The sequence below is a fragment of the Pinus tabuliformis genome, chromosome 1_1 (genome assembly GCF_031772625.1).
Source record: "Pinus tabuliformis cultivar Carrire ecotype Pingquan chromosome 1_1, CPIR1, whole genome shotgun sequence".
Lineage (NCBI taxonomy): Eukaryota > Viridiplantae > Streptophyta > Pinopsida > Pinales > Pinaceae > Pinus > Pinus tabuliformis.
In genome coordinates this window covers 336,347,560-336,419,648 of record NC_142297.1, presented here as the reverse complement: position 1 = coordinate 336,419,648, position 72,089 = coordinate 336,347,560, and the positions used below count along the sequence as shown (strand labels likewise).

At 36.7% G+C, this 72,089-nt stretch overlaps 1 pseudogene; it reads left to right on the top strand.

Annotated features, from left to right (window-relative positions):
- Positions 1-17,655: 17,655 nt before the first annotated feature.
- Positions 17,656-69,465, top strand: LOC149212935 (uncharacterized; annotated as a pseudogene).
- The last annotated feature ends 2,624 nt before the right edge of the window (positions 69,466-72,089 follow it).

The window sequence follows — 72,089 nt, the reverse complement described above, 5'->3', positions numbered from 1 at the left end:
ATATAAGCTTTTTCCTGCTTATTTACAAAACTTCTTAAACTGAATTGTTGATATGATGGAAGAAAAACTATATACAACTGATTATGTACAAGGGGAAACCATGCTATATACACGGAAAATAGTCAAAATAGTGCTTTAACATCCCGCCATTTACAGGGCCCTCTTCAGCTTCAATGCCATCTAGATTTTTCAAGAAATAAGTGTTATTTCCTTGTACTTCTTGAATAACACAAGATCCCCTCCAAAGGGAATCAAATTTGCCATGCTTTCCCTTGTCTTCTCTTCTTGAATCCCATTTAAGCACTTTATCCCCAATGAAGAAATCTTCAGCCTTCGTTCTTCTATCAAAGGCTCTCTTCAGCTTCTCTTGTAGGATTTGAACTCTGCTATAGACTTGATCTCTGGTTTGCTGCAAACATATAATCTTGTTTATTCTTCTTTGCATGTCATTTGGTTCAGCTTGACTTTCTTGAAGTAGCTTCATGACAGGGACCCCCAATGATGAAGGGAATTTGGCTTCCATTCCATAAACCAACTCATATGGGACTTGGTACATAAGCTATAACATGGGAGTATAGGATGTAGATCCTAAAGTCTTTTATGGCTTTGACCAAAGCATAAGCTTGCTTTTCCATTATCTGATATTTCAGAGGTGCATCTCTAAGAGCTCTACTAAAGAAAGCAATAGGTTTTTCATTCCCTTGGTCATCTTTCTGTAATAAGACAGCAGCAATGGTATGCTGGGAGGCAAAAGAGAAAATGATGAATTCTCTGTCAAATTGAGGATTTGTTAAGACTGGGGTTTGGGTAAGGGCCAATTTAATACCTTCAAAAGCTTGATTTTATTCTACTGTCCACTTCACTTTTGAATCTTTATTTAGCATGTTGTTTATTAATCTGATCAATTCTGCCAAGTTTGGGATAAACCTCCTTAAAAAATTGATCTTTCCCAAGAAGGCTTGTAATTATTTTATGTTTCTTGGATGGGGCATTTGCAAGATAACCTGTATTCTGTCTGGGTCAATTCTAATGCTCTGCTTTAAAATTATATGACCTAACAGCTTACCTTCTTCCAAACCAAATAGAGACTTCTTAGGATTTAAGGAAATCCCATATTTCCTACATGTTATGAATATCTGTCTCAAGTGTTTCAGATGTTCTTGGTCAGATTTTGAGAAAGGTGTGAGATCATCTAAGTAAATAACAAGGAAGTCATGAATCTCTTTAGAAAAAGCAATATCCATTGCTCTTTGAAATGTAGCTCCTGCATTTTTCAACCCAAAAGGCATTTTGACATATTTGAAAGTCCCCCATGGGGTTGTGAATGCTGTTTTATCTTGATCATCAGGGTGGACTAGGATCTGATTAAAGCCTGAGAATCCATCAAGTAATGAGATTCTTGAAGCCCCTACCACTCTTTGGAGAATGTGATCCATTTTAGGTAAGGGATAATTGTCTTTGAGGGATACTTGGTTCAAATTCCTTAGATCAACACAAAGCCTAATCTCACCAGTTTTCTTTCTTGTGGGGACCAAGTTTGAAATCCAGTCTGAAAACCTAATTGGTGCTATGATACCAGCTTTAAACATTTTTTGTACTTCTTTCTCAATTGAAGGGAGAAGCATAGGATTGATTCTTCTCAATTTTTGCTTGAATGGCTTTTGATTAGGTTTGAGAGGGATAGTGTGTTGGATAACAGAGGTATCATAGGATTTTAAATCCTCATAACTCCATGCAAACACATCTTGGAACTCTTTAAATAGGTCAATGTATTTAGGCTTCTGATCAGGAGGTAAAGACGCAAAAAAATTTATTATCTTGGGTTTTTCAGTAGTTCCAATGTTGCATTCTTCAATGGCAGCATTAAGGGGTTGCATTTTTTGTTTTCTAGGAACATCATTTGAGTCAAAAATGTCCTCTAATGGAGTTAGGCCTGTTGGTAGAAAGTTGTCTTTCAGCTCTATGATTTCAGCCTCTGTAGCAGCTATTTCATCAAAATGTGATTGGTCAAGTTCTCGTATTTTTTCCTTGTCAAAGGTTGTTGGACAAAGTATTTTATTTGCTGTTTTGGGTGATATTGCTGTTTGGTCTTGTTCACTCAATGGCTGTGTGTCTTTCGCAGAATCAACATCAATGTTCAAGCCTGAAAATTCATGCTGCAAGGTTAAGAAATTATTTATCTGTGTGTCATCCTCAAATACTTGCCAGTCTTTAACATTGTTTGGGACAGAAGGTCTGTGTTTTATCTCAGCTGTGAAACAATGGTTAGGTTCAAAAGGCAGTTTGCATGTACTAGCGAATGTAGCTAAACTGTGTGCATGAAGGTTGTGGGTTCTAGCTATTTTGGTTATTTGAAATTCAGTAAAGGTTTTGAGTATTTCAATAGCAGCAGACCTGTATGACCTTAGTCTTTTGTCATTGGTGACAAAATTGCCTTTCACTTGTTGAATAATTAGGTCTGAGTCTCCCAGGATTGAAACTTTTGTGGCTTGTAAGGATTTTAACAGTTTGAGGCCTAGCAGAAGAGCCTCATACTCTGCCATATTGTTAGTACACCTGAAATTCAATCTATAGGCTCGACCTTCTGCATGATTGCTTTGTTTGTTATGAATCCACACTCCAACTCCTGCCCCTAATTTGTTGATTGATCCATCAAACTCAAGGAACCATAGGATCTCTTGATTTAGGGGATTTTCAACATTTTCTCTATGACTTGGGATTATAAGTTGGAGTTCTTGTTTTTTATCTGGTTTGTCTTCTAGGATTGCCTCATCAATTGATTTCTCAATCTTGATTTCTTGGGAACTTGATTGCTCACTCATATGCTGATCTTGTTCAAGTAAGACATATGTTTTATCACATATTGGACTTGTACCATTATTGCACAGAATGAAGGAATCCATATCTGAATGGACTGCATAAATGGGGAAGTTTTGAGGTTTTTCTTCACTGCTCACCATGTATTTCATGAGTGACTCTCTGTATAGACTCTTTGGCTGCCCAAAGACAGAGATAGTGGCATATGACATATCCAATTGCAGGGAACCTTGGAGTTTGGCTCCCCATGATCTTGATAACAGCATTCCATATTTGGGTGGGATATCAGCAACTACAACATCCATCAAGATTGTTTTATTTGGGTACTGAACAAGGGACACACATAGATCCTTTATCAGGCCTAAACACTTAACTTGGCTGGAGTCAAATGAAAATAGGTCCTTATCTGGTCTTGTAATGTCTAGATTCAGTCTCTCCATTACTGAATTTGGCATAAGGTTATGGGAAGTGCCTGAGTCAAACATTGCATTGTGTAATATCTTATCATGAACATGCAAGCTGACATAAAAAGGTAAGATTCCAGTAACTGTTGTCTTTCCATCAACCTCTGGACCGAAAAGTAGTTCTGGGGTGTCATCCAACACATTGACATCATCTTTATTATGAGTAAGTTGAAGGGATTTCTTGATTTGTTGTTTATAGATGTTATGTTTGGCCAGCTCTGAAAGAGGAATGGCTATCTTTAATTTACCAATTTCAGCCTCTAAGTCAAAAGGTTTTTCAGATTGGATCTTGGTGTTCTGGATAACCCCTTTTTCTTTCTCAATTGAGTTCTTTGAGGCTTCTTCTTGGCTTTCATTTTGATCTTGAGGCTTGTCCTTTTTGCTCATCTTTTGAAAGGTATTGCTTGGATTAGGCTGCAAAGGTGATGTAGCCATTGGTTGTTGATTTGAGGGAGATGCTTCAGTTATTTCTTCAACTGTTACTTCATTTGTAATTGAATCAGTTTTGTCAATTGGCTCTGTGACAATAGCCTTCTTAGGCAGTGGGGTGTCCTTTGTTTTCTCAGGCTGTGTTACATTTATTGTTCTGCTTCTTAGTTTGTATTGCCTATGAACTTCAAAGACAGCTGTGTCATATCCTTGTTTGAAATCAAATGACTCACCTGATTTAGTTTGGAACTGCTTAATGTCATCATCCTTATGATCTTCTTGACTCAAAAAAACTTGCTGGTCCTCATTCAGGCCCATCAAGTTAATGTGGGTATCATCTATCTGCTCATTTGAAGTGGATGCTTCAGTATAATTTTCTTGGAACGGAGGTCTTATTTCTGGTTCAGAACTGGCCTTGCCAACGTTAGGGTTTTGATTTCTCCTAAAATTGGGATTCCTGATAGGGTTATTTTGTGGTGCTTCCCATGATGACTTTCTCTCAACTGATTCTACTCTGTCACCTAATCTCTGCATACCAGTGATTATTGCATCCAGTTTCTGATCCCAGCCTGAAGGCTCTTCTTTAAAGGTAGTCTTTCTCTCAGTTCTTGTCCTATTTCTCTTAGCTATCAGGTTGGCTTCTACACTGACTGCTATATCCTGCATCTCAGCTAAAGTTTGGGGAGCCCTTTCTCTTAATTGGTATGCCATATCTGAATCAAACCCATCAGGAAAAGTATATAGAGCTAAATCAGGTGGGGGTCTCAGGTTTTGGGGAATAGCACTGTAGACATTGTTAAACCGAGCACAATAGTCCAAGACAGTTTCTTGTGGACCTCTTTTGATAGTATTGTATTCAGATAAAATATGAAGTGGGTCCTTTTTCTTCTCCCATCTGTTGATAAATGTTTGATACAGGGCTTCAGGGTCAGCTATAGAGTTTACTGGAAGTGACCTAAACCATGTTCTTACATCTCCTGTTAGGCTTTGCACAAAAATTTTCATTCTAACCCCATCATCATCTATCTCATAATTTTCAAAGTAGTCCTGCATTTTCTTAGTATGTTGAAGGGCTGGATAAGAGCCAGTACCATCAAAATATGAAATCTTGCTTTGGTAATCTTGAGGCATAGGAGCTGGATTGGCCGGTAACTGTAGTGGAGCATATCTATTAGCCATGTTTGGAGGGACAATAGGGATAACAGGGATGAATGGGACAAGTGGAGGAAAGGGGATGAAAGGGGTATGTGTAGTTGATGGAGGGGTTGGAAGAATACCTTGTGAAGTGGATGAAGAACTAGTAGATTGTGGACCAGTGGTATGAGGATGTAGAGAAACCTTAGCAGGGGTTAGGATGTCAGTTTGAAAACCTGCTTCTGAACTTGAATCTGATAAAGTCCCTTCTGATTTGTGTCTCTTAAGGATTCTTGAAATCAAGTTTGGGTTTTGAAACTCAGGTGATGGGTCAGGATCTGGGTTAGATCTTGTATAGCGAGTTTTCTTCTTAGGAGCCAGTTTCTGTGATTTCTTTTTAGGAGAATTTTCTAGGAAGATAATGATATTTGACAAGGACTGATCAGGTACAGCACAATTGTATGGAACTTAAGACCGAATAAAGATTGACTGAGGCAGCTTTTATATACTCCTGCCAATGCAAAGCAGAGGTTTTTATAAGGCTGTGTGGTTGTCACTCAAGCTTTGTGTACAATATTAAGGATCAGACAGGGGGTTATAAAGTTTATTCAGCTCCCCAGTGGAGTCGCCATTTATGTTAACACCCAGGTTGTTCCCTTTGACTCCTGAGGGAATACAGCTGGGGTAACCACTAACCAAGCTTTGGATTACAGGTCCTATCCTACCTGTAATCAGAGAGGGCTCTCTCTTTTGGTTTTAACTTTGTTCTTGAGGATTTTAGGCTAGCTATGAGGTGGGAGTTTCTTTGAGTTTTGGTTGAAGACTGTTGTTCAAAGAAGAACATGCAAATATGAAGGAAAGTTCAATCCATTGGGAGTCCAAAAATGAATAGGTTTGATGTTTGTGATGAAGACAGGTTCACTGCAAGGCTAGATGGGTATTCATGATACAAACTTTGATTGATAGCATAGAAAACAATATAAATTACACCAGGAAAGGCAATTAAGAGTTCTTTCACAGTGCAATGCGAGATGAAGAAAAAATCTTACTCAGCAGCAACAAAGAATTACTGAATAAAGATTTATCATGTGACTAATGCAATTGGGAGCACTTAAGAATTCCACAATTGCAGCTAGCCATGAAGAAAACATATTTAGTAGTAAGGTTTGAGTTTAGGGTGCCTTTAATAGACAAATCCTGAAACTAGTCTTTTACCTTTCTACCAAGATTAAGCACCATACATTCTAAACATATTATAGAGGAAATAAAACATGAATACAGTTAGAAAAGACTTATTGTATCACTCCATAACACGAGAATCTTGCAGCAGTCAGTGATTTCACCACAGCACATCTGAGCCAAACATCATCTCCTGAAACCAACAGCTCCTTTTTATTATCTTTTTGCAGAAAAAATACAGCCGAGTTCTCTTGAACAATCTCAGTAACAACAACCCCCAATAAACAGCGCGGGGGTGCATATATACAAAAATACCAAAAATATCTCAGTTCTGAGTTATTGCATCATAACTGCTCTTACCAACTTTCAAAGATATTTTTACAAAATTAACAGCTACTTTAATGAATACATAACAGTTGTTTGCTGTTTGTCAGAAATTTTTGACTTTGAGGGCAACTGGCTCTGCAAGGTTCTTTGCATTGATTCTGAATATTGCGCTCTTTATTTCTCTGTCGTGCTGTAGCTATCTACGCTGTCAACCATCAGTGTTGCTTTAGTGGCCAAATTGCTTCGCTGAGTTGGCTCAATCCACCGTTTCCCAGTCATAAATGAATGTATCCATTTGTCTGAATATGATGATTTGTCTTTTGATGTGAAAATTTGATGAAAACCTGTTTGTTTACAACAATGTCTGTATCATGCTGGTCCACCATTCCTGTGTAGGCAACTGATGTCTCAAAATTGCACCTAAGGTTTCATCTGCCTCTGTATATTTATAGTAATTAGGAGGCACTTCAAACAGATGTCTGATTTCATTCATGATAAAAAACAAATTTTCTATCTTCTCATAGAGGCTCTGCCCAGATGCAGGCCCTGCTTCCTCTGGGGTACTTGATCCTGCAGTGATCTAATTAGTGGCAAACATATTTACCATTTTAGCATAATTTTCATGGGATAGTAGCCTTCCTGCGCTGTTCAATAAGCTGGGAAGGCCTCTGTTATGTAATGCTGTGAATTTTTCAACAAATTTATTCACTTCTGTTTGCATTTCCTGGCATCTCCTGTCCAATGTTTGCACCAAGCTTCTCAGAGTGAGCACCCTCTTTATCAATAATATGGTATTAGTTCTACCAGAGATACCCATGGCTGCCAGCTGAGAGCCTGTGCGGTTGTTAAGGACGTTGATCATCCTATTGGCTATCTCAGGCATATTACCTAGAGATGCCTTTGCCTTTTGAATTTCCTTGTGTGCCCTGCCTATGAGTTCGATGTGCTCATGGATGGTTTCTATGTATTTCCACTGGTCTGTTATTGACTGACCAATATTGGCCCACAAGACCTTCTTGATCTCAGCCACCACTTTGTCAAGGGTGAGCTCCTTCTCCAGTTCTTTTATCTTCTACTTAAGAGCCTTCACTTCTCTTCCTTTTTCAGCTACACTTTATTTAGATTTGTCATATTTTTCATTAAGAGTAGCTAATTTTTCCTTGGCCTCATTGAGTTCAGCCATCTGGGTCTCTAGAACTTGAATCTCATTCATCAACTTCTGCATATCAATGCTTGGAGCCTGTTCTGATGTTGTTGCTGGTGCTGCCGTTGATGGACCTGTTTCTGCTGTATGTGCTGTGGGAGGAGTGATAATTTGAGGGGGCTCCTCAAGGTTGATCACTGGCTGAGGGGGCTGAGATGTCTGGCCTCCTTCCTTCTGCTGTAGGGCTGCCTGTAATGCAACCTCTATTTCTGTCAATTTTCCTTCTGTTTGTACCAGCTGTTTATGTAGTGTTAGCAGCATGGCTGCTACATCTTGGTCCTTCCTCTGTTGAGCAACCTCTTCTGTTTGAGGGTGAAGGGTTGCTGGAATTTTTACCATCTTCCTCAAAGCTGCTATATCTGCATCTCTTTCCTTTAGCAGTGCCTACACAGCTTTGGGATCTTTTGGATCATGCCCAAGCTCAATAATAATATCTTCCAAAGATCTGATCCTGTTGTCTTTGGCCTGAGAGGATGCCTTCTCCAACTCAAGTTGGGCAGTTGTATTATGCAGACTGTTTTGTAATTTGTGTGCCAAGAAGGTCTTGTCTGCAAGAGTTGAATAAACCATCTCACCCGTTTGCTTGTGAAGCTCTATCTGGTTCATGAGGTGGATGTCTTTAGGAAGAACCTCAAGGTTGGTTCTTATATAATCTGCAGCTGAATGTGGCTGCAGCAAAGTGGGCATGAAATGACTCATAGTCATTTTCCCCTCTGTTATGTCATATGCTGACATAAGCCTCTACTGGTTTGTGGGAGCCATTCTAAGTAGATGATTGTATAGCTGGAGCCTGACTGGCTCATTTCTCTTCTTGATGTCAATAAATTGCTGCTTTATGCCTGATTCAGCTCTCCTTTGTTGGCTCGAGGAGCTGACCTCTCCTCCTAGTGTTCTTTCTTGTTCCTGTTGAAAGGAACTCGCAGATGGCTCCATGCTAGGGGGGCCCATACCCAAGGATTTCCCAATAGGAATCTCCTCTTTAGAAAGGGGATTTAATCTTTGCCTTTTCTCCCCTTGTTGACTTGTTGATGTAGTGAAGGGAGTTTCCTGCTCTCTATCCCTCTTCCTGGTTCTCTCTTCATTCATTGGGGTTTGGAGCACTGAAGTGTCCACTACCGTTTCTTGCCTTGGAGGCACAGTTTCCTGAGCCTGCTGCTCTGTAGATATGGGAGCTTCAGCCATTTCTTCTTGTTGTTTGGGCTGCTCCTTCTGCTGTTCTGCTGTAGGGGGTGGCTGTTCCTGTTCCATCTCTTTTTCTTTGCCTTTGCTGGCTGCCTGAGGAGCAGTTTTAGCTGCCTCCTGGTGGGCTGTAGAGGATGAGGCAGCTGCTCCAAGTTTCATTTGATAGGAAGAGGAAACCTGCCCACAAGTTTCCAAGTCAGCTTCTTTCTCAAGATTCTTCACTTCTTTATGTAGTATTTCCTCTCTAGGACTTGCTTCCTCTAATGTGCCTTCTTTCCATCTCAACAAATTGGCATAATTTTCAATGTGAGGCAACCTGACATGATCATAACTAGCCATTTTATACTTGACCCTTCTAAGACTAATGAAGTGATTAGGGTCATAGGGTGCCCAGAGGAAACTGGTTTGCAATCGGAGGCCCTCTAGGATCCTATCTGCTTCCTTCCATCCCTCCTCCCTTTTGTTATAAAGAAATGGGCCTAGCTGGTTCCTGATTTTGAGTTGTACTTTCTTGTTTTTGTTGTGGAAATGGACCATGTTTGCATTTCCAAATTGCCTAAAATATTCTAAGGCAAAGAGTCTCATAGGGACATATCTTGGTAGCCTGAATGGGTTTAACTCACAACCATATATTTTGATTACTGTATGGTGTTGGTAAAAGTACCAATCACCAATGCTGTAGGCCTTTGAGAGCTGGAGAATCCTTTGCATCTCATCTGTCAATCTTGGAGGAGGGGCACCCAATAACAAGGTCATAGCTGGATGCATAAAGAGGTCTATGAATTCACAGTAGTTATATGGTGAAAAGGAGATGTGATGAAAGACTGAAGACCAAAATACTACAGACCTTGGGTTTCCCTGAGCATCAAACTTCTTGAGAGGAATAGGGAAGCTATCAAACTGATAAAATAGGAACAAGTGATAGATGTATGAAGTGTATCTAAACACCTTTTCCCTCTCTAGACTCATCGATTGCTCATGAATCCTATTGGCAATGTATGCAGCATAATCATAGTGGACAGAAGGAGGCTTCCCAGGTGAAAATATAGACAACATGGCCAGAATGGTTTCATCAACATCCTCAGATGACCTGTAACCCAGGACATAACTGATCAAATCCACAAGCATTTTGCCCAACTCATTGAGATATTGATTTCCTATAGGAGGGGTTCTCACAGCTTCAGAGCTTGGTTGAACGAATAACTGATTAATCTTGATGATTTGGGCACTGGACAACTTGCCTCCTTTCTTTAACAAGTCCACCATGGAGAGAGGAGTTAGTTGCTTTGCAGTATGAAAGTGTAGCATCTCATTTATGGCCTCAGGGGTGATATGGAACAAAACTGAACCTGAGGGACTGAGAACAGCTCTTTGACATGGATCATAGTTGGCACAGCATCGATGGATCAAGTCTGGGAGGACATTGACTTGAGGAAGATTGAAAATGGGCAAATTGGAGTCCCAAATCCCTAAAATATCAGCTCCACTGAGGTGCTTGGCCTTCAGCTCATTGAGTACATGAATGTTATATTTGCTGTCCATTGAAATTGCTTCTGTCATTTGGTAGTCTCTATCACCCAAGGCTTTCCACTCTAACTCTCTGTGTGGGGCATTCAAGGGTGGAATGTTCAATGCCACTGGAGTCTCCATGGTCTGTATGTGTTTTCAATCGGAATTATAACAAACTTCGGGCAATTGCAGTTTTGCGCCACAGGTTCAGGTAAACATGCAGGTTTACAGTGTTGACAGGATAATTTAGGTGCAATTGGGCACAATTGGCCGGTGTAGGAGCAATTAGATTGATTCCAAGGCAGTGCAGGTCGAATTCTTAGGTGAAACGGGTAGTTCAGCGGTTTTTTACAAATGCAGAATGGAATAGACCAGGCGGATGGAGAATTTGGTAAGTACCTGGTCGTGGAGCAATGGCGGAGGCTTGGTTGAAGTCGACTTGTAGGCGGCAGCAGCTCTGGAGTAGCTTTCAGTAGGTTGGCGGCGAAATGGACGTAATTCGCATGCAGGAGGCAGAACAGTCTTTCGCTAAAAAATGCGAAAAAACCGTGAATTTTGGCAAAATATGGACAATTTTGGCTTTGGCGCGCTTTTTTTTGGATGACGTCATCGGGTGGGGTCGGGTACGGAAGGGTGACGTGGCGACCTGTGAGTGGTCCACAGGGACTGATGAGGTGGCGGACAGGTCGGAGCGATGGCAGGCCGGGCACTGACGCGACGCTGAGTTGGCATGACGTGGGCATGGCGTAGGCGTGACGTGGGCGGGCGGTAAACCAAAGCGGTAAGTGGCAATTTCGGACCACTTATTGTACGGGGGTGGTATTGGCAGGCGGCCTCCCGATATAACGTGGGAGCGACGCGTGGCACTTCCCTGACATCACCCTCTGATACTTTTCGGGTGCTATAGTCCGGACATCGGGGGCGGCCCGATATTGATATGGGCCATCGGATGGGAAAGCCCAGATCCAACAGTCGACGGGTTATAAAAATGATAGGATGATACGGCAGCGGGGTGAGCAATAATTTATTATATTTCTTGAACTGTGCACCCAAGCGGGACTTTGGACTTCGACGGATTTTTGTGTTTTTCAATGTTTTTTTGTGAAATGTGCGTTATAACAAAAAACTTTGGATAGACGGAAAAGGTGGGTTTTTACAGGGTTTGTTGCGAATAGGGCGGGTAAAACATTTCAAAGGGGTTGTAAGGGGAAAAAGGGTAGGGCTTAGGTTATTAAACCAACCAGGGGTTAGCTTAATCCATAACTTTAAATAACGCATGCTGAACAAGACTTTGATTCTGCGAGGTTTTCCAATATTTGAACATATGGCTATAATGCCAAAGGGGAGGGATATATATATGCATATATTGGGGCTTTCAATGTAGAATTAACATAATAGTAGGGGAAATGGAACATAGGGATCTAAATAATAATGATGTTAGCAGTTAATATGAATGGAAAAATCTAGATGATGGGAGGCAAAGACTAAGTGTTTTTAGGAAACAAACTTAGTTAGGAGAGTAGATCAAAATGAAAAGATTTTTACACAAGAAATGTGGCTTTTCTATAAAACAAGAACCAACAAAAGAGTTTGATTCCTCTCATGAACAGAGGTGATATTGGGATGTTAGCAAGGAGTTTGATGGGGAATGATTGGGAAGTTAGACATGCTTCACTTTGTTACCACAAAACTGCTGAATGGGAAGATCTGCACTGGCCACCATGTGTTTCCTTTGTTTAGGCCAGAGATCTGAAGGAGATCATGCTTCTGCAACCCCATCTACCTACCCATTCTATTGCCTAGCATTTTTTGTTACTTCAAGGAGGGTGCACTTGAACTTGCAAACCCTCATGTGCCTTTTCTTTTCCTTTGGAATTTTCTTTTGATTTTCTATCTAAGGCTAGCCTTATCACTTCCAAGGCCCCAGATTAAGCAGTTGGGAACCTTCATTCTCTACCTAACTACTTATCTGCCAAGATTGAACAGTTTGGACAGATTTCTTTCTCTAGTCTACAACAAAAATTGAAACATGGCATGACCCAGCTTAGACTGTTGGATCACCCATTCAGAAGTAGGACATCATCAAAGAACTGTAGATATGTGTTTTCCACAAGAATATGAGATCTTTGCATCACCAAAGCAGATCATATTGGCACTTCCCTTGCTAATCATGAAAAATGAAACCTATTGGTATAGGTAGCTAACACAATCATTCCACGGTATTTGAGACTCCCAAAGGTCTCCTACTTATTCATGATCATGATCATGCTATTCATCTGATTCCAGGAAGTGTTCCTCCAAACATCAGGCCGTACAGATATCCCTATGCCCAAAAGAGTGAAATTGAACATATGGTTGCAGAAATGCTAGAGGTTGGTATAATTCAACCGAGTCAAAGTTCTTTCTCTGCTCCAGTAGTATTGGTGCAAAAGAAGGATGGATCATGGTGCATGTGTCCAGATTATAGGGAGCTCAACAAGCTCACTATTAAAGATAAGTTTCCCATTCCTGTCATTGATGAATTACTGGATGAATTGCATGGATCAATTTACTTCACCAAGTTGGATCTTCGTTCAGGATATCATCAAATCAAAATGAGGACTAAAAACATTCCAAAAACAACATTTATAACTCATGAGGGTCATTATGAATTTTTGGTCATGCCTTTTGGCCTTACCAATGCACCTTCAACATTTCAAGGTTTGATGAATTCCATTTTCAAACCATTCCTTAGAAAATTTGTGTTAGTATTTTTTGATGATATACTAATCTACAACAAGTCTTGGAAGGATCATGTTGAACATGTTGATAGGGTGCTACAACTATTGGAGGAGAAACAATTATATGCAAAAAGATCCAAATGTTTCTTTGGAGTACAAGAGTTGGAATATCTGGGTCATATTGTATCTCATGAAGGAGTTAAGGTAGACCCTAGCAAGATTAAAGCCATTAAGGAATGGAAAATCCCCACATCCATAAAGCATCTACGAGGATTTCTCGGGTTGATAGGGCATTATCGCAAGTTTGTTAAGAATTATGGGAGAATAGCAGCACCTCTAACAACATTATTGAAGAAAGATGCATTTTCATGGACTCCAGAAGCAACAAAGGCCTTCGAGCATCTTAAAGAGGCAATGTGCCAAGCACCAGTCTTAGCTACACCAGACTTCACAAAAACCGTTATTGTGGAATGTGATGCTTCAGGAAATGGAATTGGTGTTGTTTTAATGCAAGACGAAAGACCCATTGCTTGTGAAAGTCATCCAATCAAGGGAAATTTTTTACACAAAGCTATTTATGAGAAGGAAATGTTGGAAATACTCCATGCACTTAAGAAATGGAAACCCTACCTAATGGGAGGACAATTCAAGGCAAAAACGGATCATGATAGCCTTAAATACCTTTTAGAACAAAGATTATCCTCTGAAGAGCAACAAAAGTGGGTCACAAAGATGTTGGGTTATGAATTTGAAATCATCTACAGAAAAGGGAAGAAAAATGTGGTGGCAGATGCACTCTCAAGAAAGGATGAGGATGTGGAAGCATTGTTGTGTGCCATTTCTATTATCCAACTAGATTGGATAAACGAAGCAAGGGAGGAATGGAAGAACGACGAATAATTGTGGGCACTTATTCGAAAGTTACAACAAGATTCCAGTACGTTTGATACATTTAGCTTGCAAAATGATTCATTATGGTACAAATATCACTTATACCTCTGTAAGAATGCCCAGCTAAAACAAAATATTCTTATGGAATTGCACACTTCTCCCTTAGGAGGGCACTCAGGATTTTTAAAAACTTACCACAGGATTAAGAAGGAATTTTTTTGGGAGGGCCTTAAATCAGATATTCAAAAGTTTGTGGCGGAATGTTTGGTTTGCCAACAAAATAAAGTTGAAACAAATAAGACACCGGGTATATTACAACCTTTATCCATTCCAAGCCAACGTTGGGAGGAGGTTTCAATGGATTTTATCACAGGTTTACCCAAGTCTGAGGGAAAGAGTGTCATCATGGTGGTAGTTGACAGACTTACCAAGTATGCACACTTTTGTGCATTATCACATCCATTTAAAGCCAGTACAGTTTCTACTACATTTATGGAAACAATTCAAAAGCTACATGGAAACCCAAAGATTATTGTAAGTGACAGAGATCCCATTTTCACTGGAAATTTTTGGACAGAATTATTTTCTTGTCTTGGTACTCAGTTAGCTCATAGCTCAACTTATCATCCTCAATCTGATGGGAAAACTGAGATAGTAAACAAATGTTTGGAAGGATATCTTCGTTGCTTTGCATCTGATAAACAAACACAATGGTTCAAATGGTTGCCTCTGGCTGAATGGTGTTCTAACACTTCCTTCCATACAACAACAAAAATGACCCCCTTAATGGCACTTTATGGATATCAGCCACCATCCATCACATCACATTTAAGAGAAAATTCTAAGGTTCAAGCAATGGAACATCACATCGAACATCAACAACAAGTCCTCCAACTCTTAAAGGATAACCTCGTGTTGGCACAGAATAGAATGAAACAACAGGTAGATCAACATCGCAGTGAAAGAAGTTTTGATGTAGGTGATTGGGTATTCCTATGGATACAACCATATAAGCAAATGTCCCTCAAGCAAGCTAAGAAGGATAAGAAATTATCACCAAAGTATTATGGTCCGTACAAGGTGTTGCAAAAGATTGGTACTATGGCATATAAATTGGAGCTTCCTGTAGCTTCTCGATTGCACCCAGTTTTCCATGTTTCATGTTTAAAGAAGGTTATAGGTGACAAGCTCCCAGTTCAAGCAATATTGCAGGAGCTTGATGAGGAAGGAAAAATTATATTGGAACCAAAAGCAGTCACAAAAACAAGAACTCGACAATTACGAAATCGATCAATTTCGGAGTTCTTATCAAGTGGAAGAACTTATCCCCTTAATATTCCACATGGGAGGATGAGAATTTTATAAGAAAGCATCGAGAACTACTCAAGCGTTGAGGACAACGCTTTTCTGAAGGAGAGGGGCACGTTGGGTCCCTATAATACTAGTGACTACCCCATTACTATTGTATTTGTATCCCTTATTAATATTGTTGTGCCCCTATTGTCCCAATATTGTTATTACTATGCCCCATAGAATCCCTCTATTGTTATTTTTGTGGCTTTATATTATTATTGTTTGGTTGGCTGGGTTATATTGTGACTCCTTAGACTCCTATATATAGAAAGGAGGTTTTGTCATTTGAATCATCAAAGAATTGTTCATTTGTGTAATGTAAAGGAGGTTGCCCCCTCGAAAAGGCTGAATTCTAAGGCGTTGATCTCTCTTTTCTATCTTTTTGTGAGCTGGTTTCATAACAAATTACAAAATAAACCTTAAAAAAAAAAAAAAAGCATTGAAAAAATTAACTTAAAAATCCATTAAAACTCTAAAAAGAAAAATTCTTAACGCTAAAACTAACTATTATTTTAATATAAAACCAAAAAAATCAAGCTTCACAAGTTAGTTATAGTTGCAACTTGCAATATTTGATCCTAAACTTACTAATGATGGTTTGGGACCATCCCATGACTAACCCTTGTTGAATGCTAGCCTTGTCCAAGCAATGATTGAATTTATAATCATTGTTATCCATTGTTTTTTCTTTGTGTGAATTAATGTCAATTCATTATGGTTTCTATGATTATGTGCCATGTGGTTTGTGTCATGTTTGTTGGCATTAGTGCCCTTGATGTATGCCCAAGCAATTATTCTAACTTTATGATTGTGAACAAATATGACAAGATTATGGAAAAATTTGATAGGTTTTAGAGCTTTACCAACCTCCTTTTTCACCTAGGGCAGCTAATAAATGATTCACTTTCAAAGATCTATAATTATGTTAAAAATGTTGAGGTGATTGGTATAAAAAATTGTAAAGGAAAAAAAATTCATAATTTAGAAAACAAAATACTTTGAAATAAATAAATTAATATAAATTTACTTTTACAAATTTTTTTAAAGTATAAGAGAAATTTATTCTATTTTTGTGAATTAAATTATATACAATAAAGGTCTATGTAGGGTTAGCATCAACTAGTGCTGTAAAGCCCAAGTCAATTGCCCTTTTGTTAGAAAGTGATCTATAGATAGGTGGGCATATTTTCGCACCCCAATTTCAACCATTCTTCTGTGGACACGTGTTCCATACTTCATGAGTTGTGCAACGATATTTTTAATAGACACGCAACTGCCTGAGAGATGAGTCAATAGTGTGAGGGCAAAGCAAGACCCTATTTTCATTTGTGCTTGGGATTTATCATATCATTCATTGACAAGGGTAGAAATTCCATTTCTTCTTCCTTCTTTGCTTTGTGTGTGACAGAAGCTGGCAGATTTTCGTCTGTTTCAACAGCTTCACGGGATAAAGTGACATTAAGGCTACGCTCTTAGCCATCTCATATATCCCAGAGATTTAAAAATTATGAATAGTGGTAAGCTAATATTCTTTCCAATCTTTTTGCAGCATTTTGAAACCCTAAGGGGTTTTGAGTTTCCGAAGTAATGGTTTTTCGATCTATTGTATCCATGGCAAATATTATGTTGGTTCTGTTTGTCTACAATGCTCAGAGTTTACTAAGTTTTGGAGTGAAAGTGGAGTCATTTCGATGGGGTTTTAATTTTTTGTTCCTGTTTTTTTGAGGGAAAATCTTTTGGGTTTTGGGTGCCTCAGATATTAAAGAAAATGGTAATCTTTGGATACAGGGTTTGTGGAAAAGAAAGTTTTTCCCATTTGTGGAAAGTGTAGGATCCGAGGCACCAGGGTTTTCTTCTAAAGGTAAGTTCGTTGTCCGCTCCCCTCTCTTAAGATAACAGGGAATTTGTATTGAATGAAGCTCTAGATAGTTTACTTAATTAAGTTTCTTTAAGGGAGGTATTGTGGTGTTAATTAAACAAAGTCATTCTTGCAATGATTTTTAGAAGTCAAGGTTGGACAATAAGGAGTAACTAGGAGGAATATGCAGTTAATGAAAATTTTGGAAATTTAAATATGATGCGAAGGTTGGATATTCTAATGTAGGTTTTATGGCATTAATTAGATTTTTTCTGTAAAATGTGACGGTTTTTAGAGGTAACAGTTTGGTAGTGTTAGCTCTGCTATACAAAGGGATAAAAAAGGGATCCAAGTATGCCCCAAAGTCTGTAAACCCATGTAAATTCATGCCAAAGGATCCATGCATGCCGTTGAAATCTCCAAGTTTTGGTTAAAGGCCTTCCACCGATGAAAACAATCACAAGAGGAAAGCCCTTGGGAAGGTGGAAATACACTATCGGGAGGCAAAGAACACTCCAAAACAGTCAAAAAATCAAAATCGCAGGCTTAACATTCAAATTTGCGATAGCCGTTGGATCTGGCCGATCAATGGTCCAGATCGCATTAGTGGGTCGCAATCGGCGAAGGCAAGCAGCGGCAGCGATGCGGGACACCGTCGATCAGCGATCGCCGATGATCGGATTAGCGGGTCGCAATGGAGGACTTACAAAGAGGTCGAGGCATTTATATCTTGCGATATGCGATTGCGATCGCATTGCATCGGCATATCGCTATCAGAACTTTCAAAGGGTCGGGCCTTTTGCACATACATATTGCCGATGCGATAACCGGACCCGACGGTTATATATGCTCTATTGTATATTTTTTCAGTTCCGCCAGCGGCCATTTTTCCCGTATTTGCAATGTTTTTCAAGTATAAGTCAAAATGTATCGCATCGGCCTAGATCGCATCGGCATATCACAATCGGGGAAACCAAGGGTGCTCAACACTTTCATATATGCGTGTTATGCGATGAAACCTAGACCCGATGGGTTTCCGGAACAAAATTATTTAATATTTGAAGTCCGGGAGAAGGCATTTTTCATAATTTTGCAGCCTTTTTGCATGTATTTGCAAATAGAAGGAAAAGCAGGATCGGCCGGCTATCATGTGTGATTGCGACCCAAATGGCGGACCTGATAGATGATTGAACCAGGCTTGAGGATTTTTGAAGTCTGAAAGAAGCAGAAATGGGCGGGATTTAGCAGTATTGCAACGTTTTCGCTGTTTATGACCCAAACAGACACAATAACAAAAAAGAAACATTTGCAGCTATTGTCTGAAAGGGACCGGTGCAGGGATTTCATAGGAACGATAGCCACTCCATTGCAGGTTCAGGCACCAAGCCATCTGTAGAAGAGTCTTACAGTCATGATACACACCAAAAGAAGGATTCGGCGGAGAAGCGACGGCCAGCAAACAGAGCCTGGAAAGGGAAGGAGAAGGGCCACTACACGCCTCAACCAAAACCAAACAAAATCATGGAGCATTAATAGCCCTGCCAGTGCAACAGTCATCCTAACAAACATGATGGGGCATCTTTGGCACGAGGGAGCTCCCATGCATCACAGCAGGCTGCCCAAAACATCTGAGTATGGTTATTCCTCTGTCAGAAGAGGAAAACCTCCGAGCCATGCCTGCCTATTGAGGGAATCAAATGGTTATGGGACAGATCAGACAAGTCTAAGACTCCGAGCCTTCTAGAGAGCTCAGGAGCATTGTAAAGGGCCTATAAAAGGCAGAAAGCTAAATGTAACAAGGGTTCAACTTCTGGAGACTCATAAGACTTTGCCATTCAAGCTTCTCATCTTCATTTTCGGTAATACAAGCTTCTTTTATTGTTATGTGTTTAATTTCCATTCCTCTCCTATTCTATGCTTTCACTTGAACAATTTTTTTAGAGTTTCTGTGTGTTCAAGGCCAGATAACCGTCATCTTATGTCTACTTTAATACATTAGATTTGCAAGCTTCTCTGCTACCTATGGTCAGCCATTTATATGCGTGATTATATGTGCATCTGCCAGTATAGTCAGTAAGTCCATTTGCTGCCTGTAGCTAGCCATTCATATAGATTCATGTATGCAATCTGCTGGCATAGTCAGTGTTCTCCATCTATCCATTAAATCTAAAAACTATTGAGCATTAGCAGTCTAAAGCCTTGTGTTATTGGGGGTGTTCATGCATGTCTTGGGTAAAAGCATAGCTGAAATGTTTATCTGGCTTGATCCAAACCATCATTTATTCCAATAGTTCAAAGAACAATATTAAAGATCATATGTTACTAGGCATCTCTGATTTACAACCTTGGGGAGTTTCCTGGAGTGATAACATAATTGGCGCCGTTGCCGGGGAACTGGAAACTGAAGCTCAGCTTCCCTGGGAAACGACACAGACCCAACTTTGATGATAGACAAAGTCTGGGCACGTTTTTGGTTGTAATCATCTATCTGGCGACTCTACTGGAGGCCGAACCTCTTGGCGACTCCACTTCATAATTCTGGCTCAGTTTGTGAGGCATACTCGGAGAAATCCTCAGAAATCGCAAGCTGACCCAGCACCTGACCTGGGAAAGACCATCAAGGAGAAGAAAGTATTGCAGAAAGGAGCATCGGGTTCAGGTAAACCTAAACAATACTCTATATCTCTTCAGCAAGATCCTGCAATAGAACAAATACAGGTTGAGAGTACAGATTCAAATACTAGCAGTGAAGAAAAGCTCTCAGAAATTCATAAAGTTCCTTGTTCTTTAGTTTCTCCTTTTGTTGTTAGCCCAAAGGGAACCCCACCTCCTATTCACCATACTCCTTTGGTCTTACCAATCACTCCTCCGCCTTCCGTCTTTCAGACTCCTGGTACCCTTTTAGCCACCACAGTTATGGCAGGTCCGCAAGCACCCACCAAAATGGAAAGAATCATAGCCGCTAGGTATGGACCTCTAATACTGCCCACTCCTTTGAATGCTATGCCCACTGGAGAATATCAGAAGTATATGCCTAAGTTCACTGGGACTGAAGGTGTCACTGCTGAAGAACACCTTGAGTCATTTTATAGCTATGCTGATAATCTAGATATTAGTGAAGATGATGTGTGGATGAGAGTCTTTGTCCAAAGTCTAGATGGGGAGGCTAGGAAATGGTTTAGAGAACAAGCCCCAAGATCTATAGCAGATATCGAAGCTTTAGATGATACATTCCTAAAACATTGGGGAGATAAAAAGGACCTGCTATACTATCATACGGAGTTTGGAAACCTGAAGAGGGAAAATGGGGAATCCTTGCCTGATTTTAATAAAAGATTCAACCGTATGTATAGTAAGATACCAGCTGAGGTAAAGCCTACCCCCACCTCTGCCAAACTTGCCTACGCCAGTGCCTTTGACTCTGATTTCTGTTTGCTGTTGAGAGAAAGAAGATGTGCTACCCTAGCTGAAATGCAGGATGTGACACTAGAGGTCGAATCTAACATTATGGCTACAAAAAAGCTCAAAAGTCACGCTGATAGAAGGAGGTAGAGAGGCGAGGCTTCTTCTTCCTCTGCTTCATCCTCAGATACCAAACTTGATAAAATGACTAGAATGATCGAGTCATTGTCTGCTAAAATTTCTAAGCTGGAGGTTGAGTAGAACTCTGGGAAGACAAGGCTCCCAGGCACATTTGCACCAAGAAATCCGAATCCATTTAGAAGAACAAGTGAACAATCGCAAATCATTCAGAGGGGTAAAGAAACTAACGAAGATCAAAGAGTTAAGGCTCCTTTCCAAAATGTGGTCATGGAGGAGGAATAGATTGAAGATGAGGATGAGATTCTCTATATGGAAGATAAAGGCAGTGATGCCTTTTTGAAATTGGCTGCATACGAAGAGTCTTTGCTGCAGGAGCAAGACAGTCAAAGGTGGGACAGATAGGCTATTCTACAAATTGGGGAGCAGCAAAGATATAATATAAGGTCAAATGCAAATAATATCAAGGAGAATCCTGCCCAAAAACTTGTCGTCCAAACAAAGACCCAGAATAACAGACAGAGAAGACCAGCAGCTGATCCAGTCACCCTCAAAGCACCAGTTCAAGAGGTAAAAGGTCCTGACAAACTACCTCTCTCTTTCAGCATCGAATCAGAAGTTTAGAAGTTAAAAATAATTGTGCCTCTGACAGAACTGGTGAAGAGTGAAATGTTTAGAAAGCCTATCCTTGAGGCTCTCGAGCTGAAGATCACACGAACCTCCACTAACTTTGTCAATTTGCAAGACGATAGGCCTGCATTTGTGCTAAGCCCAATGACTGAACCTACCAATGATAATTCCCCATCTTTTATGTCTCCTTGACCATTCATGACAAAATTCTCCACAACTGCCTCCTAGATACAGGCGCCAATCACAATCTGAAGCCTAAAACTGTCATGGAACAATTAGGCCTTGACATCACCAGACCATATCATGACCTATTCTCATTTGATTCAAGGAAGGTGAAATGTCTGGGATTGATTAAAGATTTAGCCATTTCCCTAACCCAGCTGCCCATGAAGAGCATAATGATGGATATTGTGGTGGCAGATGTCCCTCCTAAGTTTGGCATGTTGTTGTCCAGAGGGTGGATTAAGAGACTAGGTGGGACATTGCAGAATGACCTATCTTATGCCATTGTCCCAGTTTTTGGAGGAGAAAGCAGGAGATTGTATAGAGAAGCACAGTTGGTGTACATCATTAATGATGAAAAGGATCCTTCTAATCATCCCATTTATGCGGTGGACACTGATTTTGGAGCATGTATCCTCCAAATTGAAGAATCTCAGAAGGCCTCGTTGCAGCTCAAGAAACCAATTGTTCAGGCTGAGGGGAAGCAAGCAAATCAGGTTTGGGAGATGTTCTTTGATGGAGCATGTTCCAAGGAGACTACAGGAGCAGGGGTGGTGCTGATATCTCCAAAACAAGAAAGCACACAGCTGTCTTTTAAGCTGGCCTTCCAAGTCACCAATAATATAGCAGAGTATGAGGCTCTGATACTAGGCCTTAATGCAGCAAAAGACAGAGGAATCCAGAATCTGAAAGTATTTGGAGATGCTGATTTGATCATTCAGCAAGTAAATAAAACGTTTCAAGTGAAGCACCCAAGGCTGAAAGCATATAGAGATGAGGTATGGAGGATTAGAGACTCTTTTGATTATTTCTGTATTTCATATATTCCTAGAGCCCAGAATCAGCTTGCTGATTCCCTTACTGTGTCTGCTAGTCTATTTATCCCTCCCATGCCGCCCAGGTTGGTTTACGAAGTCCAAATGAAATATAGGTCATCCTTGCTTGATAATGTCCAACATTGGAAAGTTTTTGATGATGATGATGAGATAAATAGGTTCCTGCAAGTCATTGATGAATTTTCCGAAATGCAAATTGACCAAGAGAAACAAAGCCTTGCAAGAGACCCCTCAATCCCAGCTTAGAAACAAAATTGGCAAAGATAGCATTGTTCAACTTCCCAGCAATCATATTCCTAAGGTTCTAATTCCTCTAGAAAGATTGTTTTACCAAAACGATGTACCCTACAAGGCTACCCAAAAAGAAGATCCATCTGCAGTCTGTCAGCATGATATAGGGAGTCCAGGTCAACCTAGGTATATAAAGCTGTCTTCTCATCTATCTGCTGACCAAAGTTCTGAATACTGCAAATTAATGAAGCAATTTGCAGATGTCTTCACCTGGGAATATAGTGACCTGAAAACCTATGATAAGAATATCATCCAGCATAAAATCCCTTTAGAGAAGGGCACCATACCTTTCAAACAGAAGCTGAGGCCAATAAATCCTATGCTTATCCCTCTGATCGAAAAAGAAATAAAAAAGTTGTTGGCTGCCAAAATCATAGTCCCTCTCAGATATCCCAAGTGGGTAGCCAACCTAGTAGTGGTGAGAAAGAAAAGTGGAGAAATCAGACTTTGTGTTGATTTCAGAAGCTTAAATAAATGCTCCAATAAAGACAACTATCCTCTACCCAAGATGGAGGACTTGTTGCAGAAGGTCTCAGAAGCCAAAGTGATGTCTTTCTTGGATGGATTTTCAGGGTATAATCAGGTTGTTGTGCATCCGGATGATGAGGAGAAGACTGCATTCACCACTCCTTGGGGCACCTTTATGTATTCCAAGATGCCTTTTGGGTTGATGAATGCTAGAGCCACCTTTCAGAGAGCTATCGATATAGCATTTGTGGGAGAAAAGGATAAATTTGTCCTTATCTACCTGGATGATGTAACAGTATACTCCAGCAGCCATCAAGACCATGTGCAACATTTGGAGAAAGTTTTTTTGAAGTGCAGAAGGTTTGGGATTTCAGTAAATCCTAAGAAGTCACAGTTTGCGTTAGAAGAAGGCAAGTTGTTTGGACATATTGTTTCTGCTACAGGTGTCCGAATTGACCCAGAAAGAGTAAAAGTGATATAGACCTTGTTTATCCCGTGATTGACGAAGGACATCCAGTCTTTTCTAGGCAAGATTAATTTTGTAAGGAGGTTTATCCCAAATTTTGCAGAACTTGTGAATTATATTACCTCTATGTTGAAGAAGGGGTCAGAGATCAAGTGGAATGGTGTAGCAAGAAAGTCATTTGAGTCCATTAAAAAGGCAATTACGGAGGCTCCCACTTTAATCAGTCCAGATTATAGCAAGGAATTCCACATATTTTCTTTTGCCTCTGACGACACCCTTGCAGCAGTCCTATTGCAAGAAGATGAAGAAGGCTCAGAGCATCCGCTGGCATTTTTTAGTAAAACCTTAAGGGATGCTGAGCTGAGGTATGATATTATTGAGAAACAAGCATACGCTCTTATCAAGTCTTTGAAGGCTTTCAGAGTTTATATTCTGCATTCCAAAGTAGTTGCATATGTACCCTCTGCTGCAATAAAAGATGTCTTAACACAGCCTGATGCCGATGGAAGAAGGGCTAAATGGATCGCGAAATTAATTGAATTTAATATAGAACTGAAGCCCACTAAGCTTGTCAGAGGTCAGGGTCTTGCCAGACTATTAGCTGAAGAAAATTGCAGAACATTGGACATGAACCTCATGTGTTCGAATTCAGAGAATGGTCAAACAGAAGAGGAGGAAGCAGCCGAACCAGGAGAAAAGCAGTCATTGACAGAGAACCTAGCTTCTTGTGATTGGTATTCCGCAATAGCTAATTTCTTGCTGAAGTTAGAAATCCCTCCAGGCCTCACTCAAAGTCAGGCCAGAACTGTTAAACTCAGGGCAGCAAAATATTGCATCCATGAAAATTTGCTCTATTGGAGAGACCCATCTGGAATGCTTTTGAGGTGTTTGAACAAAGAACAGTCAATGGAAGTTATGCAGCAGTTTCACTCCAGCATGTGTGGAGGACATCATTACTGGAAAACTATAGCCCACAAGATAATCAGAGCTGGGTACTATTGGCCCACCTTATTTTCTAATGTCTTTTCGTTTGTTAAATCTTGTGACAGTTGCCAAAGATTTGAAGGGAAACAACAATTAAAATCCGTGCCCTTAAAACCAGTGCATGCAAAAGGACCTTTTCAGCAGAGGGGCTTGGATTTCATTGGAGAAATCAATCCACATTCCAGTGGCCAGCACAGATGGATATTAGTAGCCACTGATTATTTCACTAAGTGGATTGAAGCAATCCCTACTAGAAAGGCTGATCGTAGTGTGGTCATGAAGTTTTTGATTGAGCATATCTTCACCAGGTTTGGTTGTCCACATAAATTAGTCACAGATAATGCAGCAGCCTTCAGAGCAAAAGAATTGGTGGAAATGTGTAACTCAATGGGCATTAAACTGGTTCATTCCACCTCATACTACCCTCAAGGAAATGGTCTAGCAGAATCTTCCAACAAAAGTCTGATAAGGATAATTAAGAAGCTGTTGGAGGACAACAAAAAGAATTGGGATTCTAAGCTCAAATATGCACTTTGGGCTGATAGAGTGACCATTAAAATATCCACAGGAAATTCTCCATTCAAGCTGGTGTATGGCACCGAAGCTGTGTTCCCAATTCAGTTAACTCTCCCTGTGGCAAAGTTCCTGCAACAAGAACAGGATGAGGAAGAAGGAATGGCAAAAAGAATCACTGATTTAGCAGAGGTACATCAGATTAGAGAGAAGCTGGTTGAAAAGTCTGCAGCACATCAGAAAAAGATCAAGGAAGCCTTTGATAAAGGGACAAAAACAGATAATTTTCAAGTTGGAGACATGGTCCTTAAATGGGATGCACTAAAAGAAAAGAAAGGCAACCATGGGAAGTTTGATGTTTTCTAGGCAAGGCCTTTCATCATTTCTCAGGTCCAAGGGAACAATACCTTCATGCTGAAGAGCATGGAAGGGGAAGCAGTTTTTGATGGCCCAGTCAATGGGCGTTTTCTGAAAATTTATGTGATTTAAGGTCTTTAGGCCTTAAAACTGTAAATATTTTATTTCATCAGTTTTAGTATAAGCAAAGTAGACTCCATGCCCAATGGAACACTAGGAAATTTTGGCTAATTTGTTTTCTACAGGAAAGGCATTGCTCTGAAAGTTCTTGAGACCTCACAGGGAGGATCTCATCCCCAGAAGGAGCCAGTGTTAGCTCTGCTATACAAAGGGATAAAAAAGGGATCCATGTATGCCCCAAAGTCTGCAAACCCATGTAAATTCATGGCAAAGGATCCATGCATGCTGTTGAAATCTCCAAGTTTGGGTTAAAGGCCTTCCACCGATCAAAACCATCGCAAGAGGAAAGCCCTTGGGAAGGCGGAAATACACTATCGGGAGGCAAAGAACACTCCAAAACAGTCAAAAAATCAAAATCACAAGCTTAACATTCAAATTCGCAATAGCCGTTGGATCTGGCCGATCAACGGTCCAGATCACATCGGCGGGTCGCAATTGGTGAAGGCAGGAAGCGGCAGGACGCTAGACACCGCCGATCAGCGATCGTTGATGATCAGATCGGCGGGTCGCAATGGAGGACTTACAAAGAGGTCGGGGCCTTTATATCTTGTGATATGCGATTGCGATCGCATTGCATCGGCGTATTGCTATCGGCGCTTTCAAAGGGTCGGGCCTTTTTGCACATACATATTGCCGATGCGATAATTGGACCCGATGGTTATATATGCTCTATTGTATATTTTTTCAGTTCTGCCAGTGGCCATTTTTCCTGTATTTGCAATGTTTTTCAATTATAAATCAAAATGTATCGCATCGGCCTAGATCGCGTCGGCATATCGCAATCGGGGAAACCAAGGGTGCTCAACACTTTCATATATGCACGCTATGCGATGAAACCCGAACCCGATGGGTTTCCGGAACAAAATTATTTAATATTTGAAGTCCGGGAGGAGGCATTTTTCATGATTTTACAGCGTTTTTGCATGTATTTTCATATAGAAGGAAAAGCAGGATCGGTCGGCTATCATGTGTGATTGCGACCCAAATGGCGGACCCGATAGATGATTGAACCAGGCTTGAGAATTTTTGAAGACCGAAAGAAGCAGAAATGGGCGGGATTTAACAGTATTGCAATGTTTTTGTTGTTTATGACCCAAACAGATACAATAACAGAAAAGAAACATTCACATCTATTGTCTGAAAGGGACCAGTGCAGGGATTTCATAGGAACGATAGCCACTCCATTGCAGGTTCAGGCACCAAGCCATCCGTAGCAGAGCCTTGCAGTCATGATACACACCAGAAGAAGGATTTGGCGGAGAAGTGGCGGCCAGAAAACAGAGCCTGGAAAGGGAAGGAGAAGGGCCACTACACGCCTCAACCCAAACCAAATGAAATCATGGAGCATTAATGGCCCTGCCAGTGCAGCTGTCATCCTAACAAACATGATGGGGCATCTTTGGCACAAGGGAGCTCCCATGCATCACAGCAGGCCGCCCAAAACATCTGAGTATGGTTATTCCTCTGTCAGAAGAGGAAAACCTCCGAGCCATGCCTGCCTATTGAGGGAATCAAACGGTTATGGGACAGATCAGACAAGTCTAAGACTCCAAGCCTTCGAGAGAGCTCAGGAGCATTGTAAAGGGGCTATAAAAGGCAGAAAGCTAAATGTAACAAAGTTTCAACTTTTGGAGACTCATAAGACTTTGCCATTCAAGCTTCTCATCTTCATTTTTAGTAATACAAGCTTCTCTTGTTGTTATGTGTTTAATTTCCATTCCTCTCCTGTTCTATGCTTGCACTTGAACAATTTGTTCAGAGTTTTTGTGTGTTCAAGGCCAGATAACTGTCATCTTATCTCTGCTTTAATACATTAGATTTGCAAGCTTCTCTGCTGCCTATGGTTAGCCATTTATATGTGTGATTATATGTGCATCTGCCAGTATAGTCAGTAAGTCCATTTGCTGCCTGTAGCTAGCCATTCATATAGATCCATGTATGCAATCTGCTGGCATAGTCAGTGTTCTCCATCTATCCATTAAATCTAAAAACTATTGAGCATTAGCAGTCTAAAGCCTTGTGTTATTGGGGGTGTTCATGCATGTCTTGGGTAAAAGCATAGCTGAAATGTTTATCTGGCTTGATCCAAACCATCATTTATTCCAATAGTTCGAAGAACAATATTAAAGATCATATGTTACCAGGCATCTCCGATTTACAACCTTGGGGAGTTTCCTGGAGTGATAACAGGTAGCATTAAGTGGGTATTCGAAAGTAGGAAGTGATTACTAGGAGGTTTTTGAAAACATTGAAGATATCTGAAATACTAATACAAAGTTATGGATAGTCTACTACACTGAAATTCTATGCACAGGATTTTATTATGCTAGTAAGACTAATTGTATAGAATGTGAGGGTTTTAATAATCCATGGTTGGAAAAATTTTACATGGGTATGGGAAAGTAATAAGTTATCGAGGAGGTATTTATATTGCTGAAATCTGAATTTGAAACATTCTGGGTTCGTGGTCCCAGCTAGTAAATCATCAGGAAATCAAATTTTGTGAATTGTGTTCTAAGGATAGAACCATAACAATGTATTTTATTTTAAATTCACGATCTCTACTAGAAATTAATGCAAAATTAATTGTTTTCTTATGCCTGGATTAAGGAAAATTGAACCAAGACTGATTTATGAAACACAATTTATCACATTCTTCAGTATTTGAAGGAATTAGAGGAGTCAAGGTTTTGTGGTTTGTAGCATTGAAAGAATATGGTTGCTTGGGCACCTGATGGATTTTCCTGTTCTTATTTCTTAACATTGGATTTGGATTTTTGTAGAAAAAAGTGGATTTAAGTGGGAGCTAGACCAGTTGGAGGTACTGCTACTCTATGTGTGTTTATTGTGGGATATTCCTCTACCAACTCCATTAGGTAAGTGTTGGATTGTAAGGCGAATGCTAAAAATGAGCGGTTGATATGCCATGTTTCATTAGTCTTTTAATAATTAAGAAATATGTATTGAACTTTCAATAAATTTGAAGTGCTTGTCTCTAATGATTAATGAAGTTCAGTCATCTCTTTAAGTGTTAAGTATCTTATAGGAAATTCAAGGATGTCGATCCTACAATTTGAAGTCTTTTTTAGGTACACAACATTGCCTACCATAGGAATTTGTAGTAAGTCAAGTATTTTGAGATCAGAATGGAAAAAATTGTAAGGGACAGTTTATAATATGAATAGTTTTAAGAAAGCCTTTCCATGTGGTAGGCATTGCCTTGTCTAGGAATTTCAATTTACAATAATGTGGTCTCTCGATGTTGAAATATAGGGGTCTTAGAATGGACCAGTTTATGTTGTACATGTAATGCATGTTTCTCCTGGATTGTTAATATGGGTTGTGGGATTGTTTGGATTTAAAAGAAACATGAGTGGGAATTGAGAGGAGAAAGAGGTAATGAACAAGGTCTTTGTGGAGATCTCACGTGAGAAAATGGAACAGCAAGCCCCAGGCCAACAGTAGCCAGTTATGGGGGTTGTTAGTGGTCCACCTCAGATGCACTATGGTACAGCTCCTTATCAAACAGCTCAATTGGTTTCACCTATTTCTCCAACCTCTGTTGTTGGAACTGCTCATTCTATTGTCTAGCTTGCAGCTGCATATCCTGCAACTGTTGCTCAGCTAGCTACACAACATTAGCTGACTTACCAATATCTTCATCAACAAAAACAATAGCAGCAACAACAACAGCTACAAATTTTTGGGCTAATCAGATGCATGATATAGAACATATATCAGATTTCAAGAACCATAGTTTGCCATTAGCTAGAATCAAGAAAAATATGAAGGCGGATGAATATGTGAGGATGATTTCAGCTGAGGCACCTGTGATGTTTGCAAAAACTTGTGAAATCTTCATTTTGGAGCTTACCCTGTGCTCATGGATTCATACAGAAGAAAATAAGTGACACACTTTACAGAAGAATGACATTGCAGCTGCCATAACTAGAATAGATGAGTTGAAGGAGGAGGGTCTTGGCATTCCCAGAGGACCTGTACCTATTGGAACCCCAACCGAAGCTATACCATATTATTATGTTCCTCATCAGCATCCAACATCACAGATTGCACCTCTTGGAATGATTTTTGGCAAGCCAGTGGATCCTGCAATGTATGCTCAATGACCTGCCCTCTTGTTGCTTATATGCCGCAGCAGATGTGTCCACAACAACAAATTCCAGAGTAGTCCAGGGGCCCATCCTCTAGAAATTAGGTGCTTTGAGTTGTTTTCTGTTGCCAGCAACAGGTAGATGGTAAGAGGGAAAATGACAAAGCCCTATTTTGATCATGTTGAAAGTCATTTGCTCAATTTCACTCTGGTAAGATTTGTTTGACCTAGCCTATAGAAATGATTTATAAACCAAGGATCAATTCGAGCAAGTTCTTGTGTTTTTTGTTGAACTTTCGAGGCCTTCAAAACTATAAAATTCTCGCTGGATATTTTCAAGAAATTGTTTCATGCCCAACTACATTTAAATAGAAGTAAGAGAGATGCTGTGAACAATTTTATTTTTCTTGATTCATGCTTTGTTTTGTTTAGTATCTGGTTTATAGTTTAAATAGTTCATAATTTTATCATTGCATTGAGCATGTAGCCATCCTAAATTTTAGGTAGATGTTATATTCTCACCTAGTGAGGTTACTTCATTTTTTATTTGATTTTGTATGTACCATAAGCATCCTAATTTTTGGGCATTTGTTATATCTCTGTGTTTCAGAGAAAAATGTGATGGTGTTGTATCCCTGTATTACAAAGCAAAAGCAAGTGCAGAGGCCATTACTATGCATTTAGTACATTATTTTTGTTAGGTCTTTAACTGATTTGTTATACTTATCTTATGATAAATAAATATCATGTAAGTGCAAAGGTAAATATTGATACATGCATAATCTTCTATATCAATTTACTTGCTCGACAATCACATTCCAATATTACTGATCATTGCACTTATGTTATGTATTTAAAGCACTTATGTTATGCTATTTTGCATGAAAAAATTTGTTGGTTCTTGCTACATGTTTCATGTTACATTTACCTTATGTTGGTCCAGGGTGATGCCTTTTTTGGGGTATGCCATTTATTATTTATTGTTATTGATCCACAAATGAAGATGTGCCTCTTAGAAGTTATTTGTTTTTATTGTTTTGATTTTTTTATTAATACTTGTTGTTGTTTAATTATCTATTAATTTAAAAAAAATTAGTTATATGTCAAAAGATGGGACATCCGACAACAGCGTTAACATTAAAATGACAAATGTCTTGATTTTTCTTGTCCACCAACCGAGTGAAATACTCGATCTAGTACTATTTGATATACTGCATAAAATGATGTTACACCCAATACTTTGGCAACTAGCAGTCAATACGTCCAATCTGTGTCTTTCGTAACATTGATTAACATATCTTGGTTGGATGATGTAGTCTTTAATTTACAATCCTTGTAAATGTCTTAATGACCCCTCTATCATCACCAACAAAAGCGTGTATTGTGAAACTTTTGGAGTCTGACTTTGTTTTGTATGTCTCTTCTAGGAAGACATACGATATCTCTTTTCTTGTTTAGCATATGCTTAATGAGCAGGCCAATCATGTCAATTGGATTAATTTTATATTGTAAACGATGGTTTTGTTCATAGTCTTCCCTATTTTTATTTTACATTTTAATCACTTTCAACGTTTTTTTATTCTGCTCTTTATTGCACCCAACGAAGATTTTGATGTTGACAGGAATGTGCAATTTGTTATCTTGTTTTCTTCAAATGTGTCGTGTCTAAACATAGACATTTAGACACAACAAGTGTTTTGAACTTTTGTGAATTTTGATAAAAGCTGAAAGTTGTTGTTAGATAGACGATAGAACTAGGTTGTTGTCTAGAGTCAGTATTTTCCAGTGTTACATGGGGGCATGCTCCCCATGCCTCAAGACTCATGGACGGTGAATCCCAATGAGAAACAATTAGCATGTTCACTCAAAAGTAAAACCTGGGGAGATGCAGTGAGTGTGAGACATCAATACAATTATCTTAGCTTATACTAGACTTAAACTGATAGGGGGTTGTGGTTTACTGTGCTTTTAGAAATGTTTGGGTGGGTTGTATCTCTAAGTCTCACTGGTCACTTTTGTCCAAACTAGACATAAATCAAATCTATTGATCTATTACCTCTAACAACATTTTCCAGGAGTTTCCAGATAGGTAATCCTGTGAAGTAGATGGAAATATTTTTCATGGTAGTATGATTACTTCCATTTTCATCTGTATGATGGGATTTTTATTTTTTTGTTTGATGTTTTATAAGGTTGTGCTTGAGGATAAAGAGTGGTTTTTTTATTAATTCAAAATTGTATTTCAGTGGTGAAAGTGGCGCAGGCAAGACAGAAACTGCAAAAATTACAATGCAATACCTGGCAACACAAGGAGGTGACAGTGGAGTAGGTGATAAAATATTGCAGACAAATCTTATTCTGGAGTCATTTTGTAACGCAAAGACACTAAAAAATGACAACTCTAGTAGATTTGTAAGTTGTAATCCTTTTAAGTCTCATATTTAAACAATTTCAGTACATGGGAGATAGAATTGTGATACTTGTGAGTTTCCCATTGCAATCGTGTCTGACTGAATATTTGTGACTCTGGGTAGACAAACATGTTTGTAGTGAAGTCATTTTGTTTCTAGAATTGTAAATCCGAGATAAGGAACTACAAAATTTTAAGGATATTGTGTGAAATTATATGCAGGGCAAGTTGATTGACATGCATTTTGACGGCACTGGGAAAATTTGTGGTGCTCATATTCAAACATGTGAGAAAAGTTTAAGCTTCTTTTTTAGTTTTGAATATTTTACATCTCTATAATTGACATCACCATTCCTTTTTGCACTATTTAATTTGAAATAGGTTGGTGTCAGATACTTGGATAATGTAGAGAGGTCATTTAGTGGGATTATACCCTAATGTGTGAACTATGATTTAACATAATCCTTTTTTCTGCTCTATGGGTTTGCTCGAGAAGGTGAGGAGCACATGATCATATTATTTGAGTTTGGTTGAATTTATTTGATTTGATATTGTATGTTCTAGAAGCTACAATGCGATAAAGTACCTATTTGTATTGTACAGTCAAGAGTAGTGCAACGGTTACAAGGCGAACAATCTTATCATATATTTTATTAGCTTTGTGTTGGGGCTTCTCCTGCTCTTAGAGGTATACTAATAAAAGGCTATTTTTTATGCAGTTTTGCTTCTCATCAGTTTGTTTTAGCAATAACTTTGTTCCATATATAAGCTGCCTTTTCTTTTCATAGCTTGTATTGTAATAGCTTTCTTAATTTTTCTTTTTCACTGGATATTAGGCAAGTTGCATAGTAACCTCACTCTACATGACACTAAAGTAGGCGACATGCATTCATTCAATATGATGGCATCATTTTTATACAATAGAAAGTTGGCCATCAATAATTCATGAATTGCACCTACCAACCTTCAACATCCTCTATGAATTCTAAATATCTTCGCTTCTTTGCAAAACTTTTCATTATTATCTATGCTTTACTCTTCTCAAGACTTCATTGTGTTTCCCAAGCCAGCACTCTGTTTGCAACATCTTGGCTTGATTTACTTACTAGACACTACTGCAAGATGATGTATTTTCTTTCACATATGATTAGATTGACATTATGTTGATTGAAAGCAATTAGGAAAAAAATTTAGTTGCTTAAGTGTTCATCTATTTCACAATCTCCAAGACTGGCTAAAATCAATTCTGAAAGGTGCTCCTCACAAACATATCTACCATAGTTTTTTACTTATATATTTAATTTTTAGATGTCCCTACTATTTTTGATCTATCCAATTAACATCCAATCAGAGAAGCTGTTGAAACTGATTATCTGCAGACTACAATTGAATACTTAAAACATGGCATAGGTTTCTTGTTTTGTTAATAGTAAATTTTATTGAATGAGGTGGCATGCCTCAGTTTTAAAGTGACACAAAGTTCACATTCTATACATTTTGTTTCCAAATCAAGAGATATGACATGCCTTGGAAAATCATGAAATCATCGTGACAAACTCTACTCTGACATTTTTGGATGTATATTTCTGAGAAGAAATACATGGATCTTGTCAGTGTCCAAGGATTTTGTAGCTTTTCATCCAAGCCTCTCGACATAGAATGCCCTTATTTATATATAATTTTTCATGAATTGTATACATATTCACTATCTTCCAAAGTTATAGTTCATTCTTTTGCAAGCATTGTTTGCCATGGCCCTGATATCAAGGCATATGAAAGAGCAAGTGAACCGCAGTGACTGAAAATTTGTTAATTTTATACGCATCTTTTAGTAGTTTTCTACCCCATTTTACTTCATCTAAACTTTTCTGATGAATTTGTTAGTTTGTGATGCTTGCGCGTCATTTGAAGCTCATCCTCCTAAAGATTTCAATTAGAAATGCAATCCAAAATGATTTTCAGAGTCAATATTTTTTAGGTGAGGTAAGAACTTCTTGCACTATTGAATGTGCTCCTATATATTTATATAGAATTTTAAAATGAGGGACTCTTTCTAGAATATGATTAAAGTGATTTGAGCTATTACTGTCAAGTGTTTCATAAAAGTTCAGAGATCATGTAGGCATGTTGAGCCACGTATAATGAGCTTCCTCACAAAATAATTCCTAATTTTGTACATTTCAAAAGTGTGTGCATTTTCTCCTTGTTAGGCAATAGTTTCGCCTTTCAAGTTAATACATTATAAATCAAAGAAGGGCACACTCTTTATTAAAAATTTTATTGCTTCTTTAGGCAATAGATACAAAGATTGCACTACAACACAATTTTAGCACCCTAGCAAAACATACGACACCCTATGTTCGAAATTCAACGGTAAAGTAGATTTTCTTACTTGTTAATTAATCTTCTTTTCTTTCTTAGTTAATATTTATTTTTCATCAAGTAATTACACAAATTCTTCTTCCAATAATACACAGAAGTACGAGACACATAGATTCAACTATTGACCTTGACTTAAAGAGGAGGGATGACTTGGAGGGAGTCTTTGGTCTCATGTTGGATATCTCACTTTCAATAAATTCAGTAAAAGGAGGATTGTCTACAAGTGCAATTCATAAAATGTGAAAATAGTTGAGATATTAGTTCTATTTGCTGTAAATATTGCTAGTTTAATAGGATGTAGATGCACATCTATTTTGAGTCCTTTTTCTAAGTTTTTTTCCTGGTAAATTAGGTGCCACCATTGCATCCTGGGAGCTCAGTACACACACTGCTACCAATGGTATTGTTTCAAAACATATCTCCTAGATTGGAAAACGCTCTTTTTTAGGTGGAACTAAAAAATAATCAACAACTTGTTTGGTAGTTTAATGATAACATTCCATAAGAAATCGGCCTCCAAATGAATTGAAAATTCCCTAGTGCACTCTGGGTTGTTCTATCACTAGTCTTACATGGGATGTTTGTATTCAGATCATTCAAGTTATTATTATTTTTAGTTATTATATGATGTTCAACTGCGTGGGGCCTTCTACATGAGTAAATTGCACTTGGGTATTATGGAAAATTGAGTCCTCAATTATTTTTTGTGCTTTTCCTTTCACTAGAGGGTATTTAACATTCATTACTATTTGATATGCTGAGAATTTGCTTCTGGTAGATTTGATAGGTGATGGCACTAAGTTTTCTAATCTATTTGTTTTATTAAGATATATGTACTGTTTGACATGCTGGGCAATGTGTGCTCTGATCCAAGAGGTATTTTAAGGTGATTGGAATATGTTTTTTTTGTAAATTTCACTTGGAAAAGTAAGTGCTTCTGATGGATTGTAGAATCTTTAAGGTTATGTGAAGGGCAGATGATATTTAATTTCCAATTGATTTTTTATGAAAGAAAAGGTAAGTGTTTGTTTAAAAGTTTGAAAAGAAAAAATTCATAGTAAAGTGTTGATTGCACTGCGAATGCCTTATCATCTCCATCTATAGTTTATAAAGAGGAAAAACAGGGAACTTGCTTGCCATTTTCACTCACTTTTATTTTTTTTACTCAACTCTTGAAATATGAAATTTTTTTTGTTTGAAATTCATCATGTAGCTACAATTTCTTTCCTTGTTTTTGGTGTTTTCTTTTAAATCAATGACTATAAATGTAATTTTAAGGATTGCCATAACTCTTCACATAATTTTTAAAGTGTGCTAGCTCAATGGAAGAACCTCTGGTTGGTGGTTCGATTCCACTGAGGTGGTTCGATTCCACTGTGCGCTAACATAAATTAATCAATCATTTTGTAGTTCATTTTTAATTAAATGTGTTTTATATCGATTTATTTCAATGAGGATATATTTCTAGATGCATTGTTTTAAATTGTTTCTAAAGAGACAAAAGTGATCTTTAAATAAAAGAATTATCATCTCTAGAGAGACAATAGCTAGTATAAAAGACATATTTGTCTTTAGAGACAAAAATGAAATTGTTTCGAGAGAGACAAAAATGAAATTGTCTCCTAAGAGACAATAATGGTTGTGTTATATATTGTGTTTATACAGACAATATTTTTTAAGACAATAATATTTAAAACAATAATCTTTAAAACAATATTTTTTAAGACAATAATATTTAAGACAATAATGTTTAAGACAATAATTTTTGAGAGACCTCCTTAAAGACAATATTTAAGACAATACATATTTTTTTTTGTCTTAAATTAAGACAATTTACACAAATATTGTTTTAAAACCCTCCTTATGTAGTAGTGATTAATTAGATATACACATTATACATTGATAAATCCTTTCACCCCGTGAGAAATCTAAAGCCCTTGCTCCCACTTCTATCCTTCAAGGATTGCTGCCCTCCACGGCACACTTCTGTCATTGAAGAATTATCACGCTTCACAACCCCACGCTTTTTTGTCTGCTTTTCTAATCTTCGTTTCACATGGCAACCAATACTGATAAGCATTTATTCATGGTAAATATTTATGCAAATCTATTCACCAAGAATATACATCTTCTAATCAAGGGATCAGCTCGGCGCTTTATTTAATCACACATATCTATATAGTGTGTGCAACTGCGTATCGTATATTCATGGACACTTGGGTTTGTTGCCATGAGTTTTCTGGCTGGCATAGCACGGGCAGAGTTCCTCGTCTCCAGATGTGCCAGGGGGAACACAATTGCATCTTAAACGCATGTTCTGGCGGGATGCTTTTGTACATCTTCGTCTACATTCTGCCTGACAATCTGCATTCGAGAATTAAAATAGCCAGTGATGGCAAGGATCAGCCCTGAATTCATACTCAAGTTTAAACAGCAAACAATCATAGGAGTTATAGATATTGAAGATAAACCACAAAAAAGGGTCAGGTAAGAACAAAAGATCCCTAATATAAGCTTGAATTGAAAAGCAAAAGTTCACGAAGATAGCAGCACAATTAGCGGACACATAATGCCGTTAAGGTAAAAAACGAAACCGATCACAAACGACAAAATGATTGTTGAAAGGACCAATGAACTGTCAACTAAATCCTGAAGCAGCAGTGAACATTAAGATAAATTCACAGGAAACAAAAAACTAAATAAATTATAAAATCCAACCGTTATGAATAATAAAATATGATATATTATAAATATGAGACCATATACCTATGGTCTGCAGAAGCATCCTGTTCATCCCCTTTCTTTGTAGCTGACACCATGAACAAGGGAAACGAAATGTCATCAGTTAGACAGGTAACAATTGGACCTTCTATGTATGTTCATCAATATAACTCGTGCTTTAAATACTGGTAGAATTGCACTCACCCGAATTGTGGTTGAAGCTCCAACCTTAGCAGGTTGCACACACATCTGTCTCACATACAGGAATGAGCTATAAATATAAAATAAAACTTCTACCAGCCAAACTAAATGAAAAGTATAATAGTCTGTCGTCAATGGCAATATCGACGAACACTCGATACCTGAACAAGTACCATTATAAGAAGACAAATGACAAATAGTTTTCTTTGCAGAATCCATGGGAGCTGCTGACACACAAATCGAGTATATATGCAGAATATGTTCAAACACAGAACAACAAGAAGGCAAACTCCTGCACTACATGCAGATATACGATATGTATTTCTTCTCTGTATGCAATGCAATGTCTGTAGAAGACGCCGTCAATTTATAGGGAGGAGAAAATAAATCTCCCTTACTTCCTGCATGTTGTTGGGGTTATTTTGATTAAATTCCCAACGAGGATGGAAATGCCGTCTCATCACCCGTTTACGATTGCTTGATTAATGGCTTCCCAATGCTTCGTACATAGAACACAATATTCAGGAAACCTAAAAAGTTTGGATTTTATTTTTACGAGGCACTTGGAAATGCAAGAAAGTGGTCAGCATTTGGGATTTTTACTAGAGAATCTGGTGCAGTTTCATTGTGGGTCATGGCACGTCGATGCATTTTCTCCTACGTAGCTCTCCAGTTGGCAGTGATGGCGTGTCGGTATGCATGGGAAACACTGATTATTGCTGGAGTTTTCGTTTACGAAGTGCGGTTACTTTCAGATCAAGGTGTATCTAGTTTATTAGCTTACGATTTGCATTTTGCACCAGAGTATAAGGAAAACTTGTCAATGTCAAATGAAACATATTAACCTAACGAATATAATGATTACATAACATAATGAATAATGTATATAATGACTACAATAGGTAATGATAGTAACAATAATGATAAGGTATGATAATATAATGTTTATCATAACAATGATAACGATGATAATCATAAGTATGATAATCAGATTGTTATAAGACTAGATTCGGACTCAAGAATCGGGGAATTAACGATTGCATCTCGAGCGAGCTCGGCGTAAGCGACAAAATAGGGTTTCAGAATTGTGCAGGTATTCGTTTCTAATGGAGGGTGCAAGAGGAGGGAGCTCGACTCCCTCCTATAAAGACGCAGCAGCTGGCAGAGGCAAAACACCGATAATCAGCAGCAAAAGTTTTGCGGATGGTAGGAACAAAGATAAGGAAAAGGAAACAGAAGGGAACAAGACCAAGGAAAACAGTAGCACAAAGGACATGGAGGAAGAAGACAAAGTCAGGGTGCAAGAGACAAAAGACAAAAGGGACCCTGCAAACCTAAAGTAGAAATTCCTCCTAGAATAATATTAAATGACCCTGCTCTACATACGCATAGGGAACACATGGGAACCTACGCCATTATCTATAAATTCATGGGACTCTGGCCCACTGAAAGAGCTTTACAGATGTGGATCAAGTATCACTCGAAACCCAAAGGAAACATTGACCTACATCTTGGGTCAAAGGGATTCTTCACAGTAGTGTTCTCAAACATCGAAGACAAAGACAAAATATTTGAAGGAGGACCCTACTTTTATGCAGCACCTCGTCTCTATATGAGCCCTTGGAAGATGAACTTCGTTCCTGAGCGGGAAACCTTTACTTCAGTCCCTGTTTGGGTAAGGCTCTATTCTCTACCTCTGGATTATTGGAAAATAGAATCGCTAACTACCATTGGCAATAAATTAGGACGTTTCATCAAAACTTCTGAAGCCACAAGAAGGGGAAAATATACCTCCTTCGCAAGAATATGTGTGGAAATGGATCTATCATGAAGTAATCTTGGAAGTTTTTGGTGAATAATGGGTGCAAGCAGTAGACTACGAGCATATCCCATTCAGATGCCGTAGATGCCATGAACATGGAAATTTGTTCAGAGACTGCCCTCTTGGTAAAACAGAGAATAAATGGAAACCTGATACAATGAAAGAGACTGATAGCTTTCAGAAACTGACAGGTAAAGGGAAAGCAGGAAAAAAGGGGCCAAAGCAAGAACACAACAAGGCATAGAAAAGCAGTTAGAACAAGTTTCAAGTGCTGGAAGAGAATGAAGAAATCATGAGAGAAAACGAGTCTCAGGAGAAAGGTCCTAATGAAGAAGAAAAGGAAGAAGACAAAAAACATTCTCAAGATACTGGTTATCCAAAAGAGCCAATGACGATTGAAACAGAAATGGAAATGGATCAGGAAATGACCCAAAGTGAAATGGATCTGGAGGATCAGGAACTACTGGAAATACCTTGATAAGGAGAACCTGGATCTAGAAGGATTCTTGATGCAGGGAACCAAGGGAGGAATAGACTCTCTACCTCAAGAAGAATTCAACAGAATACAGCAATTGTTTTTATGGAAAGCTCAGGAAAAAGGGATGGATAAAGGTAAAAACATTCACAAGCAAGAGCACTGAGGTGTGAAAACTATGAAAGCAACTCCACGATTAGCGACTAGAAATCCAGGAAAGAAGAGGGGCAGAAAAAACCAAAATGAGCTCCTCATGGAGTGTGGAAAGCTAATGATAGATTCGGGTAAGATGAAAGACCTAACCAGTTACTCCTTTACAAATATTTAATTATGAAGTTCATATCTTGGAACATTAGAGGTCTAGGTAGTAAAAGAAAGCAAAGAATGCTAAGTAACAGAATGAAACTAGCAAGGTGGGACATTATCTTCATTCAGGAAACAAAATGCTCTATTCAGAAATTAAAACAGATCAACAACAAATTGCTTAACAGATTTGAGTTTCTAGAAGTTAAATTAGAGAACACAGTGGGAGGTATCCTAACTCTATGGAACCCACTAAAAGTCAGCAAAATAGATGCGGAAGCATCCAGGAATTACTTATCAATAATTTTTCAACCAGTTGGGGTGTCAGTTACCTTCCTAGTCACTAACATTTATGGGCCTCAAAGAATAGATGAAAAACTCAGGTTTCTTGAATCCCTAGTTGATCTTAGATGTAGACATGACAAAATTCCTTGGATCTTGGGAGGAGATTTTAATACGATTAAATCTCTTTCGGAAAAAAAAGGTGGTATTAGACTACTAAGTAAAGATTCAATAGTTTTCCAAAACTTCTCAGAGGATATGAAACTAGTGGACTCTGAAACGCACAATGGTCATTTCACTTGGAACAATAAAAGAGGAGGGGAGGCACAGGTCACCTCCATATTAGACAGATTTTTGTTATCAGAGGAGCTTATGCTCACAAACAAAGAAATTACTGCTAGTGTTCTCCCCTTTGGTGGCTCGGATCACTGGCCGATTTAATTAGAAATCAAGGGGATCGATTCTCCCAGGATTGGACCCTTCAGATTCGAGAATATTTGGCTCTCCCATTCAAATTGTATCAGCAATATAGAAAAATGGTGGCCCGAAGATTTGCAGATACAGGGCACTACAATGTTCCTCCTTCATAAAAAACACAAGCACATAAAACTCAGGCTCAAAGAATGGAAAAAGAAGGAGTTTATCAACATTTTTGTGGAAATCAAACTCCAAGAACTCAATCAAGCACTGATTACGGATGGTTTTGATAAAGTCAAAAATGAACAAGCTGATAAATACCATCATGAATGGGAGACATTATGCAAACAAGAGGAAATCTTTTGGAAACAGAAGTCTCGAGTTCAGTGGCTCAAAGAAGGTGAACGTAATACCAGATTTTTCCATAAATCCACCATGGCCAATAGAGCTCACAATAGAATCTCTTCGATACTGAATGAAAATGGAGCTTCTGACCTCTCATAAGGGTATCGAAATAGTGTTGGTGCAGCATTTCAGAGGCATCAGTGAGGAAAATAATCTAAACGGAGAGCAATATATCAAGGAAATTACAAAAAAATTCCCTAAGCTGGTGTCTAGAGAGGACAATTTTAACCTGAATAAACCAGTAACTGAAGATGAGGTAAGTGAAGTTATTAAAGACATGCAGAATAGCAAAGCTCCTGGACCAGATGGTTTCAATGTAGACCTTTTCAAGGCATGCTGGAACATTGTCAAAGGGGATATTCTAAATGTGGTAGAGGATTCCAGAAGGAACAAGACTATTCTAAAAGCCCTCAATACCTCCTTCATCTCCCTGATTCCCAAACAGGATTCAGCCTTGACTGCTGATAAGTTCAGACCCATTGCTTTATGCAATGTGGTTTATAAAATTATATCCAAGGTGGTGGCTAGTAGACTCAAACTTGTACTCCCTTCTTTAATTTCAGGAGAACAATCTGGTTATGTGGAAGGCAGACATATCCTAAACAACATTATTCAAGCTCATGAAGTAGTTCACATGCTTACCAGCAAGAAACAGGTTGGTATGATCTTGGAATTAGACATTGCCAAAGCGTATGACAAGGTGAACTAGATCTATGTCAAGAAGGTCCTTTCTGTGTTTGGGTTCGATCACAATTGGATCAGATGGGTTATGGCTCTGGTTACTTCTTCTAGCTTTTTGATTTTAGTGAATGGTTCACCCTCGGGAATCTTCACTCCTTCTAGAGGTCTAAGGCAGGGAGATCCTCTCTCTCCCTTTCTCTTCATCATCATGATGGATGGTCTAGGCAGGTCCATTAAACAGGCCAAAGTTGTGGGAATAATTAAGGGCCTTCAGTTAACAGAGAATGGTCAATCAATGACTCACGAACAATTTGTGGACAACACTATGCTGCAAGGTATTCCTACAGTCAAAGAAGCCTTGGCTTACAAAAAAATCCTACTTGATTTTGCCTTGGCGACAGGTATGGAAGTCAATCTCTCCAAATCTAAAATATTTTTCTTTAATACTAACATTGCCATTTAGAGAAATATCTCCATAATTCTGGGCTTCTAGAGGGATTCCCTACCTTCAAAATATTTGGGAATTCCCCTCACAGCTAAGCCGCTGCACAAAAGTATTTGGGAATTGGTGCTTAACAAGATGTAAGACAAAGTTAAAAAATGGACTATCAGATCGTTGAACCTTGCTGGCAGGTTGATTCCCGGTAAAGGTCGTTCTGCAATCTATCCCTGTGTTCTTTTTATCAGCCCTCGCAGCCCCCAAAGGTGTGTTATAGCAATTCAGCAATATTCAGAGAGATTTCCTTTGGGGAAAAGAGGAAACAAGGAAGAAATGGGCTCTGGTTTCTTGGGAAAAAATTTGCAAACCCAAGAGTCATGGGGGCCTAGGCTTAGATGATCGAGAGATTCTAAGTAAAGTTTTGGGAGCCAAGCTATGTTGGAGATGGGTTAAAGAACCTGAAGCTCAATGGGGCATGACTTGGAAAGAAAAATATGCAAGATCCTGGCAAAAAAATATCTTATAAGAATGTTGGGAAACATAAAAGGCTCCTACATCTGGAATAAGGCCTAGGAAAATAGAAGCCTAGTTCAAAACAACAATTTCTGGGAGATCATAGAAGGAGATCTAGCTCTCTTTTGGGAAGATAAATGGCAACAAGAACCTATGCTATTAAAAGAGGATTTTATGAGCCTCAAGCAAGACACTGACTCCCAAGGATTAATCAAAGTTAAAGATTTCTAGAATCTTCCTCACGACACTAGAAAATGGAGAAACTGGAGAACCGTAGACTACAGAGATGAGAGTCCTATAAAAGCAAAAACAGAGGCACTCATGGGAATTTTAAGCCAAAGGAAAATATTGGTATCAGAGGGACAAGATCAGTTAAGATGGGGCCTCAATAAAGAAGGCACCTTTAATCTTAGGGAAGCAAAGAGGATAATCCTGAATCTCGATTCTTGCATTCCGGACAATTCCTGGCAACAGCTTTGGAGACATCAAGGGTGGATGAAGATCAAGCTATTCATGTGGTTAGTCCATCACAAGAAAATCTTAACTTGGGAAAATATCAGGAAAAGGGGAGTTATTGGGCCCTCTAGATGTCAGATATGTGAAGCCCAAGAGAAAACAATGGAACACATTCTCAACAGCTACACATTCACCACCTGGTTGTGGGATTCCTTTGCCACTATTTTCTAACAGACAGACAGAGACAAAGGCAGTATTATTAACACCCTAAACAAGTGGAGAAGGAACTTCTCAGACAATGAGCTCCTTAATTTGGCCTGGGCCTTCACACCAAGCTTCATTATCTACAATGTTTCGAAAGAAAGGAATAAAATAATTTTCAAGGGTGAACTAACTATCCCTCTTCATCTGTTGAACCTAATCCTGAAGCAAATTAAGGAGATAGTTAGCACCACTATCCGCAATTATCTCAAGAATCCTCCTACTAATTATGAATTGAAAACTCTCATACAACTGGGTTTACATGAGCTCATTCCCCAAGAACAGTGCATAAAGGCAAAAGATATGGAAACCGAGAATAATTTCTGGCATCCTCCACTGAAAGGTTATCTAAAATGCAATATTGATGGTGCTTCAAAAGGAAACCCTAGAACAGCAGGTTATGGAGGTGTTTTAAGAGATGAATATGGAAATGTCATCTTTGTTTTCCACTGCCATTTAGGGCTTGCCACCAACAATATGGCTGAATTAATGGCTTTGGAGCATTGTTTAGAGCTTTTGAAACTAACACATAGTTAAAATGTAATTGCTGAAGCAGATTCAGAGATATCTATTAATGCGGTCAAGAGAATCAGTTGTGGAATAGCGCCAGAGAAGGTCTCGAAACACTGGAGACTAATTCAGGTGTATCAAAGAATTCAAAATAATCTTTTGAGTCTTTGAACTGTTAGTTTTAACCATGTTTGAAGAAAATCCAATAAGTTCACGGATATTCTGGCTAATCAAGGTGTGATAAATTCATAGTGCAGAACTGAGCTGAGGTGGCAGGAGGCACCTCAGAGCAGTTTTAAAGCTCTCTGCAATGAACAAGCGGTGGAGGACAGAGAGATTTTCAATTATTGGGCCAGAGTAAATGGTACAAAATGAAGGTTTCTAAGCATGTTTATTTTCAGTACTTCAGTGGGTTCCTGGGTGAAGAGCATGCTCAAACCGGTCACTCTTCACTGAGGTGTGAGATGCCGTATCTCCTTACTTCTTCGATTTGGAGCACTAAGTCCTTTTCCCAATCCACGATAGTCTTAGAAACCCATTCTAAGGTGTTATTACACGAACAAAATGGTTGGTTCTTTCGGACGGCAGCCAGCTTCTTTCATTTGGCTTACAGGGGAGAAAACCAAACACATAGTGGTTTCCGGTTGCTCGCTGGGCTTCAGGTTGGTAAGTGGTATAAGGATTGTGGGAGCGATTCCACTAGGCTCCTGACGCATGGCAAGGGACGGTGAGAAATACCACCTCCCATTGCGCCCTATCCGTTGTAGGGAAAAGTATCCAATACGGAATGACCCTATCCCACTCTAAGGGTGATAGTTCCTTAGCAACAATCAAAGCAAAGCTATCTAAGATTACTTCTTTATGAGATGTAAAAGGGGGAAGAAAGAGATCCACTAACCGATGTCTTCCGCTAATGGTTGATCCAATCTTCTCTCCTTGCTCCCAGCTCCTTGCTCTTTCACGGGCCCAGCTACACAAAGATCCTGCAAAATGACAAGAGAGGGAAACTACAAGAAGCATACATTCATAATTGATTCAAGGATTAGAATAAATCAAATACACAAGTACATCAATACATCATTGAAACACATGCATATAGAAGAACCTCAAATGCTTTATTAATGGAAGAAAGTAAGGTTCAGGAAGTGATACAACCATAAGAGGCCCAATCCAGCATCACCTTCCCAGCGGAAAGAAATCTCCGCTTCACCTCCTTCAAAGCAAATCACCTCAATAGTTCTAAACTCAAACCAACAACAATTCTTTACATTCACAAGATTCCAACCTCTAGATCTCATGGGAGAGAGATCCATATATAGGAGTTTGGAGAGAAGATGAGTCAGCCTGAGATGTGACTAGTGTCCTCTCCTACTCTAGTTCTTCTTCAGTTCTTGAGTCCACTTGGAGGTTCTTGCTTCCACTTGGAGATTTGGAACCTCTTACTCATCACTAGGTGAATTCCCTGATCCAAGTGTCACTTTGGAAGCTTCCTGGGCACTGACTCATTGAGGAATGAGACTTCCACTTGTCAAATCTCGCTCAGTGCAGGTAGCCTTTGTTGGAGTTGACATTCAACGCAGGTAGACCATGGAGCAGTTGACATTCAGCGCAGATGCTTAGTGGAGTAGTTGACATGATCCAGAATTGACTTGTTTTTGAGTAATTTTCAGTGGAGAACTGATTTGGATTGCTGTGGTTTGCTGACCTTGTTCCTCTAGGGGTAGGAACAACATGTTTAGGGACTTTGGATCCCTTAGATTATGGACATTTCATGCTTCATGCTGTAAGGCACAAAAATGTCTATAACAGTTGCCCCCTAAAGTATGAGGTCGTTTATCGAGTGAAATGCTTTATCAGGAGGATCCGAAGTTCATTCGATCGCTGGGAGGTGACCTGTAATAAGATACAATACAATACATTATTTTTCATACTGCTTTCATGATCTAGCTGAGGCGGGCATTCCCATGCTCAGCTTTATAAATACATTTTTCTGTACATAGAACAGACAATCGTCTGAAGGTAGACTGATAATTTTCTGATGAAATTATCATCCTTTGAGTAGGATGATCATCTGCTGCACATGTCAATGTCTTTATTTCCTGAATATATATCGCAGCCCGGATGGATGAAACTAGATCCGGGGTCTTCAAACTCGTCCGATCTTCACTCTAAGTACAAGTCGATCCATGTGAGAATTTCTTGGAGTCGAACATGGAAAGACATCGCTTGATTACCAGTCAATGATGAAAACTGTTAACAAGCGTGAGAGGAATCACCGATAATGATGATGACCCTCAAGGTACTGCAGTACAATTCACATGGTGTGAATAGAGGACTTGGCGTCGAACACCACGAAAAATCTTTCGGTCGAAGGTCATTGATGTATACCTGTCGCCGGAAGTGAGAAACTTGCCATTGAGGCATGCAAGCTTCAAAGTACTGAGGGGGGTGTTCCTAGATCAACTTCTTGGATAATGAGCTAATGTCGACAAGAAGCGATCCGTAAAAGGAGGGCCTTAATGAATCCCACATCAGTGACATGGAACGGAGCTAATGATTGTGATGAAGGTGAAAACGGTCTGTGAAATATGATTCAGGGTGGCGGTCATGAAAGGATGAAAGATGATGTATGGCAGTGGATGGGACATGGTTAACTCTTTCTGAACGACATCTCTTGAACATATAATGACACTGATGCGATGGATCGGTAGCATTACCCCAAATGTGGATGGTATGGCGAGACCATGGTGATGAGACCGGTGAATGAAACAACCCAACCCGATGTGGTACGGAGGAAAAGTGTCATGTTCAAGAGCGACTTGCTACCATAAAAGCTTTGAGATTCTCCCAATTTTTCCCCAGTCATTTCTGACCAGTACCTCTTTATTTTTGTCAAGCTTGAGGAGGATAACATATGCTTGTTCTATAACCTGCCCTTCGGGCAAGCCCATCGCTATGTTTTAACGAGCCTAGTGATGGGGAAACTCGTTCTCGTCTAAATACAAGTTTCTCGCTATTTAATGTTTTTAACGAGTCTAGCGACAAAGACAACTCGGTCCTTTTCATTTTTAGAGAGTCTCAAAAGGTACGTAAAGTTAACTCCAAAGGTCCTTTTTCGTCATCTGATCCCTTAAGTCCGAAAAAGTATAAAACAATACAGAAGGGATGAATGTTCGATAGTTTTATCGAGCCGAACTAGACAAGCGCTCGATCTTTTTGTGCAATAATCCCTCAGGTCCAAAAAGATTAAAATTTAGAGGAGGGATAGCTCTTCCAGTCGCTTTAACGAGTTGGAAGGCCAAAACTCGACAAACTTTTCATACTTTACGAGTCAGATGAAAGGAGCTCAAAGAAGACTCGTATTTTGAGGGACGAGTGATAAACAGGGATAGCAGCAGATTCCAGGTACAGGTTGGAATTTTCCAATCACGACAGTGTCACAAGGATGGCTAGGTGAAATCACTCGTCGCAGTTGTTCCTCAAAATAGGTAAACAATCATGTGGAAGTGAATGATCGGCCAAATGAAAAGTGGAGGTGATGGTGCAAACACGACCAAGGCTTTTATGGCTGATGAATTTACGATCTCAAATGGTTATTTACCGGTTCATTTTTTCTGGATGAGCTTGAACTCTGGGGGAAGCTTGCTCATAGGTGCATTTATTTTTTAACGAGCATGAACTTTGCCAAAACTGCTCGTTGATAAGTTTGCATGCCCCCAGCATAATAACGCAAATCGAGGTGCATGCCCCCCAAGCTTCATTGCATTCAACTCGGTGGTTGGAATGAAGGTTTACCTTTGAGATTTGGAAAGGGGGTTTGTTTCATTTTTTAATGAGGTTGACACAGTAAAAGAACTATCCTCATGGCTCCTTGTTTCATTTTTTAACGAGGTTGACACAAGATAAGAACCGTCCTCGGAGCCCACTGTATTTACAGTATTTCCATTAGGGCGATGATCCATGCTGACAAAATGTTTAGGAATCTTCCGAATCCATTAGATATAGAAGATTTCATATTGTAGGTTTCCACTGTGGCCACTTCCGCCAGATTACTCGGAGGCGGTAGGGCAAAAGTACCCATTAAGGCAGGGTCTTTTAGGAGACCTACTCCAATATTTTGAAGCGAATGATTGCTTCCATGGATCATTGGAATGTTTCCCGTAACTTGTGAACTGCTGGGGAAGAAGGTTTGTTGGTCGACGACTGTTATTCCTCCTTGAAAGGGAAATGCAATCTTCCTGAAGTAGGTCGACACAACTGCGGCCATGGCATATATCCAGGGCCTTCCCAGTAGGATGTTGTAATCAAGGTTTCCGTCGATTACTTCAACATCAACTTCTACTGTTTTGCCCCCCAGTTCAACTTGAAAGTTACTTAAAATCCCGTATGGAGTGTATGATCGTCCATCAAATGCTTTTAACATCGTTGACGATTTCGACAAGGGTGGTGAGCCTAAATTTTTCCAGCAACTCATCGACAGAAGACATGTAGATGCCCCCTCATCAATAATTGTTCGATGAACAGTTTTGTTGAGGGTTTTCACTTGAATAAGGAAAGCTAGTTGAGTTGGTAATTGAGGGTCATATCCTTTATGATCAAAGGCCACAAGATTGGAATCCATTGGGCCAATCCTACCTATTGTTGATAATAAAGCTTGCTCTTGGGAGGGGCAATTTTTCGGTACCTCAAGTGTCGACATAGCGGACGGCGATTTGGCCAGGTCCTCTACTATATTATAATTCTGTGCTACTTTGGCACGAGGATTAAATGTCGATTTGTGTACTACTCCCTTTGGCGACTTTATCATTGGTTCAGGAATGATGGGTGGCACAACTTCGGTCAAAGTTGTTGTCGAACTACTAGGTTGTTTATTAGCCTTGTTTTTCGACAGCTGTGGATTCCCCGTAATCTCTATTCCTTGTCAAAACATCATTCTGCTGCTTTGAGGTAGACAACATAAGCACTTGGGATCGGGAAGCATTTTGATTAGCAACCAGTTTGGCTCCCGGGCTTGGAAACGAATCAGTCAATACTGCTGGGGTTTTTGAACTCTTAAAGAGTTTCTTAACTTCAGCTATATGTGGAAAATCTCTCGTCCAATGATCCTCATCGCATATATGACACCCTGCAGGGGGTTTCCTTTTTCTCCCTTTTTTCTTCTTGCCCCCTGGTTGCTTCAGTTGTTTGCCCTTGTCGGTTGACATGGCATTTACTTCCGAGGCAAGAAGTTCTTCATTTGCATTTTGACTAGAAATTTTGTGTTTTCCAATCACGCCATCGCCGGCGTGAGAGTCATTGTTTGATTTAGGAGGAGGAGGAATTGAGAATTCCGGTCTAGGGGCGTCAGGTATTTTGTCGTAGAGCGTGCCGGACTGAGTATATACCAAGTCCAGATATTGCGCACGAGCGATAACCTGCTCTTCCGTTACGACTGCCCCCTTTGCCACATCTTCTGTGATGGCAGGAAGTAATGACTTGATAAACCATTCAGCTAATAGCTGATCGGGAACGTACATTTTTACCATCCTACGACGACGTCGCCACTCATGTATATGATCAGATATGTGGGTGGCGGTCGTCTGTTTGAAGTTGGTAAGGAGTTCTGTTCCCGTTTCGTACCTTATTGGTAATTGAAAATGGGTTAAGAAAGTCATGGCTAAGGTACTGAAGTTGTCGAACGAAGCTCTAGGCAATTCAATGTACCATTTTGCCGCTGGACCCGTTAACGTCCTTTGAAAGAGGCGAAGTCTTATCGAATCATCATTCAGGGTGTTTGATGAACACCACAGATGAAATGTCATCACATGATTCGACGGATCTTCACCCGGATTTCCATTAAATTTAGGAATATCTGACGGAAGTTTATGCGGAATCGCTGGCCACCAAGGGACATAAGCAATTGGATCATTCGTCAGCCGGTTTAGATCTGGTAATTCTAGAGTTGCTACAAAGGGCAACTGTTGATTCAGGTTAGATGAAGTATATCCAGGATAAGATGGGATCGCCTGAGAAATGGGTCTTTGCAAACCAGCATAATGTTGGCAACTTTGACAAGGTTGATGGGCATAACCATTATAGTATGGTTGCCCATTACTTAAAAAGACTTGTTGCTCAGGTCCTTGATATGATTGCTGGAATGGCGGTTGTTGAGATTGAACCAGCTCTGGTCGTTGGACCATTTGCTGTTGACCAATACTGGATGATTGACCACGATGAGGAGTCACAGTACTTGTCTGAGCCTAAGTCGCTCTAGATAAGGAGGCACTACCCTGAGATTGTGATTGAGTCGTTGAGACAAGAGGTTGTTGTATTGCAACCTGAGAAACCTGGGGTTGACATACAACAGGTAGTGCTTGTACTTGCGACGCATTCACCATAGCAGGTGTGGTGGGAATATTCGACACAGGGTGTACTGGTTGCATTGAATATACAACCCCTGGTTGTTGAGGCAGTATTGGTACCCAACCGCTGGATGTAATTCCAGTTTGACCTGAACTTTGTTGTAAACTCCCATATGGTTGTTCTCTGGGAGGGAACAATGAAAGAGCATACTGCCCTCCATATGGTGGAAATCTAGTACTTAAAGGGTAAATTGGTCTTTGAAGACACATTGGATCAATTTGTTGAGTTTCAACATAAGAAATACCAGATGATAATCCGGATGAAGAAATAGGAACTAACCATGTCGTCGTCCCTGATTGGACTCCGGCTTGTTGTTGACAATTTGCCGGGACAGATGGTATACCAGCGAACATCGTTGGAGTAGCAGCAGGAGGCTCTGCTGTTGCTGTGTCGGACGACACAGTCCTAGATGTCGACGGTTGTTCAGACATATCTAGTCTATCCAAAATATTTCTTAGCGATTCTACAAGAACTTACGATGCCAAAAGAATAACTTCGAAGATCAACGAGGGAATGGTGATGATTATTCCATTTAAAATAAATTTTAACGACACTTAGACACAACTTGCTTTTTCAATTTTAAAGAGTCGAGAAAAAGCTAAAGATGACTCTAGTCTCCTTCGATGTTTTAACGAGCCCGAAGTGACAAATTCTCGAATGGACTTTTTCAGTTATAGAATTTGAAAAAGGCCAAAAGAAACTGCTCTGGAGTTCTAGGCAGAGGGTGTGCCAAACTTTTCGCAAAACCACAGAATACGTTTTACGGTACGGGTGGTCGATCTTCGTGAATGATGTGTTCACTGCATTGCGATCAGTAGGGCGGCCGACACGACTTCCTATGGATAAAGGCTTTATTCCTATAGGGGTCTCCCAATATATACGCGACGGTACGTGGGAGCACAAGTCCGTATTGATACTTATCGCTTCACCGTGGAGGAATCACCCAACCACTCAACACTAAGATATCACGTTTAACGACGCCGGAACACATCTCTAGCTTAGACCTCTATATGTTTGCGTTATGTTTCAAAGCGTTGTTATGTAAATTCAATTTATTTTAGGTTGATCTTGTTTAGCAGTTTGCCTTTATGGATCACCACGAGATGTATGGTACAACTCCTAAATGCAGTCTAAAGATGATAAGCAAGCTTTTTCAATCTTTTCAACTTATGAAAATCTTAACTACTGAGGGAAAATAAAGACATCATCTTTTCACACAGATCATAGAGCACACACTAATGCACTTTTTCCTAAATCAACATGCAAGCTGTCAAAATGCACATGCACAATGCAGGTATTTCTTTTCTCTTTCTTAATGTTGATGTATTACAAAAAGAAAGCTGTTGTATAACTTTGAATTCAATTTCAAGTGAAAGCAAACAAGCTTTTGTCCAAAATCAAAAGACACCTTAAGATTTACTTGTTTCAACACTAGAAATACATAAATTCAAACCATATGACGAAAGCAAAAGCTCAATCAGCTATGAACAGCAAATAAACTAACTCTTAAGATCAAAACGACACTTATCACAGGTCTAGATCTAAGAGGCCACAGCAAGACTAGTTCACTTTCGTTATGGGAAACTGCAAATGATGTAAGAAGTACACAAAGAACAAATACAGTTTCTTTATACAACTGAGGCGGAATAGTGACAAAGAAAGGTGGTTTCAGATAGGTACATTGACTGCTAACAGGCTGCAAAAACAAGGCTGAAAACTGGGCAACAGAAATCAGAGAACCCCAGTTGCACAAGGCAAAACTGGTTCAGCGCAACCTCAACACTGTCAGTTTGACATTCAGCGTAGGTAGCCTTCACGGGACCTGCGTTGAAATGCAGACTGCCTTCACAGCAGTTGCGCTGAAGGAGAAACGATCGTTTCCCTTTGGTTCTGGGTCACATATTGCTCAAAAAACAACAGTTTTTGGCCAAATAAAAGCTAACAATCAGGTACACACTAAAGGATGATTCAAAGGAGGATGAAAAGCTATCACTAAGAGCTATTAGAGTCCTTGCGGATCAGCTCTTCAAATCATAAACATGCCCAGGAACTGAGCTAGAGTAGCTGCCCTCTACTTTGCATTTGAAAGATCCAAATGCAGTTTGATTCGGTACTCCCTGTGTTTAGGAAATGAATAGCAAAAACACAAACAACCAACAAGATACGATCCCCAGCGGAGTCGCCAGTTTGTTGTAGGGAAAAGTATCCAATACGGAATGACCCTCTCCCACTCTAAGGGTGATAGTTCCTTAGCAACAATCAAAGCAAAGCTATCTAAGATTACTTCTTTATGAGATGTAAAAGGGGAAAGAAAGAGATCCACTAACCGATGTCTTCCACTAATGGTTGATCCAATCTTCTCTCCTTGCTGCTTGCTCCCAGCTCCTTGCTCTTTCACGGGCCCAGCTACACAAAGATCCTGCAAAATGACAAGAGAGGGAAACTACAAGAAGCATACATTCATAATTGATTCAAGGATTAGAATAAAACAAATACACAAGTACATCAATACATCATTGAAACACATGCATATAGAAGAACCTCAAATGCTTTATTAATGGAAGAAAGTAAGGTTCAGGAAGTGATACAACCATAAGAGGCCCAATCCAGCATCACCTTCCCAGCGGAAAGAAATCTCCTCTTCACCTCCTTCAAAGAAAATCACCTCAATAGTTCTAAACTCAAACCAACAGCAATTCTTTACATTCACAAGATTCCAGCCTCTAGATCTCATGGGAGAGAGATCCATATATAGGAGTTTGGAGAGAAGATGAGTCAGCCTGAGATGTGACTAGTGTCCTCTCCTACTCCAATTCTTCTTCAGTTCTTGAGTCCACTTGGAGGTTCTTGCTTCCACTTGGAGATTTGGAACCTCTTACTCATCACTAGGCGAATTCCCTGATCCAAGTGTCACTTTGGAAGCTTCCTGGGCACTGACTCATTGAGGAATGAGACTTCCACTTGTCAAATCTCGCTCAGCGCAGGTAGCCTTTGTTGGAGTTGACATTCAACGCAGGTAGACCATGGAGCAGTTGACATTCAGCGCAGATGCTCAGTGGAGCAGTTGACATGATCCAGAATTGACTTGTTTTTGAGTAATTTTCAGTGGAGAACTGATTTGGATTGCTGTGGTTTGCTGACCTTGTTCCTCTAGGGGTAGGAACAACATGTTTAGGGACTTTGGATCCCTTAGATTATGGAAATTTCATGCTTCATGCTGTAAGGCACAAAAATGTCTATAACACTATCTTTCGTTCAAATAGGCATTGTGATATTGTTCTGTGCCGTCCGATTTCGCTGTTGAAATCAACGGTTAGATTTGAGGGTGCAGCTTCGTGGGGCCTACATTTCTTTCACACCTTTCAAAACGTTGTAATAGGAGTTCTCGGTGTGATCTTTTCAGTCAAACATCTTTTTTTCCATCCTTGGAATTTATTTGTAAGGTTAGCTTTGTTCTTGCTGAGGGGAAGGCCATTCTACATCAGAATGACTGGTTTTCCTGGGTCCTTAAAGCGTAAATGCTTTTTGTAGATGCTATTACTTTATTTTTTGGATAATGAAATAGAAGGACAATCTCTTAGTTCAGCAAAAAAAAGATAATCAGATTGTTATGGGTTTTAAGATTCAAAATGTTTTAGTATTTTTTTTTGTTCTGGGTAGAAAATTAATTATTATTGAAAAAGTGAATAAATTTGGTGTTGTGATAACTATTTTGAAAATCAAATATAATGTCAGTCAAAATAAACAAATTATTGAAATCAATAATTTTGGTATTGTGATAAATATTTGAAAAATTAAATAAAATGTGTGTAGAAACAAATAATTTAAAAGAAATATTTATTTATTTAATCTTTTTATTATAGTAAATAATATTTTTTTTTATTTAGGGTGTTTTGGGAATCATTCATTTTAATATTTGGTTATGAAGTTTATGAGAATTTATCTTATTTCACTGATGATTATTTTTTTTCTTTATTCCAAACTATCCGGGGAATTGACTGATGCCAAGTTCAAGTATGAAACTCATATTCTTATTTTATGTATATTTATTTTCTTCTTAATAGATATTTGAGTTTAAAGTTGATTATTTGATTTTTCCTTCTATAATTTTATCACGCATAGTTATGGTTTAAGTTTTGATGTAATAATATTTTTAATATTATTTTTATTTTACAAAATAATTTCTTATTCTATTCTCTAATGATGTAATCATCAACATTAAAAATACTTAATATTTTTTTTATTAAAATTAAAAACAATTTAAAAAAATATACTTTTAATTAAGAAACACATGCTTTAACAAGGAAAATAAAACAAATTTTATTTTTTTTAATCTTTAAATTATAAAATATAAATTATTTTTAAATGTAAAAATAAAATAAAAATAATAATTACACTATAAGAAAGACCCTACTACAGAATATAACATCTCAATATTCTATATTCAAACTAATTAATTTGAAAGGAAAAAAAAAAAAAAAAAACCTAACCTCATGAGTGCTCGAATCCTTCCTAATCACATAATCGAGTTCATAAGGGTTTTTAATAAATAGATTGCTACGGTCTTCTATGTAAATTGGTTTATATATATTTGGTCTATTGGTTAGGTGTAAGTTTTATTTTTAAAACCAAAAAAAATTATATTTTATATAATTTTAGTAGGTTTAATAGTTAAAGGTATGTGATTTTTAAAAAGATCACAGATTCAAAATTAGAAACTTTTTCTAAATGTCATAGATTCAAAATTAAAAAGATAAAATATATAATATTATTGAATATTTTTATTTCATTTCTATTATATAATTTTATTAATAAAAAATAATACATAGTAAATATATAATTTTACATCATATTTTTTTAAATAAATACTAAAAAAAAATCCTATGAAATTTAACATTATTAAGTATTTTTATTTCAATTCAATTGTATAATTTTATTAATAAGAAATAATACTTAATAAATATATAACTTTATTTCATATTTTTTTAAAGTAAACACCCAAAAAAAATTTGATATAATAATCTTTCTATCCTAATGCCTCGAGTGGACATCCTCCATCCTCCATATTATTTTGAAAAACAAAAAAAATCAAATCCTTAAAGCATTTAAAATACTTCCTTTTAAATCTCCACTGAGTTACATTTCATTAGTTATATTAACTATACATGTTTATGTGAAAAGTTTTCTCATCTTATTTGTTATATATTATATATATTGCAATATATATATATATATATGTTTATGATGATAAAAGAAAAACACTTGGTTTTACTTGTATGTGTATATTTTAATGTTATTAATGCATAAATACATTGAACACATGTGTATTTATGCACTTTTCAAGTTAATGTGATTGTTATATATTGTATGTGTATATTTTAATGTTATTAATGTGTAAATGCATTGAACACATGTGTAGTTATGCATTTTTTAAGTTAATGTTATTGTTACATTTAATGATATAATGTACTTTTTTTCTATATATAAATGGTTTATGAAATGTATTAGGGTTATTTGTCTGGTATGAATGTAAAAAAATATATTCAAATTCTTTGAGTACATGCCAATGAAGTCCAGTGCAAGTTTTAGGTGATGTTGAAGACATTGATACATGCTTAATATTATAAAATCTTAGTTAAACAAATTTTATAAGATGTTTAAAAAAAAATACATGTTAATTGATGCGAGAGCATCATTATATTTTAAACAATCAAATATATACAATAAATATTGGGAAAAAAAATATCAATTTTTTGTTTATACGCTAAAAGGAGGGCTTATTTAGAATATTATTTCTTCATGATGACAAAAATACATGATGTGTTGTCACATCCCATTAGCTTTACAATTTCAAAACAATTAAGGATTGGATGAAGTTTTTATATCCTGTATATAGTATAACCCCTTATTCATCTTGGTGATAAAATATTTTGGAATTAACACATGTCTTCAAACATGAGACACAACATCTATTATATTTGACTAGATTTTGATATTGTCACTAGGTTGTTGATCAATTCCATACTTTCATGGATATCTAAAGAATCTAGAGAAACCAGTCTAGAAATATGCAAATAATATTAAGCTTATGGGGATCTTTATATGACTTCCCCAAAATATTACATTATTGTTTGAAAATTTTGTTAGTATTTCCTAAGGCTTCTCATGAGGACATGAGGCTCAAGGAGAAATGAGCTATGAGGTATACTTGCATCTTTTCTTTAGCTTTGATGTGTTTGAATGATATGGCATTTGAGGATGCTTTATTTTATTTTTTTGTTTAGTTTTCCTTATCACCCACATTACCACTATTAAGGAAGTTACAACAATAGTTTTATTAGGGTAAGCACACTTAGTAAACACACTAATATGACCTTAACAAAACTTCTCATTTACTTTAGGTTGGCTCCATGAATCCATAGTAGGTGTTCCAATATATGTAAATTGACATGTAAACTACATTGTTTTCGTGTATGTTATAGTTAACCTTGGCCAGCATGTACAATAATATTTGGCTAAATAAACTAGTGCCAAAAGATAAAACGCCTTAGGAATATTCAGCAAGAAATTATTGCATGAATTATCGTAATGCATTAATGGTTATGATCTTGTTAATAACTGTTCAATCCAAAGTAAATATGTTTTATCACAAAAAATACAAACCATTGAACTTAGATCTCATGCAATAATAGAATGAAATAAGTTTTCCTTTAGTGTGTAAGGCTAAGATTTGATTAGATAAACTAAATATGGAAGATGTGCTTGAGTTACACCTTAATAATATGGTAAAATAATAAAAATATTAGTATTTTCCAAAAATTCAGATCTTAGTTATAACTAAAAAATTATAGAAAATACACATTCAAAGTGATGAAGAACAACAAAAGAGTGTCCAAAATCACTTAAAGCAATGGATCTTGGACACTTTTCCCAGGGAAATGAGTACAACATGTTAAAATATCCCAATGATTATTATTTTATAATATCAATGATAATTATCCATCTAATAAATCTTATGAATGGAGGCAGAGAATATCATAACATTTCACCAAAATTATTAAAATTGAATATAAATAAAGTTGATCATGTAGTAGATTAATGTCACTATTAGATCATGTTTATAATCTTGGAAGAAATCTAAAAATTAAATATAATTGAGAATAAAGTCAGAATGCACCTTTTAATGTCAAACCCTAGATTTTAGGGTTCACAAAATCCAATTTTAGCGTTACAATTTTAATTTATAGTGCTAGTAAACACCTTAAATCATCCCACTTATTGCTACATAAAAGAATTTAACATAGACGTGTGGGTTAATTTATTATCTTTAGTAGTAGAGTTCAATACTTAATCATAAATCCCGGGACAAATATGCATACAACATGACATAGAAAATTAGATTCCTACATAATAGATAACCATTTTTACTTCATTTTATGTTTTATGTCTTTTTTTCATATTTTTCTTTCTAGGTCTTTTTAGTTGGTTGTTAGGAGTTTGACATAGTTCCCTAACTCAACTAATAGATTATGTTATCAAGAAGAATTCCTCTCTAAGAATTGGTTATCCAATGCTTATGGATTAGAGTGAGAGAGTATATGTTAGATGCTAAATAGTATTTTCCTTAGTCAAGACAATTCATGAAGGTAGACGCTCAACAAGAAGTGTTTCCTCAAAGGAACTAGATTCACCATTAAAATAAAAATTGGATTTAAAAGGACTTCTTAAAACACATACAAGGAGCATAAAAGTACAAAGGAAAATAGATTGAACACCTTCAAATCAAATCAAGAGTAATGGAAGTGAGATAAACCCTAAACATTATCCTTTCAAGTTATAAATTTTCAATTCAAACTCAATGATATTATTATCTAGTATAATACTTGAATATTCAAAAATATAGATCCAATGAACAAATAAAAATAACCAAGAAAGAAGGAGCTCCAATAATTGATACGAAAACACCAAGAAAGATCTCATGTTAATGGTATGTGAGAATTTTCTCCAATAATTCACAACCATTTGGAATGAGAGGATTCCTTTTAGTTAAATATAAGCCTCATAACTACTATGCTTATTTACTTCCTAAAAATAGGTTAGGGAAACAAGAAAAGGTGACTCTCCATCTACACAAGTAATGATACTAAGATATGTTACAAGTAAATAATGCTTTTTCATGCATGAAACTGTCAAATAAAGGAGACATCACCCTTAAAGGGGAGTGATTATCCTCAGAGGGATAATGTTTCCTTGAACCTATCTTTGAGAAGTATCAAGAGATTATCAACAAGAATTGTTCTACACTTACCATCCAACATCTATCATTTGCAAGTGGACTGACCTCACCAAATTTAAAACTAGACCCTTTATAAATGGATGGATCCTTCATATCTGCAGATAAGTCCTCAAAAAATATTCTTGATTACTATAGATATCATCAATATTTTTCTAAGTGAGTTCCATGTCATCACTTCAAGACAAAAACTCCATTAAGTGACTCCTCTATGCCCTCAAATGTCAAAATAAATCCATGTTTGTGAAAAAGGGGTAACATTTTTGGTGTCACGATTATATAAGATGAAAATAATCTCAAGAAGTGGTAGATTAGGAGAGTGATCATAGATATTCCATGTAATATTTGCAAGGGATTCCCATTTGTTTACAAGCAACTCACATATTCTTAAGTTAATTTGACCCATGACATTGATTGACATGACACTACATCAAGAAATTTGTAATTGCATGAATGAATGTATCATCACCTCCTAAGAAAGGTCGTGGTACTTACATAAGAGAAGATACAAATTGGGATTATCATATATATAGGTGTGCTAAAGAAGGTCTTGGTAGCCCTTGCATCATTTAACCATTCTTACATACAAGATAAAATAAGTTAATTACTATAGGCTATCATAAATCACTTATACTAATAGATCCATTACATGATGCCTAAATACCTCCCTTTGACATACTTGCATAGCTTGATGGAGTTTCCACATTTAAAGGATAATTAAGATAGTTAATAAAACCAAACACCTTGAAATGGGAACTAGGAGAACTAGTAATGGTTGAATTTAAAAGGTGTCGTAGCTACCAACCAAAAAATTAAATAAATATGGATAATCCTAGCATGCCCAGGTACAATATATAAGTACATCATCATCACACTTTTGGCTAATCATGATGATCACACCTGCTAAAACATTCACTACAAAATAAAAACACTATAGGGTCTACTATTTAGCTCTAACTCAAATACATGTGCTCATATTGAGAATCCATTAAAACTATAGAATCTCTAGATGATATTAAAATTTGAACACTTTCATGGAATGGGTATTAAAAGAAAGGGAGGGGTAGAGAAACACATTATTTGGCCCTTCCTTGAGACGTATAAATTTGTGCTAAATGAGATGGAAATAAGCACATATCTTGAAATTTGAAAGAATTTATTACAATGTCTACATAAATTTCTTTTATTGGAAGGACATGAAATGCTAAAGTTAGTAAAATGAAACACATAATTATCTATCACTAGAAAACTTCCAAGAGTAGAAGAAGGTCCCTAAGGCATTACATATTACGTAAGTAGAATATTTTTAAAACATACATATTCATATCCAAAGTCAACTTCTGATCATCCGAACGACGTACGTAGAAATAATTGGTAACTGTAACATCTTCCATTTTTTAATAACCCTAGCAAATATTTTCAAAAATAATGTGTTCACTTTCCTTCTTATCTCTTTTGCTTTATAGGAGAACACATCAACCCTTCTTAAAATTGCATTTGTGAGTCTTCTTTTCAAATTTAATATTTATATTCTCTTAGACCTATACCAAATGTAAATTTCAATTAGTTGGCCAAATATATTTTGTATTTAATATAGATCAAACTAGAGATTTTGCATTAACTTATGCACTAATATGTTTTGATGAACTAGAAATGTTACTCCCTTCCTATAAACCAACAATAATTGGAATTTCCAAGTGAAATATTCCCATATTATTCTATTAGCCCATATTGTCTATGTTAGCATTCTATCCTAATATTTCATATTATTTCCAACCATATTCTTGATATTGGTCATCAAATTCTTGTTACTTGACTCAACAAGACCATTTTCTTGAGGATAATAGCTGGATGAATGGAATAAGGAAATGCTATAACAATAAAAAAGGGATGAGAAATGTATAGAATTTAAATATTGAGAATTGTTAGTATAATATTTTTTAGCACTCCAATGTGAGTTATAATTCTTTCTTCTATGAAATCCTTTAACTCTTTTTCATATATCTCTTTGTTGGAATATCTTCAACCTAATTTATTGATTAATATGTAGGAATCAAACTGTGTCAATTTTCTATAATTATCTTTTAGTTTATCAAAAAATTTAAGGTCCTAATATTAGAAAGGAGCTTCCACTACACTTAGTTGTAAAGGGATAGTGTCCATCGTTTTCCTTCTTGTAAAGAATTCACAAGGTTAACATTTAACAATAGACTTTTCCAAATCATAAATATACTAAACCAATATTAACCACATATAATAACATTGTATTTGGTGATCATCATTGCATGATGTTCAATACATATTACTTGATGAAATTCATCCATTAATTTCCTTGCTTCCTCTAGGTCAACTCATCAAAAATTTGTCATGGATGTTTCAATGGAAAATATATCATTGTAGATTTAATAAAAATAGAGTAAAACATATATCTAGAGGATTACTGTCCTTCGATTCCATATTTATTTACTATTATTTTCTTCTCATTCATGCAATAGATAAAATGCAAAAAATAGAGACTAATGAAATGTAGTTAGATACTATCCACAATAAAAGCAATAAGTGGTTTGGGAAACCACTAGTGGAGAAAAACAAGCTAGAAGATGTGGCTATTCTACCCCATATTTTTTGTAATGGAAATAATAAAGCTACGAAGAAATTTTTTCTCTCCATGGAGCTACCTGTTATGGTAAAAACACAACCCCCCATTTTTGACTTGCTGAACTCAAATAATGGGGACCCTTTCTATAAAATTTTTGGCTAAGCACCTTTTTGGATTTTTATTTAGTTCATTGCCCTACGCTTTTGTTAATTTTTCGTTTTCCTTGGATTCTTGTTTTGATTGCTTTGTTAGAATCGATTTTTTATAAGCTTCCCATTGATGCTTGTTTCGCCTCATTTGGTCAACTGGTTTGAAAATGGCATTCCTTTGAAAATTTGATTATTTATGTAGCCTGCGTTAAAATTGCATAAAATGTACAATATTGCATTTTGTAAATAAATTAGTTCAATAAAACATTCATTTTAAATATTAACACATAGCAAATTTTTACTAACATTTTTCCATTTTTAGTTATGCTGCCAAACCATTAATTATCAGGATTTTAAGAAATTCACTCCAATTTCCAAATCAAATCCTAATATCAAAAATCCAAACATTCAAGTGGCTGTAGTTTATTTTTCATTTATTTTCTAAGTGGATGTAGTTTATTTTTCATTTATTTTTTAAGTGGTTGTAGTTTAGTTAATTTCATAACTAAATTTCATTAAAATAAAATAAAAACAAAACATTAATTTTATATATTAAATCTCAAAATAATTAAATTAATTATTATATAAAATATAATTAAATTAATTAAATTAAAATTTAATATATAAAATTAATATATATAAAATAAAATTAATCGCATCGGGAGTTTGTATCGCATCGGGAGTTTTGACTTGACACATTTTAAAAAGCCCCGACATTTCATATCCCCGATCGCCGATCGTTAAAAGGGCATGTATCGCATCGGAGGTTTGTTACGTGACATATTTGTGAAACCCCGATATCCCTTCATTCCCCGATCCGATATGCCGATTGCTAAAAGTTAAAAGGCAATGAGAGAATTAACCAAAAGTTTAAAAAACATGTGTTTAAAGTTTCAATGCGAATGTTTCATCGCATCGGGAGTCTTCATCGATTACAAACTTTATGAGCCCGACTCAAGATTTTTCCGATGCGATGAGTCAAAGTTGACTTTCGCTTTGGGCTCATCCATTAATCTATTGCTTTGAAATGAATACGTTACAATATGAGAAGTAAATTAGGTTACTTTTTTTTTAATATTTATTAATAATTAATTTTATATTAATTTAAATATAACATTCAAATTAATTAAATTAAATTAAAGTTTAAATATTATTTAAATTAGTATTAATTAGTTTATAAATAAATAATTAGATTAATTAATTAGATTAATTTGTTAATTATATCAGTTAATTATAATAATTAGTTAGATATTAATTAATAAATAGTTTATTAATAATTAGTTTAGTTTATAATTAGCAGTTAAATTAGAATTAATTAAAGACTAATATAGGATTAGTTTTTAATTACAATTTTGATTTTTAGCCCATCAACAAAATTTCCAGATTCATGCCAGATTTGACCCATCAACTTTGGAGGCTCATAGATTAAGTTATACTTGGTCAAATGAGGCCCAGGACGGCTCATTGGAAAGAGAAAATCAAGGAGAACATTTTGGAGGAGGTTTCACTAACAGATTTAATCATTTATTGGGTCAAAAATTAGGCAGAAGATCAAGCTCCGAATTTTGAAAACAAAATCAATTTTCTGAGTTATTTTCTTCATTTTCATTTGTCCAAAACCTCTTCTAATTGCAGATCCATTGGTTAATAATATCTTTGGCCAATCAAACCATCCCATGCATCAATTTAAAGCTTACATTTTATTTTCTAGTATTTATTTAAATAGAATTTGATTGGATTTGATTTAATTGCCAGAAATGATATTTTGATTGCATCTTAATTTATTTTGATTTCTTTTTGCAGGAAAACAGTGGAAGAAATATGGAGAAAATGATCTCAATCAATGAGAATGCTCCAGCAATTGAAGATCAGGATTTTTGAGCAAATAAAATTGGATTTAATAGATTTCTCTTCACCAAACTTTCCTCTCAAGAATTCCTTCACAAATAATATAAGTAATAGATTGCAGAATGTAATGAGGGGCTGCTCTCCTCTACAATTCTGGACTTCTAAAAGCACTACTGTAATAGGAATTTAGAGTTGTAGGAGAGAGGAGAGAAAATCTCAGATCTGGGGATTATTGAGGATTTTTCCTTTGTATCTTGAATTATGCATGAAGGGCAAAGTTTGCACTATTGTGGCTTTAGCTTTGAAAGTGGAAGTTCAAGCAATGTAAAGAGCTGTTGGAGACCAGGGACAGAGAGATGGATGCAATAAATTGGTATTTCTAATACTCCTGTTTCAAATATTAGTTTTAATTTTATGGTGACAGGAATGTGTCATTTTATTCATGTTTGTGCACTATTGTCAATATGAGTAATTTGTCTCAATCTTGTTATTATGTATCTCTGTTTTTATGGATTAATTTCTCATTTTTGAGTAACTACTTACTCAGAAATCTGTCTTATGAAACTGATTTATTGAATGGTAATGTGTTGTGAACTATTTCCACATATCATTATTCAATTATTGGATTTATTGATTTGATAATCAATATCATTTTTGTGAACTACTTCCTGAATGTTGTTGGTTTATTATTTCAGTTAAGAGGTCTCAATAGGATGTGTTTTGGTATCCATAATGTCAGTTAATTGAACTACTTCATTAATTTGATATTCATTATAAACAAGACATATCTAAATCCCAATACTTTAATTATCTTGCTCTTAGTTGGGTTAGATCTATATCTGCCTAATTAAGATAGGATTTAGATTAGTTTCTTTTGCTTGCATCATAGAATAAGCTTTCATTTAGAGTAAATTCTACATTCTTTTAAGTCCTCTCCTCAAAGAGGCAAAATTTTAGTTGTGGCTTGGCTGAACCCAAATCAGCTTAAGGGTCATTCTCTTGCCTGATCAGCAAGAAGAAGTGATCTGATATCCCTGTCTATTGGTAGATAAAGATACATCATAAACCAATAGCAATAGGGAGAAGGTAATTGGACCTAGTTAGACCAGTCGGAGCCACCACACCAAATGGAAAAGGAGCTGCTTTAAGGTCCGGACCGGGTGGTTATCCCCCATTGTTGTTGCATCATTTTTCGAGGCATCAAAATTTTTGGAGCTAGAAGGAGGGCTGAGATTTTTTGTCTATTGGAGTCTTTCCAATTTTAATATTTTATTTATTGTGATGACTCCTCTTAAACTTCCCATTTGGAGTTGCATCCATCGACATGCATCTTCTAATACCCCACCCGAAGTGGTAAGACTCTTGTCTCAGGTAAAATTCAATGGTAAGAGAAATTCTTCTTCTTTTAACCATGTCTTTCAATTTATTCAAAACATTTCAAATTATGATTTTCAAGGAATTGATGAAGGCATCTTAGGTAGAATTTTTACTCTTACATTTGCGGCAAAAGCCAGAAGTTGGTGTAGAACTCTTCCAGTTGCTTCAATCCACAGCTGGGATCAATTTGTTACAATTTTCATTTGTAAATTTGACGGCTATAATTATGAACAGGTATGTGAAGAAATTGAATATCTACGTAGGTTTGAAAATGAGTCTGTTAATGATTTTAATATTCGATTTCATTTGAATTGCTTAAGATTTAAAGACGAAGATAAGCCTACGGAAGAAGAATCATTAGATTGGTTTGAATATATTTGTTCTCTTCCACCCATTCCCAATCCATATGAAATTAATTCAAGCTTTGTTCCATCCCCTTCCAATATAAATGAGAGTCCCAATTTGGATGTGCAAATAAATGGTGATGAAGTGGTTTCACAAAGCTTGGAAAATATTTCTATTCAAATGCAAGAAGACAACAACAACAATTTTGGAGAAAAATCCGCCTTGAAATCTGAAAGCTACTTTGAAGTAAATTCGGAAAATCAAATCGCAAATCAGCAAGTACAATCAGCAATCAAAATGCAAACTGCTGTACAAGTTTCTGAATTTCTCCATGATGAACAAATGCCAAAATCAGAGAAGCAAAGCAGTGTTCTTCAAGAAAGCATACACACGCAAAAGAATGATCTGCAATCTGAAATTTACAATGAGCATAATGCACAAGAGTTCTCAAATAGAGACAGTTTTAAATGCATTGTTTCAGGTTCACATTTTTCCCTTTATCCTGATATTTTCAATGATGGTAATATTTTTCCTCTTGGTATTAATGATATTTCAGAGATTAAAGTGGATGATTTAAATGAATTACCATTAAATTTTTATCAAGATAAAGAAACAATAATTGATCATTCTTTTGCCACTAATGAACATGAGATTTTTGTTCCTCCTTGTTTTGGTATATTGGATGAAATCGAAGGGAATTCCAGACAATCTTGTGAGGTCATTTATGATGATTACTCTGACATTGAGGATGTTGATTTCTATTCTTCTCAAGAGAATCCTCATGATAAAATTCAAATAACATCTGAGGATGATGAACGCTTCAATTTAGGAATTATCCCAACTAATCCTCATTTTAGAGCAGCAAATTATCTTCATGATTTCACCATTCAAGAAAACATTCCAATTTATGATTCATATGAGGATCAAATTCCCATTCCTATTCATAATCATAGTTCGTTTTCTATTTCGCAAGTTGGAATTCGAAATTACCCAAATTTCATAATTCTAGGCAATCCTTGTGAAAGAGAAATTATTTCAAAACAATCCCAATTGTGTTGTAACATTAGTTGTACAAATAGTGATTTCATTTTAGTTTTTCTTTCACAGTTATTTTGTTTAAACTTAGATTTATTTTCTGATTTTATTTTGCAAAATTTTCACACTTTTTGCTGGCATATTGAACACCTTACTATCAAACACTCAATTGATGCATTGCCCGATTGGGAAATTGAAGTTTCATATTATAATCATGAGCATCAAAAAATATCAATATTTCAATTTCAATCAAAGCTAATGTTTCATCAAAAGCTTCTATTTTTTCGAAGGCAATGTCAACAAGAGAATGTATTTTTGCAATCTGGCCAGCAATTCAATTCAATGAATAATTTTCCATTTCATTTGAAAGATTTCCATCCATTTTTAATTAATTCATTTGAAAAATATTTGGAAATTTTTCTCTCAAAGGAAATTGTTAATAGCTTAATATTTGTACATAACACTAACAATTTTTTCCAGGCCTTTGAATTTGAAAGCTCATATCCAAAATTCGGCCTGTTATCTCTTCCTTTGAACATTTTCCAATTTTTAATAGAAATCCATCCAGATTTCTATGATCCAATTGGTATTCAATTAGAAAGGAAATTTCAAGAGAATGAGATTTTAATCAATTTGCTAACAATAACTGTACATTCTGATTTCATATTTAATTTTCTTAGTTTAATTAGATTTGTATTTTTATTACTAACATTTGAACTGTACATAAATGCAGCAATTAAAATGAGAAAATGGCTACACTCGAAATATGACTATACCTAGTCATTTTCATGTATATGGTTAGAATAGGAGTAGAATTAATTTAGTTAGTTTGATTTATGTAGTTAATTTATTTTCAACAGTTCTGTAGATTAAAAATAAAACAAAGCAATCAGCCATTCTCATGCATGTTCACTGAAACATTTTCTCCTTATCAGAAAATTTTAATTATTGTTTTCCTTTTTCTAATTTCTTACAGCAATACCTCTACTCTGCCTATTCTGAATAATCTCTTGATTAAATTCAATTAAAGTTGCACTTGGTATCGATTGCCTCAAAGCCACTTTTCTTCATTTCGAGATTTCCTTCTAAGATTTTCTTTTGGAATTTATATGATAAAGGTTGAGGATATAAGAGCTTCATGATCTCATTATCCTATGAAATTTATGACTGTTTATGATAAGCTTAATTCTGAATCAATCATTAGTAGTCAGTCTAATCTTTTGCGGTAATCATATGAAATTCATATTCCTCGAAATTTGTTAAGGATGTCCATTTTGCCAAGTACACACATTCAAATCTGTTTTGATATTTTTCCACAAGTAGTGGCTTTATCCCATTATGATCTTTAGTTTATTATTTGATGCTACAAAACGCATCATATTCATTTACTAAAGGTATTATTGAACAGTCGCTACGGATTCTTCTCAAGTTATTCAGAATAAGCAGAGATAATAAAACGATGTTTCACTTCAAAAGGGAAGCATAGTCTCATATTTATTTCTGGTAAATTTTATATTCTCTAGACATGAATAAAAATATTTTATTCAGGCTGATTGCACACTTAGATTTAGAATAAATAATGAGATGATTTTAAACGAAAAAAAAAAAATTCGTAAATCAAAGGAAGAATTTGAAGATTTATGAGGTAAAATCTGCAGACAATTTCCTTCCAGGTACGCATTTACAAGTTCGTCCTCATCTCTTATTAGTTTCTCTTTCCCTTAATTTATTTTTGATTCGTGTTCTATTTTATTTACAGGTTTTCACTCGTTTTCGAAACTTGAAGTAAGCAGAAAACCCATTTCAAATTTGCAATAGGCTCAGGGAAATTTTATTTGTGATGCATTATAATTTAAGCATTTTCTAATTTTGCTTTTATTCACTTAGAAAACCCAATTGAAATCTCAAGGAATATCATAAGACCATTTGCATCAAAAGATTTCATCAGAAGTAATTCTTAACATTTCACATACCTCCGATGTATTATCTTACTCATATGCCATATCGCGTTTCGCATATCGGAGCTTTGCAGTTGACATATACTTCCATTATCGTGAATCGCCGATCTCTGGTAATCGACTTTACCGATATTGCGATAAACACATAATTCTGGACCCGATATGAAATTCAAATCAAAGTCATAAAATTATCGCGTCCGTTTAATCACAATAATGGTAAGAGCATAACTTTTAAAGGGCCTATGGCTCGGATCCGATATGTTATCAAATTTTCATCATAAAGTTATCGGGTCCACTTTTCATCGCATATCGGTGTATTAAGAATTGTTACATCATGCACTTAAGATTTCCGATCACAATTGCCGATTAGCCACGTCATTCATCGCATATCAGCATCGCAAGAATCATATTGTGTTACATCGGGTACCAAAAGTCCACTCATCGCCGATTAGCAATCGCCGATATCGCAATCATCTCATCGCATTTTTATTTATGCTCATATCATATCTCGGAATCTGCGATGTGCGATGTGGGAAGCACAGTGTAAATATGCCCCGACCCCCGATATAATATTTCTTTAATGATGCGATCGCTTCATCTCATAGCACAACTTCTCATCGCATGTTTTCATATCAGCGATTTGCCCTTGCAACCTTTGATGCGAGAACTTCAAATGCATGCCTCTAAGCCATTAACATTTAATATATATATGGCATAGCAACAAAAGTGAAGTCTTGCAAATTAAAATTGAAGCATGGTGAAGAAACATGTTATGTGAATCATCCGATACGGCGATATGTTATTTTAAAAGCAAGCTTGGGAAACCACTATGGAAAAAAAACAATTGTTGACAAAATTGCAGCATACAAAAATCATTTCAATTTCTCATACATTTTAGTTTTAAATATATAATTCCATAATTAAAAATGGAATTCAAGACCTCTCTATCTTTATATTTGAATTCTATTATCTTCGATTTGGTCTTGATTTTGGACTTTATAAAATCATGGAGTTTATATGAAACTTATAGATATTTTGAGAAACATTCGTTACTGCAAATTCTCATTCTCATCTCTGATGCATTTCTTTTAATTTCAATTTCCTTGAGCACTAAGCATTCCATTTTTACATTTTACTGCTTGCTTTAGTTTAAATAAAATAAACAGTGATTTTGGGTTATAGGATTTTGGTTAGTTTGACTTCTTTATGTTTTTAATGATAATTAAAATAAGAAGTCAGCTAGTTTGGAGAAACTGATACCTTTCAGGTAAGATCAAAAGAAATTATCCAATGGTAAGATTCATGTACCCACTTTCATTAATTTCCATTTCATTACTTTAGTTTCAGTTTTGTTTTTACTGATATAAAAAATCTTTTTTGCAGTTCTCCATTTGAAGCTTTCAATCCTCTGCCGAATCAGATTTTCGAGGTCTTATACTCTTCTCCTGGCTTAATTTCAAGAAGCGGCGATAATCTTCGTCAAAACAGCTATACCAGGAAGTTTCTGAACCTTTAGTTTGTTTCTTTAAGCATTCCTTTTATTAGAAAATGATTAAAATGATGCTTGGAAACAAGAAGATTCTTATCAGACAGAAAGTATTCATTGTGGGTGAATTTTACAATCACTGTTATCTAAAAGCCTAAAGTATTCACAACTCTGCAAGGGATGTTTTTCTAGATCTCAACATAAGAAGGAATGATTACATGCTTATTTTCTTTTTCTTCATATTGTTGGAGACATTGGTATAAACATTCTTGTTTGAGTTTATCATGCGAAACTTGGATTTTCCTTCCCATTTTTAGAGATTTCTTTGTTTGATGATCTCTTTTCTCATTTTAGCATAAGAATTCTTTTCCTTTGGATTTCAATTTTGATTTTGGTGACTTTGTCATTATTTATATGGAAGGCATATTTGTTACCTAACAATGGTCAGGATACATGGAGAAAAATTGTTAATAGTCATCTATTAGCTTTTTCTTAAATCTCTTAGTAGAGTTTGATTTTCTTATTATAAAGGTAAACATATTTAGAGGAAGAGATTACCAATCAAGAGAAGTTGGCAAAGTATCATAAAATCTGGAGAAATTCTTTTTCATCGAAATTGTAATTATTTTGATATTTCAAAATTTTTATTAAAATCTTTCAGAGTTCTATTATCAGTCAAGAAAAGTTATATAAAGACACTTTACAGCGAAGCACCCTTAACTCTGAAATTGGCATTCTTAACTCTTAAGGAGTCAATGGTTCTCCTTGTCCCAAAGAGTCTTATTTTTCTAGAGTATAATCCAGAAATATATTTAAACTTAAAAGATAAGAGGTCTCATTGTGAGCCTGCTTACCATGATCATAGGGGAAAAATAGGCTGACATTACCAACACTGCTAAACAAACCAGGTTAATGGCTTATGATTGCAAACAATTATAAGACAAGGGGTCTCATCACGAGCCAGCTTGTTCAGTCCAATTTTAACCAGTGAATGGCATTGTCAACTATCTGGCTACCATACTAGGACAATGGCTTTTAAGATTTGCTTAAAAAAAAAAATAAAAATAAAAACATATATAAATGTATTTATCTCTAGATCAATAATTCTTGAAGAGATGGGATTCTGAATCATTGATGATTAAAAGGTAACCCTGTCGAGACTATAGATGTTTGCTGGTAGCAGTGGCTCTATCTGTGACAAATGAGCATATTTTAAAAGCTAAGCTGTAAAGTGACCCCTACTTTATTTGTTCAACTAATTAATGACTGATATAGAACTTTGAAGTATTTTAATTTATGATGAGTTTTAAGAAAAATAACATTTAGATGATTCTTGCTTTTATTCAGACTAATGAACCTAGTCAAGCATTTCAAGCATAATTTTCTCTTCTTTAATTATTTTTGCTTTAATTTTAAGAAAATCTCATTCATATCAAACAGAGATAACTGGTTCTTCTCCCGCGAGTCGCCATTGTTGTGGTAAAAACACAACCCCCCCATTTTTTACTTGCTCAACTCAAATAATGGGGACCCTTTCTATAAAAATTTTGGCTAGGCACCTTTTTGGATTTTTATTTAGTTCATTGCCCTACGCTTTTGTTAATTTTTCGTTTTCCTTGGATTCTTGTTTTGATTGCTTTGTTAGAACCGATTTTTTATAAGCTTCCCATTGATGCTTGTTTCGCCTCATTTGGTCAACTGGTTTGAAAATGGCATTCCTTTGAAAATTTGATTATTTATGTAGCCTGCGTTAAAATTGCATAAAATATACAATATTGCATTTTGTAAATAAATTAGTTCAATAAAACATTCATTTTAAATATTAACCCATAGCAAATTTTTACTAACATTTTTCCATTTTTAGTTATGCAGCCAAACCATTAATTATCAGGATTTTAAGAAATTCACTCCAATTTCCAAATCAAATCCTAATCTCAAAAATCCAAACATTCAAGTGGTTGTAGTTTATTTTTCATTTATTTTCTAAGTGGATGTAGTTTATTTTTCATTTATTTTTTAAGTGGTTGTAGTTTAGTTAATTTCATAACTAAATTTCATTAAAATAAAATCAAAACAAAACATCAATTTTATATATTAAATCTCAAAACAATTAAATTAATTATTATATAAAATATAATTAAATTAATTAAATTAAAATTTAATATATAAAATTAATATATATAAAATAAAATTAATCGCATCGGGAGTTTTGACTTGACACATTTTAAAAAGCCCCGACATTTCATATCCCCGATCGCCGATCGTTAAAAGGGCATGTATCGCATCGGAGGTTTGTTACGTGACACATTTGTGAAACCCCGATATCCCTTCATTCCCCGATCCGATATGCCGATTGCGAAAAGTTAAAAGGCAATGAGGGAATTAACCAAAAGTTTAAAAAACTTTTGTTTAAAGTTTCAATGCGAATGTTTCATCGCATCGGCAGTCTTCATCGGTTACAAACTTTATGAGCCCGACTCAACATTTTTCCGATGCGATGAGTCAAAGTTGACTTTCGCTTTGGGCTCATCCATTAATCCATTGCTTTGAAATGAATACGTTACAATATGAGAAGTAAATTAGGTTACTTTTTTTTTAATATTTATTAATAATTAATTTTATATTAATTTAAATATAGCATTTAAATTAATTAA